We start from the raw sequence: 72,089 nt of genomic DNA on the forward strand, positions 1-72,089 counted from the left end.
ATGTACTAAACAAACGTTGAGCAGACTCTCCCGAACACTTTTTTATTTCGCTCGTCTACCATGAGCGAAAAATTTAAAGCCAACAAGACAACTGAATTTCGAGAACAGGAGAACAAAAACAGGAGATGTTAAAGAAGAAATACAGCGAACTCTTTTAAAGTAGTCGGCAGCGGCCTTCGTTCCATTGAAGTGAAAATACACACGTTAGTATTGGATCAATGTAGAATAAGGCCTCGTCATGTTATTCCTGTTGCAACTGTTCTCTCGCATTGTATTTCTTGCGAATGGGTATTTAGATATTTTTTTCGTTGTCTTCTTTGATTATTGAGCATATACATTATATAAGAATGTTTATTTCTTAGTAATTTCTTCTATGCCAAAGTGGAATCACCAGTGTGGACTTCCTAGCGGTATTGATTGAATCCGCAGGAAGAAACAGACCAATGTCAAGCGGAACGAGCTTAAGTGTCACTGTGAGAGTGTCTTGTTGCTGTTTTTAATCTAATCTGCCACTCAGCAATAAACTGTCAAAGTTGTACCTCCATGCTTCCTTTTCCTGACAAAACACTCATTAGCGTGCCTGGACTAACGTGAAGACGATGAGCATCGTGTAGGTGCTGCTACAATAGAACAGTCTCTTCGCTCTCAAGGACAAGTCCTGCTGTTTCCTATCTTAGGTGGAAAACGTCTCGCTGACTAATATTTGCAAGATAGTAAAAGATTACTTAGGGCGAAGAAAATACTTTATTTTCAATCAAACGTGTTGATAATCAGTGCTTGAAACTAAATGACTTATTCCACTTCATAATAATGCTATAAGCACGTATTGGAGCGTCGATGCCGGCAGCGTAGTCCGGACAGCTTCACCGAGAAGCCTAGTGCTTCCTCTCCGTGGACGCATGGAGGGCCGGCGCGCACGTCGGCGTGTCCGCTCGGCTGGTCGCGCTCTTTTTGTCTCTTCGCGTATCCGTCTTCATTGCCAGGCGCCGCTTCGTTATTGCTGGCGGCGTCGTCCCGGACAGTGCTTGCAGGGAGATCCGAGAGAAAATGAGAAGGTGGTGAAAAATGAATAACAAGGAAATTGAGGCTCATGGGAGGAAGGCCAGAAACGAAGAGAAGGAGACCTGTAGGCACTGTGATACATCTATGGCTGCTTTGCTCTTCGAATCCGCTGCGACGGCGGCAGTGAGGCTGGGGAAATGCCGGAGAGATATATTTATACGCGTACAATCTGTTCCGGTTCTCCGGCAAAGGTCATCTGCGTCGTCGCGAGGGAGGCGCCTCTTTACGTCATCCGCTTTTATCCCAGCGTCGGTGAAGGGTCAACCGTGTTCGTAGGCGATGAGATGAGCTCGCCGGTCGGCAGGCGGGGGGTGCCTAGACGACGAAAGAGGTCCCGTGTGGAGCATAAAGAGGCCCAGATAGAAGGGGACGAGGACGCAACACTGCGTTTAAAATGTTGCGTCACTTGAAATAGAAACGCCTTTTTCATCATAGTTTAATAAACAGCATTTCATTATGCATATTGCATTCATATTGCCTTGAATCATTGAAATCTTTATTTTTTGGTTTCAACAGCCGCTTGCATGTTGCACATCACCAATATTGTACGGCACAAAATCATCTTGCGGTCTTAGTTCTTTCTTTTCTTTACTCTCGCTGTGGCGACACGGCTTTATCACATTTTTTTGTGGCGCGAGATGCGCCGTGATTTTCTTAAAGAATTTCAAATGGGCCTTTCTTAATTTCGTTTGGCTGGTTTAGCTAGGTGTTCCCTTGCCGACATAAAATAAAGCACTGCCGACTGCTGAGGGCATTTGTAGTTTGATGACGACGAGCAATGAGGTTCCAGATATCGCCGCAGCGTAGTTGCTAAATTTTTTTGAGGCGTCTATCAGCCCATTAAGAAGTTTAATTTAGTGCGATAACAAGCGCCGTTTTACATGAACCCTACAGGGGCGGGTTCAGTTGAGTTATGGGGTAGAAAGCCGGTTTCTGGCTTCACGTAAAAGTTGGACCGGGATGGCAAGCCGAGTGGTCAAGTCGTCTCAACCCCGCCCATGGGGTAGGTTTAATAGCTCGAATCCGCTGCGGGAAGTACATAAACGCGTAAAAGTGGTCGAGAGCGTAGGGTCACAGTGGGGGAGGAAAAAAGCATGCAAAACGCGAAGGAGGGTCTGGAGAAAAAACGGAATCGGTGAGATCTGCTACTTCTTCGTCTCGATGCGTGGCGCTGCCTTAATCGCCGCTCGTCGGTTTGGTTCATCTCAACCCAACAGGATTGAGACCACTCAACCTAACCCATGAACTCGACCCCCTCAGTTGGGTCCATGTAAAACGGACTACAGTCTGTTCGAAAGTTGCCTACGGTTTTGTTACACTCCGCAACCTATAGTGCATTCTTTAGACGTCAGTAATCTGTGCAGCAACAGGGTACAAATCACAATTTTTTTTATATTTTGTTCATGTTTTCTTTATTCTTGCACACACTAAAGTTACGACCAATATTCAGCCCTTTCCAAGGTTACCATCAAATTATTGCCGATTAACGTTTGCATGGTAACCTATGTGTCGACAAGCCACGAGGTGTGCACATAGAGACACGCATGCGCACACGCGTGGCGCATAACCTACTTTCGTTGAAAAGCGGCGCTTTTTCCCAACGATTGGCTGTGTTGCACGCAGTAGTCTGGAGGGCAGGAAAGCCAGAACGTTGCAGTGCTGCGGTGGATAAGGCGTTAGCGCTGTCAGTTTGAGTGACTCAATTTTCATGAACCACGCCGTTTTCTAGCGGCGTTTCTTGTGTGCATTATTTGGGTGATATAGAATCCTTTAGGCCTGTGTGCGTACTGCAGAATCACCAGTTCCGCAAAGCAGGAAGGGATTTCTGAGCTGTACATCACGGCTGCAGCAACAAAACCTTTATGTGACTTTCGGTGGTACTTCATTGTCTGCTCGTCGGACGGCTTCGCAGATAGCCCAATTAGTTTTTTACTGCTGCAGCAACTGTCCAGCCGTTTACGGCAGAATGATGCATTTGGGTGAGTGGCAATTTCTGCATCTAAAACACATTAACAACAGGTGTAGTGTTCTTTTATTCGTTGCTTACCAGCATGAGTATTTTCTCTGCACATTTTTACAGTTCGTTGTGCAACTGCACTCCGAACCTCTGCTAGGTTCGATAGCTTTGCACCGGTACCTTACTGAATTATTACGCAAGATTTTGTGTTGATGAGCCTATTTATCTGTGACATTGGTTAGAATCGGATGCTCGGATCGTCACGCACAATCTTTGATGAATAGTTCGGTAATCCACCGCTAGTTTTCCTGTTCGCACGCGTGTGGGCGCAGTAGTGACATGTGCGTTTTTGGGTACTTTGATATGATTATGCTTGGAGTGCGCGACTGTACTTGTGCTCTCGATTAAAATTCTGCCACTTTGCACGTCTTTTCACTTCTTGTCGATTGACGTTTTCGCAGCAAGCTCATGTCGCTATAGCCAGGCATATGGAAAACATTTTGAACGTATAGGTGGGATATGTCAGCCTTCAGTGCAATACAAACTGCGTGCCGCGAGTGCAACCGCATAGTAACAGAGTGGTTGCTCGAATGATTAGTAAGCTGAATACAGAAAGGCTTAAAGAGAAGCTTAAGGCCTGTAAACACTTTAGGTGCAGAGAAACATGACTACATTGTTTTAGCGAGCACAATATTGCTCTAAAGCCATTACCCATCTACTTGAGTCCTTAACATAAAATTTCATATACATAAAAGGTAGAACTGCAACGCAACCTGGAACACGTATTTCCAAAGGCAAGCTTGGGAAGAGCCAAGTGGTATCAATTACCACTGAGCGCACGCGCCCACATATGCATAGAAGTTGTAGTGAACTACGCGAGGATATTATGAAGACGAGGATGAACTAGGCGAGAATATCACGAAGACGAGGATAAGGACGACGAAGTGCCGCGTCGCTGCTCGAGCTCGCTTGTAGAGGTCAAGACTGGCGGTGTTCTTGTGTGGTTCGCCGTGCAACTTCGAGAGGGCTATTATTCCTGTTAAAACACAGTAAAAAAACCCTTTCACTTGGTGGAGGTGAGCATTTCCTGCCGCCCTGGAGCTCCGCAGCCGCACACTCCCGATACCAGCAATGACCGACGCTACCACCCCGAGTCCGACCGGCCCCTCCTCCTCCGTGTTCTGCACTGGAGCTTTGCGCCAGCGTGATCCTCCTATGTTCAGCGGAACCGGCGACCATGACGTGGAAGACTGGCTGGCCTCATATGAGCGGGTCAGTATTCACAACCACTGGGACGACAACCAAAAACTCAATAACGTCATTTTCTACCTAACGGACGTTGCAAACCTATGGCTCCGCAACCACGAGGCCGATATCCCATCGTGGTCTACTTTCAAAGCTAGTTTTTCCGATATCATCGGCCGGCCTGCAGTGCTCAAGCTCCGCGCTGAGCAACGCCTGCGCGGTCGTGCACAGCTTCCTGACGAGAATTTTACCAGCTATATTGAAGATGTCGTAGACCTGTGCAAGCGCGTGGACGCTTCAATGTCAGAGAGCAGCAAGATTGATCACATTATGCAAGGAATTGATGATGACTCGTTCGAGATGCTTCTGGCTAAAAATCCAGCCACCTTCGTCGACGTTATCAACGCATGCCACAACTTTGACGAATTACGCAAGCGCCGTAACGTCACTCGCTCTTCGCTCTCACACCCGGCGCCGCTTGCAGCTTTAACACCTGACGCAGACCAGTCGACCTTGCTGCCACAAATCAAGCAGTTCGTTCGAGAGGAAGCTGCCCGTCAACTATCGCTCGTTCGCCAGCGTCCTGACTCTCCCACTCCTTTAGTGCCAAAGTTGCAGCAAGTCATCCGCCAACAAGTTGCGGAAGCACTCCCCGCGCTTCCTGAAGCCCCTTCTGTTGCTCGTTTGACATACATCGGAGCACCAGTCCAGTATAGTCAACCTGCTGTTCTAGCCCCTTTGACCTACGCGGCTGTGGCTGCGCGGGCACCGCCTGAGCCGTCAACACCCATGCAGCCTGTCCTACGCCCTGCACCGTTTCTCCACTCCGCGCTATTACAACCCTTGGCGTACTTCGGACAATCGTCCTATTTGCTACTACTGTGGTTTCGCTGGACATGTGGCTCGTCGATGTCATCGTCGCATGGCCGAGCCTGCGTCTTGTGATTCTACCACTGCTTCGCTCTGCCCACTCTCCGCCTGCGTATGCCACAGAACAGCGTTCGTATACAACCCATCGTTCTTCTTCTCCGCGTCGGCGGTCACTGTCACCAATGCGCTGGCGACCACCACCTGCTGACGAGGGAAACTAAGCTCCGCGGTTCCTGAGGCAAGAACTGCGTGCTCCGCGAAAAGTTCAAGGCCTCATATTTCGCCCACGAACGTTATAATGACCTCTATCGATGGTCTGTCCGTATATGCGCTGTTCGATACGGGTGCTGCAGTATCAGTAATTCATGAGCAACTCTGGCGACGATTACGAAAAGTTACGACGTCATTTCACGGTTTGTCGCTCCGCACCGCCAGTGAAGAGAGGATTGCATCTTTAGCAGCATGTACAGCGCGTGTCGTCATTGAAGGTATTTTGTACAGTGTCGAATTCGTACTTTTGTCATCTTGTCCCAACGACGTGATGCTCAATTGGGACTTCTTGTCTAAAAAGAAAGCCGCGATCGATTACGCCAGAGCTGAAGAAGAATTTTCTGCACTGGTCGACGCACTGCCCGACGACAACCGTTCAGTGTGTCCTCAAAAGCTCACCATCGCTGAAGATGTCGACGTAGCACCAGAGGCTTGTGCCCTTGTACCTCGTTCTTGTCCTGCCGTGTCAGACGTTAGTGTTTTATTTATGCCGTCTGCATCCTTCATCCACCGCAAGCACCTGCCGCTGCCACCTGCTGTTCTCGAAGTTCACGGTGGCTTCACGAAGCTACTCATCTACAATCCGTCTCCGCGCCCAATTACTCTGCTACGTGGGGAATCTCCCGGTTCTATTCAACCAGCCCACCTTCTATCTGACCTGGACACCTCCGAGACCTACCGCAGTAACTACATTGATGCTCTGCAGTGCGATCCGACGCCTGATTCGTTGCCAGACGACTTCTTTCGAACCTCCATCGATGACGCTCTTCCTTCCACCTACCGGACGCAGATTGTGGCCCTTTTACAGACATTTCGCTTCCCCTTCGACGCCGCCCACACACCTCTCGGCTGCACTTCCACAGTGGCGCATCACATTCAGACCGGCTCTAACTCGCCTTTTCGACAGCTCCCCTATCGTGTGTCAGCAGCAGAGCGTCGCGTGATCAATGAGCAAGTTAAGGGCATGCTACAACGTGTTGTAATCCGTCAATCTCAGAGCCCCTGGTCTTCACCAGTGGTGCTAGTGAAAAAGAAAGATGGTTCGTTTCGCTTTTGTATCGATTACCGGCGCATCAACAAAATTACCCACATGGACAATTACCCTCTTCCGCATATAGACAACGCTCTTGATTGCCTCCAAGGTGCGGAGCACTTTTCGTCTCTTGATTTACGTTCCGGTTACTGGCAAGTGCCAATGGCCGCCTGTGACAGAGAAGACCGCATTTGTGACGCCGGATGGCCTCTATGAATTTATTGTGATGTCCTTCGATCTGTGCAATTCGCCCGCCACATTCGAGAGGATGATGGATAACATCTTGCGGAAGTTCACGTGGCACATCTGCCTCTGCTACATGGACGACATTGTTGTCTTTTTCACCGACTTTGCTACGCACCTAGAGCGCTTGCGGCAAGTTTTGGTTTGCCTTACTGACGCCGGCCTGCAACTGAATCTCAAGAAATGTCACTTCGGTGCCAGGGAGCTGACTATTTTGGGGAACATCGTCTCTAAGGAAGGTGCTCGCCCTGATCCGGACAAGCTACGCGCAGTGGCGGAGTTTCCTAAGCCGGTTTCGCTCAAGCAACTTCGAAGCTTCATTGCTCTATGCTCCTATTTTCGGCGCTTCGTGCAAAATTTTGCTTCGATAATTGCACTCCTGACGAAACTACTCGGAGGAAACAGTGACTTAACTGTGTGGTCGGTCGAGTGCGACGAAGCATTCAACGCATTGCGCCGTCTTTTGACTTCGCCACCAATCCTTTGCCACTACGACCCGACAGCACCCACCGAGGTCCATACTGATGCAAGTGGCGTTGGCCTCGGAGCTGTCTTGGCACAACGGAAAAACGGTTTTCACGAATACGTCGACGCATACGCGAGTCGTGTCCTCTCTAAAGCTGAATGCAACTACTCAGTTACGGAAAAGGGGTGTTTGGCAATTGTGTGGGCATTAATAAAATTCCGACCCTACCTTTACGGTCGCCACTTTGACGTCGTCGTGGACCACCACGCGTTATGTTGGCTGTCCTCTCTTAAAGACCCGACCGACCGCCTCGCACGATGGTCTCTCCGCCTTCAGGAATTTGACATCCGCATTATATATCGTTCTGGCCGTAAACACACGGACGCCGACGCACTGTCTCGTTCTCCCCTCTCCAACGAACCTGCTTGCTCCACGGCGGCTGATCCCGTCCTCTCCTCTCTAAGCATCTCTGACATGCCTGCGGAGCAGCGCAAATACCCGTGGCTCGCATCTCTTATCGACATCGTGTCCACTTCTCCTAACGCTGCTGCGCCTTCTCGGACTTTACGCCGTCAATCACCACACTTTGCCCTACGAGACGGTCTTCTCTACCGCCGCATTTATATGACTGATTGTCGACGGGGGCTTCTCGTCATTCCCCGCCATTTACGACATGAATTTTGCGCCCATTTCCATGCCGACCCTCAGTGTGCCCATCCTGGTGTAGTCAAGACGTTTCAAAGAATTTCTCAACGATACTATTGGCGCGGCATGTACGGTTATACTCGCAAATACGTCCGCTCCTGCATCGCCTGTCAGCGCCGGAAGTCATCCACACCTCGTACTTCTGGCCCCTTACAACCACTTCCATGCCCGGCCCGCCCTTTTGACCGCATTGGCGTTGACCTTTACGGACCACTTCCCTGCACGGTTTCTGGGAACCGGTGGATTATCGTCGGCATCGACCACCTCACCCGGTATGCCTAGACCGTCGCTTTACCCACCGCTGCTGCCCGTGAAGTTTCCCTGTTCTTGCTACACCATTTTGTTCTTCGCCACGGCGCACCGCGAGAGCTGCTGAATGACCGATGACGCGTCTTCCTTTCCAACGTCGTAGAAGCTCTACTGGCCGAATGTCGCATCATACATCGGACCATAACAGCCTACCACCCTCAAACTAACGGGCTGGCTGAGAGTTTCAATCGTACTCTCGGAAATATGCTGACGATGTACGTTGCCGCCGATTAGACTAACTGGGACGCTGTTCTTCCTTTCGTGACATACGCTTACAACACCGTCACGCAGTCAACCACTGGATTTAGCCCTTTCCTCCTCCTTTATGGGCGTGAAGCGTCGTCCACGACGGACACTATTTTACCATATCGTCACGACGCCTCCGAGTGTACTCTCCTTTTAAACGTTGCCAAACATGCGGAGGAATGTCGCCAGTTGGCCCGGTGTTTACAGCAGAATCTCAAGGCCGCCAAAAGCATCACCACGACAAAGATTCGACGCCACACGTTTTTCCTGCAGGATTCCTTGTTTGGCTCTGGTTTCCTGGCACCCCACTGGGATTGTCACCAAAATTTCGAACCGAGTATCACGGCCCCTACCGCATTATCCGTCAAACCCCCCCTGTGAATTACACAGTGGAGCCACTCACTCCCTCTTCGGACATGCGTCATCGCGGCCGCGAAACTATGCACGTGAGCCGCCTCAAAACGTATTACGATCCGCTTCTCTTGCCCTCACCATAGGTCGCCAGGATGGCTCCTCCTCGCTTCGGGGGAAATTGTAGTGAACTACGCGAGGATATTACGAAGACGAGGATGAACTAGGCGAGAATATCACGAAGACGATGATAAGGACGACGAAGTGCCGCTGCGCTGCTCGGGCTCGCTTGTGGAGGCCTAGACTGGCTGTGTTCTTGTGTGGTTCGCTGTGGAACTTCGAGAGTGCCATTATTCCTGTTAAAACACAGTAAAAAACCCTTTCAAAGTGATTGATTTATTTTTTCAGTTCTACCGAAGTTGTTTTAAAATTGTTCAGCTTCGAGTTATCGATAGTCTCTGGACATTTGAAGCTTTGTTGAGGCCCCTGGAGATGCACTCACATTTACTCAACGCTGATTTGTTGCATCGTTAAAGCAGAGAAAATACAGAAAAGCTAAAACCAAAACAGAGAAACAAGCATCACTTTTATTGTCCTTTTGTTTTGGCTGATGCAGATGCATACACGTGGTCGCAAAAGCGAGCCGTATCAGCTGGCATAAAACATCAGCGAATTCACTTCGCTGGTTCTCTGTTGCTACTCTGGAGTTCGGGTAAGAGTAACCGGCTGCCACTGGAAATTTGAAGCTTCGTAAAAACTATGGGAGATGTGGCTAAAGCATTGGATTGCTTGGAGACTGACTGTTTGTACCAAGTTCTCCTTTGACATCTCATGACCTCGGCGAGCTTCCTCAAATTGTGCAACTGGCTGCTGTCCTACCTTTGCTTGCTTAACCTAATTTCAACCTGTAAACTAGCTTCAAGCTGGTTTACAGGTTGAAATGAACGGAAAATAAAGCTTAGGCCTCTGATAGTGCCTGCCATTTCGCAGTATAATGCTATTGTGGGCCCACTATACGGCAAGCATTCCGCGATTTTGTCGGTTATGGTTCATTTTTAATCTAAAATAAAAGAGCGTTGTTCTCTCATTAGGTCAAATTTCACTTTGGTGAGAATATTAGCTATGCCTTGTATTTGAAAAGTTGCTTAATTCTCTATTGTGACGTTCCGCAGATCCAATGACCTGCAACAATGGCAACGCATGCATATACCTCAGTCGCACACACTTTTGTTTATGCGGGAAGTACTCGATGCATGATCTGGATCCCCTGCGAAAGTCTAGAGCGAGCCTTCACATTGCGACATATTGCAGGAGGAAATAAAGTATTCACCTGCAGTTTCACCAATACTCACCTTACACTCTGCAAAAGATTGCTCCGCCAGGAACTACATTGCCTCGAAGAGTTCCTAGGAATCGCCTGAAGACACAGGTCATTCTCTTGAAATGGCAAATTTGTGCACGTTTTGTAAAAGAAAATGTTTTGCTCAAATATATCGCTATCTAGGATGCGGAAGTGTGTTCCGTTGAGGTAACTTCGGTGACTTTTGTTTCTGGACCGGATCACATTTGCTTGACGTATAGCTGCGAAAGTAGTCAACATTACAGTGCTGTTTGAATTACAAGTTCTTCGATCATCGCACTGTGTATCTTTTTTGAAATGTTTGGAGGTGTCATCATACTGTCACGTAGTGTGATAAGGCCGTAGACACCAAAACAAGATCTAGGCTTGATGGTACAGAAATTAACTCTTTATTGGGCTGACTAGCATCCGCAAAGAAACTAAGCAACTCGGCGGCGGCTTCGATCATGTTAGGGTCCGCGCCGCGAAACAGGCGCTTCATCTCCTCAACGTAAATCAGGACAGGCTCATTTGGGAGTTGAAGTCTTAATTGAAGAATGGCCTTGGCTCTTTTCTTCCTAACGACATTTGCAAAGGCAGTCAAAAACTCTTTCTTGAAGATCTCCCAATCCTTCAAAGCTGCCTCGTGAATTTCGAACCATATACGGGCAAATCCTTGAAGAGAGACGTTAAAACAGAAGCTTGGGCACGTTGGTAATCCATTATGCAGAACAGCGCAAAAAAACGACAGGGACGAAAGAAGACAACAGAACGAGCACTCGTCTTCGTGTCCCTGTCGTTTTTTTCGCGCTGTTCTACACAAACCAAAATAAACTTGCCTTACCTTCGCTTAGTCGTTCCAGCCATAGAGTTCTGCTACACGGTCGAAGAGGTCCGTCGAGTCCTCCGAATTTTCAGAGAGAAGTCCTTGGAAGATGGGGGGGATTCCGGGGCGGCACAAAGACAACCAGTGCAGTTGAAAAGACCATTTTCAAAGTTGATGCCTTCCGGTGTCGAACGGGGTCAAGAAGCAGACAGTGTTCGGGTTGCAGCCATTGAAGTCGGCAGCTGGCTTGGTGACCTGTTGACTCGTCTGCCAGGGCAACAGGAACAAGGCTAGGGTCTTCGTTGAAGAATCAAGGGCAGCACCTCCACCAGATGTCACGTGGTGGTGACAAGGTCGATGACACAAATGAAGAGCCGATGATTGCACTGAAGAAACTCTTTATTGGGCTGACATGCGCCCGCAGAAGAACTAAGCAACTCGGCGGCGGCGAAAGCAACAAACGTGCTCGTCGATCGTCGAGCAAAGAATACCCGTCGCACTCGTCAACGCTTAATTTAAAGCTACTTAGAACAATCTGGATAAGGTCGCAAACTGCTACTAGCACAACATAGTACATTGTAGAAACATACGCGAGTGATCGGAATCTTCGAGACAGACCTCGGCGCATCTTTCGCGACAACGAAACTGATTAAGGTGCGGCTCGCGATATCGAGCATTAACACAAAGAATACCGAACTGATATGCGATACAGAATAAGAGTGATAAAATCGCATACCGGCGGCAGCGAAATAAAGAAAAAATACAGTTTTTTAGGTTTCGCAGCATTACTCCCCCCTCAAAAAAACATCGCCCCGATGTTCAAAAATAAGTAAAGCAACTTATACTATTTAAGCAACTCCTATACTAGTATACTGCTAGCAACTAGTATACTAAGCAACTTATACTACTTAAGTTTAAACATCACGAATTTTTTAACGCTCGTAATAAGGCTTCAGACGAACAACATGTACAGTCTGTGTCAAAAGTGTGAAGCCCAGGGGATCTGCTCCTGAGCCATGGCGTGCGGCCTGTAATGCATTTGCGATGTTCCCAATTTCTTGGTGGTAAGAGGGTTTTTGTTGTACCCTATCCAATGGAAAGTAACTCCACTAGTTCAAATTAGTGCCACTACATGGCTCAGAAGCAGATCCCCTGGACTTTACACTTTTTACACAGAATGTACGATTTCAGGCTCGCGCGTCAACGTTGTGATACTCTCGTACCATCGGGAATGACTTCATAGTCGAGTGGTCCGACGCGGCGAAGGATATTGTATGGCCCAAATTATCAACGCAGTAGATTGTCACTTAGCCCATGGAGGCGAATTGGAGTTCAAACCCACACTGGGTCGCCTGGATTGTACTCTGCGTGGCGTCGTCGTAAGTTGAATCATCGGGTGTCAGTACGCTGTTGGTCTTTGATACGCAGCCGTGCGAGTCGTCGGGGTTCCTCTGCACGCTGCAGGTAGGCGGTGACGTTAGTTTTCCTCTTTGGTTATGTGCTACAGTATTGCGTCGAGCGTCGTCGTGGGCTCCCTGTCGTACACAAGCTTGAACGGGTTCGCTCTTGTCGTCTCCTGGAGTGCCGTGTTATATGCGAAGACCACGTACGGCAAGATGACGTCCCAGGTCTTGTGTTCAGCGTCGATCTACATGGCTATCATGTCCACGATCCGTAAGACCATTGGTCCGGGAATGGTACGCAGTTGCTCGTCGGTGGCTTGTATGACTGTATTCCAGGATGGCTTGCGTCGACTCTGCCGTAAACGCCGTTCCCCTCTGCGTGATGAGCACTTCTGGGGCGCCGTGTCGCAAGAGAATTTGTTCGACAAAAATTTGGCGACTGCTGCAGCGCTGCCATTGGGTGGTGCTTTTGCTTCGGCGTAACGGGTAAGGCAGTAAGTGGCCGTAGTGATCCACTTGTTACCCATAGACGAAGATGGAAAGGGGCCGAGAAGATCAATCCCAATTTGTTGAAAGGGCGGGGTTGGGGGCGGATTCGAGTTTAGCAGTCCTGCTGGTCTGATCGGCGGCATCTTGCGTCGTTGGCACTCTCGACACATCTTCACGTGTTGGTCAACTTCGGCAGTCAGTGGAGGCCAGTAGTACATCTCCTGGATTCGACGCAACGTGCGTGCACACCCAAGATGGCCTGCAGTGGGCTGATCGTGCAACGCCTGCAGAACTTCCTGCCTGAAGTTTTTAGGCACAAAAAGAAGCTGCGCGGTCCTGTGCGGTGCGAAGTTCTTCACGAGGAGGCTATTGCTTAACGCGAACGATGATAAATGTCACCTCAACACACCAGGAAGGGAAGCGGTCTTTAATTTGAAGTAATCGGCTAGTGCTTTCAGCTCAGGGTCTGATCGCTGTCGTTCTGCAAAACTAGTGGCGTTTACCGGTCCCAAAATGGCGTCTTCGTCGTCTTCTTTCGCCGGCGCATCAACGGGACTCGTGACAAGCAGTCTGCATCGGAGTGTTTGCGGCCTAACTTCTAGATGACTGTGATGTCAAATTCTCGAAGACTTAGCTCCATCGAGCAAGGCAGCCAGAGGGGTCTTTCAAGTTTGCCAATCAGCAGAGCGCGTGGGGATCACTTACCACTTTGAATGGTCGACTAAGTACGGGCGGAACTTTGAAGCGGCCCAGAGGATCGCAAGGCACTCCTTCTCAGTGGTCGAGTAATAGGCTTCGGATTTCGAGAGGGACCTGCCAGCGTCGGCGATTACTTTCTCTTGTCCGACATTATTCTTAATGAGAACGGCACCTAGGCCCAGACTGCTCGCGTCGGTATGTATCTCATTCTCCGCGTTCTCTCGAAGTCGTCTAGCACAGGAATGGACTGTAGGCGGCGCTTAAGTTCCTCGAAGGCTTCCGCTTGCGGTGCTTCCCATAAAAAATGACACGTCTGCCTTTGTCAGCTGCGTCAAAGGTTCAGCGAGGAGCGAAAAGTTCTTAACGAATCATCGGTAATATGCGCACAGTCCGAGGAATCGGCGCACAGCTTTCTCGTCAACTGGCTGTGGATACTATGCGATTGCAGCTGCTTTCTGTGTGTCGGGGTGAACTCCCTCCTTGCTGACGATACTACCAAGAAACCTCTCGTTGTAGGCGAAATGACACATCTCTGCTTTCAACCTTAAACCTGAGGACTTGATTGTGTCATGTACTGTTCGAAACCTTCTCAGATGGTCTTCAAAGTTTGACGAGAACACAACATCGTCGTCCAAGTATACCAGACAAATCGGCCACTTTAAGTCTGCTAGGACAGTGTCCATTACCCTTTGAAACGTGGCTGGTGCGGAGCACAAAAAAATGGCATTACCTTGAATTCGAACAGGCCGTCCAGTGTTATGAACGCAGTCTTCTCGTCGTCTCTTTCGTCGACCTCAATTTGGCAGTACCCGCTCTTGAGGTCCATCGACGAGAAGTACTTCGCGTTAGAGAGCTGGTCCAGCGTGTCATATATGCGGGGAAGAGGGTAGAAATCCTTCTTAGTTATGCCATTGCAGCGGCGGAAATCAACGCAGAAACAAAGTGTGCCGTCTTTTTTCTTCACCAAAATCGACTGGTGCCGTCCACAGGCTGTTGGATGGCTTAATCACGTATCACGCAGCATGCCCTCAACTTGATCGCGTATGGCCTGGCGTTCTCGCGGCGATACATAGTAGGGGATTTCACGTAGCGGTCGAGTGTTTTCGTCCGTGATGATGCGATGGTTTGCCAATGGAGTTTGCCGCACCTTCGACTCTGAAGCAAAACCCTCGCTATAGTTTTCGAGAAGAATGCGAATCCGGTCTTGTCTGGCTTGGGGAAGCGCTAGGATAATGTCGAAATTGGCCTGCTTGGCTCGGTTGGGTACATCATCTTCAAGTTGGCTGGGGAGGGCGACGACTCTGCGGGTGTCCGCTAGATCCTCAAGAAAAGCAATCGCCATGCCCTTGTTCAAGTGCCGGTATTCGTCGGCGAAGTTCCTGACGAGCACATGAGAGTGTCCATGACGGAAATGAACGATGCCTCTTCCGATGCCAAGTACTCTATCAAGTAACAACTCAGTGTTTCCTTTAACAAACCCTTCCAGGATTTCGACTTCTGTTGCAACTACATGGACGATGACACTTGATCGGGGCGGCACGGTCGATTCTCCGTCGAGGACGTTGAGAGCGACGTGATGCGTCGAAGTTCTCGTAGCCGGTATGGCTTTGTCGGTCGAGAGCTTGATGAGTTTGGATCGGAGGTCGATGATCGCTCGATGGTTTTTCAGAAAATATATGCCCAGAATCACATTGCAGGAACAGTGCTGTGCGGCGACGACGCTGGTAGAGTAGGTACGTCCATTTACTGTAACAATTGCGGTGCATCGCTCTGACAGCGTAATAAGGTTACCACCAGCGGTGCGGATTAGCGGGCCGTCCCATGTGTCCGTTACTTTCTTGAGCTGGCCGGCGAAAGCTCCATTGATGACAGAATAGTCGACACCAGTGTCCACTAGGGCGGTAACCGTGCGTCCGTCGACAGAACCCTCAATGACGCTTGTTCGCGTCCAAGTAATGCACGTTGGCTTCGGTGTTCGATCTCTGCTTCGTCTCGTGCTGAGGTCGCTGCCGAAGCACCCCGTCGTAACATCGCTGGGTGGCGGTGTCAAAGTCTGGTCGTGGTCTCGCCGACGTTGTCGTCTTTCGCATCGGCGATTTAATGGCTGCGTCGTCGTCACTCATCGTCCTCGAAGGAGGATCTTCCCGTTTTTGCCGTGAAGCAGCCTCACCTCCAATGGTTGCTCTATTTTGTTTCCCCTGCGCGTGCTTGGGGACCTTCCGTGCACACTCTCATCGTAGTTATGGCCTGGCGACGCAAAGCGGGCCCTGTTCGACGATGGGGACCTTAACCGACGATTTGGTGGCGCAATCTCACGGCTACGCAAATAGTTGTCAACTTTTTGCGGTCGTTCACATGGTCGTGGTTGTGGAGCGCCGATTGCAAATCCGCGGAGACCGATTCGTCGATACGGGCAGTAGCGCAGAATGTGGTCGGCCTCACCGCAGCGGAAGCATAATGCCCGGTTATTCGCTGTCCTCTAGGCGTCGTTTTTCCTGGGGTTTGGGGGTCGTTGGTAGGCTTGGCGGGTGGGGCCTAAGGGGCGGCTTTCAGGAACAGGATGACAGCGGTGAGGGCTTGGAAAGTCATCACGTCGGGGCGCAAGGCGACGTAATGCAGAAGCGTAGTTCATCGCTGTTGCCTCTTTTGTTGGAACTGTCACAGCTGCCGCTTGAGAAACGCCCAGCGCCTGCTGGACTTCTTCACGGACGGCGTCCGCGAGCGTCACCACCTGGCTTTGCTGCGATGATGGCAGCAATCGGTGGAGCTCCTCTCGGACGATCTCCCGGATGAGGTCCCAAAGGTTCTCTTCGCTTGCAAATACGCTGGGGCAGTAGCATGAGTAGTCCGGTTGTAGTGGTCGCTCACAGTGGCGCATCCGGGAATCCAATGTCTTCTCGATGTTCGATGCTTCGCATTCAAATTCGTCCGCAGTTTTCGGTGGGTTCCGACAAGTCCTGCAAAAAGCGACTCTTTACCGCGTCGCAATAAAAATTACAGTCTCCCACCTTCGGTCATGTTAGGGTCGGAGCGGCGAAACAGGCGCTTCATCTTCTTTACATAGACAAGGACTGGCTCGTTTGGTAGTTTGATTAGAGGAGGGCCTGAGCTCTTTCATTTCGGATAGAACATACAAAGGCCATCAAAAAGTCTGCTTTGAATATCCCTCAATCCTTTAAAGAAGTCTCGTGATTTTTGAACCAAACTCGGGCATGTCCTTGAAGAACAAAGTAGACTTGCCTCAGTTTCGCAGCGTCGTTCCAGCCGTTGAATTCTGCCGCATGGTTGAAAAGGTCCATCCAGTCATCCGCATCTTCACTGGGCAGTCCTTAAAAGATGGGGGGCTCCCAGGGCTGCACGAACACGACTAGTGCTGTTGACTGGGTCATTTCCAAAGTTGATACCTGCCCCAGTTGAACGGGGTGAGACAGCAGACCGTGTTCAGGTTGTAGGCCTTGGAGTCGGCGGCTGGCTGGGTGACCTGTAGGCTTGTCCCCCAGGGCGACAGGAACAAAGTTGGGGTCTTCGTTTGAAGAATCAAAGACAGCACCTCCATCAGATGTCACGTAGTGGTGATAAGGCCGTAGACACCAAAAGATCATACATGCTTGATGGTACTAAAATTAATTCTTTATTGGGCTGACTTGCGCCCGCAAAAGAACTAAATAACTCAGCGGCGGCGATAGCAAAGAGAAGTTTATTTGGTACCTTGAACGTACATTTGAAACCACAGACGATCGTGGGTGCGATGTTTATGCAGTAGTCAATAATACACGCTATTCACTGTGCTCAAACAAAGGGTAATAATAACCACAGCCAAAGCTGTCCGTATGGCCTCTCTTCTCTTAAGGGAAATAAAACTCAGACGTACATCAAGGTGTGGAAACTATCCCCCAAAAGAAAAGGAAGTTTGACAGGGCGACCGATTACGTCACATAAAGGCGCAATATAAGCTTGAATACTGCATTTACTCAAGACCTCGGCTACAAGCTTAAGAAAGGGGGTAAGGGGATACGAGGCTCGCGGGCTAGTACAGCAAGGCCGGCATCATCAGCCTGTTGTCACCTACAACAAAGAAGCGCGTATGCCAAAGCCGCAGAAACCGCGCCTCACCATCTCTTTCTAGCTGATCAGACAAGTACTTCCAGATGACGAGGCGCAGATTCCGCAACGCTGGGTACATTGCGCGAGCAGGAGTCCGACGTACCTCAGCGAGGCAGCGACGCCGCTACAGTACATACATGGTGGCGGCGAGAACTAAACGTGGAAAAAGGCCACGCTGGCGTCTTGTGCCAGGGCCTACGTGAACTCTAAACATGCGCTGCACGAGGCGCCACATCGTGAGTGCAACAACACATTCAAAGAAAATATGCTGCAACGTTTCTACGCCACCACAATTGGCGCATCTATCGTTGGGTGCCACGCCCCACCTGGAGAGGCGCTGGCGCGTGGGAAGAACCCCCCAGCGCCTGTTCCACTCAAAATCTACAACTTCATTGGGAATTCGGCCTGTCGCCAATGCCCGCCATTTGGAGAAGGTTGTCATCCGGACTTCATCCGGTGTAAGGCGTGCACATGCGATTTGTTCGCTAATCTGAATGGGTGGCGTGTCTGTAAGGTTCGCATCAGATAAATCGACGCCTAACGCCTCTTTCATTCCCGCGACGGCTCGATAGAAAGAGGACGGCCTCTCCGCTTGAGGGCCTGCATGCCTTCTAGGGCTGAAAGCCCGACGTGCCGTGCTTAACCAGTAGAAGAGTAGTGAGCGTCCTGGGTAAGGCTCCCTTGTGAGAAGGGAATCCACTAACCTCACTGCCAGCACCCGCGACACAGTAGGGATGCACGGCAATCCAAGCCCCCCCCCCGGTTTGTCGGCAGTGTTAACAAGTGACGGGCAACCAACGCAGTCTGGCTCTCCCACACAAAGGCGCCTACAAGAGACGCGAGGCGGCCCGCTGTACGGCGCGGAATTATTGCGACGCGTGCCACATAAAAAGCGAAAGCGCACACACGAGTTTTCACAACCGCGGCTTTTGCCTTAGTGACAGGCTTAAAAGTGCGGCCTCCGAAAGAGCGCGTGTTGCTCGCAACACAACCTCTTCCCAAGTACGGAAAGAAACTCCACTTGTTTCGAACAATATCCCCAACACACGGACTGCGGCCACAAAGTTCACCGCCACAGGCAGTGGATCTCTGAAAGACCCAAAACGCAGTGCCTGGCTTTTACTAGGGTTGAGCTGTGCACCTGACAGAAGAGCGTATTGGTCAAAGGTGGATAGGAAGACTCGGAAGCTCTCGCTGTCCCGAACAAAAACACAGATATCATACGCATACGCGGAAACCACTAGCGTTTCCTGTCCCACCATTGCGAAGCCCCGAATTCGTTTGTCGGCGACTACTTTACGCAGAAAAGGATCCAGAGCAAGCACGAAAAGGGCCGGTGAGAGCGGCCACCCTTGTCTTACCCCTCGTGTTAACGCAAAACTGCGTGCGATGGTGCCATTGAGGACGAGTTGGCTGGTTAAACCATTATATACTGATCTTATGAGTCGTACAAATTCAGTCGGTAAGCCAAAGCAACTAAGCACATTAAAGAGATAGCTGTGATCTACGTTATCAAAAGCCTTCGCCTGGTCTAAAGCAACGAAAATACCACTGACATTTTTGGCATTTGAGTAAGCGAATACATCTCTCGTTAACGTAAGGGAGGCAAACACCGACCTACCAGGTACCGCGCAGGACTGGTAAGGGCTTACCAGGTCCTCTAAGTAGGCTCGCAGCCTTCTGACAAGTAGAGTGGCAATTAGTTTATAATCAGTGTTCAGGAGGGTAACTGGTCGCCAAGACGCTGGGCTTGATGGTGTCAAGCCATCCTTTAGGAGCAAGACGATGCGCCCAGCGTTAAACGAGGGTGGTTTCGTGCCATTTGAAAGAAAGCCGTTTACAAGCTTAAGAAGCAAACCTCCGATGATGTCGAAAAAGGTGGTGTAAAAACCTGCCACTATCCCATCTGGACCAGGCGCAGTTGACTGATTCATGGCCCCTAAAGCGTCGCGCACCTCCTCCATAGTAGCTGGAGATGTAAGTGCCACGCGTGCCTCTTCAGGAACCTGAGGGAGGGGCCCGCAGAAGGAGCTGGCAGCTTCTTAATAGCCTTCGCGTTGGTCGACGCCCTGGGAAGAAAACAGGGCAGCAAAATGGCCGCAAAATATGCGCTGGATATCGGCTTCATCTGAAGAGGGAGTACCATCTTCCAAGATTACTTCATCGACTTGCGGTGGCCGAACATTAGACTGACCTTGCGAGCGCGCGTAACCAATGTCAGCTGTGTCAACAAGGGGAATGCGTGAACCTGCTGCCATACGTGATGAGCGGGAGCTGTTCTCATGGGTGCGATGATACCGAGTGCGCAGTGTGTCAAGATACTCTCTCATTGCGAAAGTTAACTCGCCGCCATCGCATACAATCCGCATACGTCTGAGGACGTCGTTAAGCGCCGTAGTAACACGGACGCGCCGCGCTTTCCCCGTGAGCACGAGAACGTCTCGCCATCGTGACTTGAGGGTATCCCAGCCTGTGGGAGTCAAGTCAGTCACATCCGCTACCAATGCCCGCAGTTCCGCGCGATTCGTAGTAATGCACTCATCATCATGCAGTATGGATGCGTCCATTCGCCACATTAGTGGGCTGTTGGAGCGTCCAGGCGCCCTTTGTAGAGTGACCATTACTGGGAGATGGTCGCTAATATTTCCGACCGCTGCAGGAAAGGGCAGCACCTCACACTCAAGCAAATTGGCCAGCAGGGTAGAGGGGACATAAACTCGGTCTAGCCGGCTAGCACTCCGACCCCTAGTGCGCGTTGCCACAAAATTGCCCCCATGTCGTGCGACCCATGTGTCCTGAAGGCACAGGGAGCGGACAAGCTTCCCCAGTTCTTTTGCATGACAATGTGACGCGCCCTGTCCGGGCCCCCTGATGTCGCGCCATCAGTCCAAAACACAAGTCTCCAAGCAGGACGTGTGGAACATCATCCAAAAAATGTGGTGCAATGGTTTTGAAAAACTCGTTCGTCAAACTACGCGTGATTGGCGCGTAAACGTTGACGAAACGAGTTCTCCGGCCATCCAAAAAAACGTCCACCGCAATCAAGCGACCGTCGAGACTGAATGTGCAGTGAGCACTCGATCTGAATGCAGGGTTAAGAAAAACGACACCCACGCCGCAAAACCGCGAATCCGTCAAAGAAAAAAAGGCATCAACATTAAAATAAGAACGAAAGGAAATGACATCTGCAGGTGTACGGAAATTGCATTCCTGCAAAAATAAAGCATCAACTTGATACAAACGTGCAAGGTGTAGCACTTGCCGCTGCTTATCGGGATTACGGAACCCTTGCACGTTAAAAGTAAGAAAGCGAAACCTAGCCATCATAACAAATGAGTGAATGAAACCAAAACAGCAAAGAAACGCAGCTGGAGAACAAACAAAACGACGAAGAACTCACGATATAGTTCTGCGAACCAAGTTAGCGAGTGCACCCTGCGTCGGCGCCATGGAAAGGCATGACGCTGTCCCACAGGTCCCCGCTGAGGTTCCGGCTGTTAGCTCGACGACGACGTGGCAGCGGCGATACACGAACTATAGGCGGCGAAAACGTCCCTTCAGAGCGAGTGGCTATGGAGGAAAGCACACAGTCACACTCGAACCAACACACACTGCACCGCACGCACCGTCCATCGTTCACCACTGGCGCCGGCGAAGCCGTAGCACCGATAAGATAGCAGTGGCTGGTGTGGAGCGCCAAGGTAACGGCGCTTCGGCCACCACAAAGCTGGAAAGGATGAGGTTGGCCGTCACGGCCTGTCACCTTGAAGAGTGGCGCCACAGCGCTCACGTCTCGGAAAACGAGACATCCATCGGTGCGTCGTTCTCAGCGGTCTTCGGCTTCTTTTTTGGAGCCGAGGGCGTCGTCGCGCTTTCTCCACCATCCGATGCCGAGTGCTGGCGCTTTGTTTCGTCAGCGCCATCCAGAAGCACTGTTTTCCGCACACTTGTGCGTTTTGTCTTGGGAGCACTTGCGCCTAACGCGCGCAACGATCCGGGCAGGAGACTAGGTGTTCTGGGAAGCTGGGATTCATGACTGTAGTCTTCCGACTGGGCATGCACGGTAGCTCCAGGGGAGGGGAAAGCCGCCGACTCCGAATAGGCCTCGGGCAGAGCGCTCTCCTTCGTAATGGGTGTGTTCAGAGCCGCACCCTCGTATGTCGGTGTGGCGGGAAGGTGCGACGCGTCCGAGTCAGTCACTGACGAGAAGGACACACGCGACGACTCGTCGTCGGACATAACTTCCGAGCTCCTGACGTCGGATTCCGGCGACTGGGTGGCGGTGGACGCCCTGTCCAGTTCGCCCTCAGAATGTGTAGTGGGGGTTTTACTGGACACTACCGAGGGCTCATTGAGGACTGTCACGGCGGCGCTTCCACCTTGGTGCGCCATGGTATCCAGGCGTAGCAGCGGCCGCATACGAGCGCAGCATCACGCAGTCCTTGGTCACGTGGTTACCGCCGCACCGTTTACACGCTGCTTGGCACGCCTCTGTCTCGTGGCCGTACGTGGATAAGCGGCCACAACGTGCCGCGGTGCAGGAAGCACCAAAATGGCCCTCTGCGCCGCACTTGGAGCACACTCACTTCATCCCGCGATACTCCAGCATCGCACGGTGCCCAGCGACAGTGATGAAGTTGGGTGGTGCCCGGAGCATGTCTAGCTTTACCAGCCTCGCTCCGTTACGCACATGACTCTTTCCCTTGAAAATAGGCTCGGTAACAGCGCGGACCTTGCCGTACGGACTCAGAGCGGCGGCGAGGGAGTCGTCGCTCACTGATGGGGGTAGACGTAACACAGTCACGTAAACCACTGGAGCAGCCATCTGAACCAGTGGTACTTGCTTTCCAGTGATGAGGATTGTGCCCGCCGCTACCATCTTAGTTGCTTGAGCTATCGACGAGACGGCAGCTAGGAACTTTGTTCCGCCGAGGTGCTGCAGGTACTGCAGGCCCCCGACACCGACGACCGCCTCGAGTGCATCAATTAGGTCGTCCGCCGGAGCAGGCTCCGATAGGGTGAACTGAAAGCATTGCACTTTCGTAGGTCGCTGGACTGGAGGCGGCAGGTTCATGGCTGCCCTAGCCCCGGACACCACAGCTGGAAGCGTGGCGCCTGGGCTCTGTATCTGGCACCGGGGACTCCGAGGACGAGTTGGATCCGGGGGCCGCCGGAGTAGGCGTCACTGAAGGCAGTTCGACGACGGCAATAGCAACGTGCTCGTCGATCGTCGAACAAAGAGTGCCCGTTGTACTCGTCAACGCTCAATTTAAAGGCTGGTCAGAACAATATAGATAACGTCGCAAACTGCTACTAGCACAACCTGGAATCTTGTAAAAACATACGCGAGTGATCGAAATTGTGCTGATAGCGCCTGTGCCGCTTGTCATGTGTCTGCGTTATCGAATATCTGAAACATTGTCTGTCTGTGACGTCACTGGTCACATGAGTGCTTGCTATATAAAGATGCTGTTTGCGTGAAATAAAGGGTTGTTATCGTGCCGGGATCGGGGCCAGTCTCAGTTCCTTCCTGCCCCCTGCCCGGCCGCGCTCGGCGTCTGGCAAGGGACCAAACGCGACATGGTGTCAGAAATGGGATCCTCTGGCTTTTGAGGGGCGTTGTCTTAACTTCGTCAACGGGCGACATGTCAGAGGACAACGCAGTGAAGCCCTCGCACGGTATGTTCGCGGCTCCAGCTCCGCCAAGGTTTGACTTCGACCGGACGTCCGAATGGCCTTCTTGGATCCAACTCTTTGATGACTACCGCTTCGCCTCGGGCCTAAATGAGCGAAATGAAGAATCGCAGGTCCGGACTCCGTACGATGGGCAGGCAAGCAAGAGAAATCTTCTCTACTTTGTCATTACCCGAAGAAGAACAGAAGCAATACGAAGTCGTCAAAAATAAGTTCGACGAGCACTTCGTCGCCGCAAGGAACCTTATTTATGAGAGCGCGTGCTTTCACCGTCGCACTCAAGAACCTGAAGAGGCAGTAGAACAATTCTTTACCGCGTTGCACACGATGGCGGACCGGTGCGACTACAAGAAAAAAAACGCATGATTCGCGACAGGTTCGTGGTCGGCCTCAGGGATGCTAAGCTCTCTGATTCGCTTCAAATGGATGCGAATTTGACTCTCGCCAGCGCTTTGGCAAAAGCGCGTTCAAAGGAGACCGTCCAATGACAGCAGCTGCAACTGCGAGAAACCGGCGACGAACCCTTGGTAACGGCGACCGGGAATCTTGACGCGGTTAGCAAAAGAGGGTAGCTCAGAAAGTATTCTTCAGGACAGCACTCGGACAGCTCGTCAAAGAGCTGTTCATCTGGAATAGAAGGTCCGCGACCCAGAGTCCAGTCCCACCGACCAGGCACCCCTGGGTCATGCCCCAACTGCGGTCAAGGAGCGCACCCCAGAGCCTCGTGCCCGGCAAAAGCAGCCAAATGCAACTACTGCGGCATTTCCGGACACTTCGCAGCTGTATGTCGAAAAAAGGCTGCACGTGACGGGAAGAGGGTACAACTTTTTTCTCTCCATATGGACAAGGGGGCGTACTTCGTTGGCGCGGTGAACGGGGAGTACTCTAATTCTCGGTATGTCAGTTCAGTTCAGTCGTTCAGTCGTGTCCGACTCTTCGTGACCCTATGGACCATGTCACGTCATGCTTTCCGGTCTCTTACTATCTTCCTAACATCACATAACTTCATCTGCAGTGCCTCGAGGATGCCATCTAACTATCGCGTTCGCTGCCTACCTCTTCTCAGGCGACCCTCAACCTTTCCCAACATCAAATCCTTCTCCAGCGACTCCTCTCTTCTCATCAGATGACCAAATTAGCTGAGCTTTAACTTTAGAATTTGGCCCTCCAATGACCAGTCATAGTTTATGGTCGACAATATCGACTGATTTGACCTTCTGGCAGTCCAAGGAACTCTCAAGAGTCTTCGTCAGCACCACAATTCAAACGCGTCAATTCTTCGGCGGCCAGCCTTTTTCACAGTCTCTCTCGCATCCATACATCACAACTGGAAAGACCATAGCACGAGTTATACGGATTGGTTGGCAGAGTAATGTCTCTGCTCTTTACTATGTGGTCAAGGCTAACCATTGCTCTCTTTCCAAGAAGCAGGCGCCTCCTAATTTCATGGCTGCAGTCTCCTTCCTGCAGTCTCGGTATGTACAGGTCGTCATTAAAGGCACTCCGGTGTTCGCTGAAGTCAATTCCGGTTCCGAAGTTTTTGTTGTGCCCTCAACGTTTCCCGGTTTACCTACCAGGCTAGAAAAGTGCAACCTAATCCTAACAGGCCCATCGAATGAGCCACTGAATGTTTTGGGAAAGTTTCATGCCACTATCCAGTGGAAACAAAACACTGTACAGCAAATCGTGTACGTAGTCTCACCATTACGCTTCGTACTTTTGGGTCTCCCAGCGCTTGAGGCTCTGGACGTTATTAAATTCGCAGACTCGGTCAGTAGCACAACAGCCGTCGAAGCTTCCAACCCGCAGCTTTTCAGTGGTAAGGAGCGATAAAAGGAGAATACAAAATTATGCTACAGCCGAACTCGACACCTTTGCAATTCATGTTGCGTGTCGCATAGCCTTATTCTTGCATGACCGAGTAAAGCAAGAGCTAGAGCGTATGGAGAAGATGGCGTGATCCGCAAAGTAGAAGAACCAATAGAATGGTGTGCAGGAATTGTGCCAGTACTCAAATCATCCGGAGCGGTTCGTATTTGCGTTGACTTGACTCAATTAACAAGACTGTACTTCGCGAGCGCTATGTCATGCCGACTGTGGATGATAGCCACGGTCTTTTAGGTGGTGCCTCTATGTTTTCGAAGTTGGACGCCAACTCTGGCTTCATTCAGATTAAGTTGTCGCCCGAAAGCCATTTGTTAAATACGTTCATGACGCCAGTTAGACGATACTGTTTTCAAAGACTGCCGTTTGGAATAACGTCGGCACCCGAGATCTTTCAGAAGAAAATGTCGCAGATACTTGAAGCAATCCCAGGCGTGATAAACCTGATGGATGATGTGCTCATTTTTAGCAACGACAAGGCTCAAAATGACGAGCGCCTGCGTCTCACTTTAGATCGTCTCGCCAGTAACGGTGTAACGCTAAACAAAGGAAAGTGTTCCTTTGTGGTAGCTGAGATAAAATTTCTTGGCTGTGTACTTAGTAAAGAAGGCATCAAGCCGGATCCTGAAAACGTTCGTGCCATCAAAGAACTGGCAACGACAGCTAACATGTCTGACGTTCGATGGGTGCTCGGTATGGCTAATCATCTGGCAAGATTCATACCAGCTTTGGCTTCAAAAACGGCGCCTTTACGTCACTTGCTTTTGAATGGTTCCGAATGTACGTGGGGACCAGCCGAAGAGCAAGCGCTGTCGTACGTCAAAGACGTTATCTCTTCGAAGTGCGTCATGGCTAACTATGATGTAAAGTACCCTACGATTCTTTCCGCTGACTCGTCATCATTCTGTCTGGGGGCCGTATTGATACAAGTTCAACCAAACAATGAAAAAAGACCTGCTGCATTTGCGTCACTCTCGTTGACGCCTGCCGAAACCAGATACTCTCAGATTGAGAAGGAAGCGTTGGCTATGACTTGGGCGGTAGAACGATTCGAAAGGTACATCAAAGGTCTTGAAATTTTGTTTGAAACCGACCACAAACCACTTGTAACGTTGTTGGGAAAATCACCTTTAGATGTTTTGCCTCCTCGTATTCAGCGCTTTCGAATGTGACTTATGCGGTTCAGCTTTACGGTTGTACAAGTCCCGGGTAAGAGCCTTGTAGGGCCACGCCCGAGGATAATCACTTGCAGGTGCGCGTCTCTGCATGGCGCCGCCACCTGCCTGTCTGCTTCTGGTATTGTAGAAGCGGTCCCCCTTCTGCTAGCCTGCCGCGGGTGGGGAGAGCCGGTCGGACCGTCGGCGCTGGATTTGCGGGACCGTTTTACCACGAAGGTCATTCATGGGAACATGCGTAGCGGAACGTGCTGCCGGGTGCTCGCATCTATGGCACCCTTCGTACTGGCCGGTAGCGAGCACCCAAATGACCCTTCGGCCTTTTGTTTTTACACTGGGACTTTGAGCAGTGCGAAAGGAAGTTTATCCTGTCTACAGATGCGACAAAAGAGCACCCGAAGAAGCATTCAGGAGTTGACTCGGGTATTGCGCTCAGAGCGGGCAAGCCAGAAGCTCCCCTTTAATCCGAGGCCAGGTCTGCGGAATGGCGGCTGGTTGATCTTTCCCTTTCCATGTCGTTGCTCGTAGTGGTAAACACGGGTGGCGCGGGCAGTGCACTCTGGAAAGGATTCAACCAGCAGCGGCAGCGTGGATGAGGCGTCGGTGTGCGGGAGACAAGTGAGAAGAAAGTCTCCCGAAAAGAGAGGGTTCGACACCCTCACTGGGGAAAGAGTTTCGCTGTGCTTTGTTTGTTGTAATTTGTATTGCTAGTGGGACCCTGGGTTAGAGGCTAAGGTCAACCCATGGGGCTGTACCCATCTAGCATATTTCCTTATTGGACAGTTGATGTGTGGGGCTGGCCTCTGAAAACGACCGCCCCCATTTCTTTGTTTTATGAAGGTATAAATGAGATGGTGATCCAAGAGAGTTGAGTCCAGTCTGAGCTGGGGCTCCATGCAGAGGCATGTGCGCGGCTGTTCTGCTTAGGCTCTAACCAGTTAGGTCGAAGAGTAAAGTAGCGCAGAGTTTTGTTTTTGTAAATCCATTTCATGTTCCAGTTTTACTCTGTATATATACATGTCATGCTGTAAATATATGCTCTACCATAATCACCTTCATGTACGCCTCCTGGTCTTCTCTACGCCGAACTACATACCAGGAAGGGTTTAAAGAACCTTCCGAAAAGGAACGAACGACATAAATTCTACTGGCGCAGCTCGACAGGGTTCGGCACGTCTCACCTACAAGGTCAAGCATCACACCGGCAACCACAGGCCATTCGACACGGAGCAGCGAGGAACCGTCAAGAGACGACTCTACCTCGGGTGCCGCCGACGCTGTTGGAGCGGACGCATCATACGGGCTCTGGGCGTCAGACAGCAAAAGATCTGCGCCGGGTGAGTGGGAGTTCTTTGCGTTTGTTGAAGCTGGCATGTTTGTTGGTTTGTGGCGCTTATGGTTGAGACGAGGAGAATGCTAGCTGCTAAAGAAAGCGAATCTAATCCTCAGAGGGAATCGAGGTCAAATCCTCAACAGGAGGAGCAATGCTAGAAGGCGGAGTAGAAATCGTAGTGACTATGGAGGGTGATTACAATGTGGAGAGCAGGTTACAGGCTGGCGACCAGGGACCAACATTGTCACTTGACGCGACAGGAGCCGAGACAGAGAGGATGGCTATTCGCCGTATGGAGTTAAAGATTGAAATGGAGCTACGATTGCGTGAAATTGAATCCCTAGAGCGAATAGCCTTAAAGCAAATGAAGCTTGGGCTGTCGAATGGTCGACTGTCACCGCTTGGGTCGGGACGGAGCGATGAGCGAGGTATAGGCCCAGATTCAATAACACAGTGTGCGAAAGTCCTTAAGGGCTATAAAATGCCATGTGATGCTGATGTGCCAGTATGGTTTGAGGATGTGGAGAAGCTGTTCGCTACATTCAGCGTGCAGTACAGTAGCCGAGTGCATTTAATTCTGCCGGCACTGACAGAGCGTGTCCGGTACTTGTTTCGTAACCTCGACGGAGCGGATTGTACGGAATATGAGGCCGTAAAAGGAGCGGTTCTAAGTCAACTGAAGCTAACCCGACTGAGTACCTTGAAAGATTTGAAAAAGCTGTGAAAAGGAAGGAGGAGACATGGGCTCAGTTTGTATCGCGCGTGAAAACGTACCTAGCATACTACATCCAGGCTAGAGAGGTGGACTCGAAAGAGGCGCTGACCGATCTAATGGTGTCCGATCGCATTAAGGCAGGTCTTAGCACGAAGGACTTTGAATATGTGCGCCTTCGCGAAGGAGAGAGTTGGCTGAAGCCTAAAGAGCTATCAAAGGCTCTACAAATCTTTGAGCACGCAAAAGGTAAAGGCCGGGCTACAAAGCAGGTTACGGTGCCAGTACAGCAAGCGAGTCAAAAACAGATTAATGCTGAAAACGCACAGTAAAATGTCACCTATGCCATGGACAGGGGCACATTGCTAGGAATTGCCCGCAAGCAACGGGAAATGAACCGCGCCAGAAACAAGAAAATGGGCACGGGCAGAGGGTGCAGAAGGTCGCGCTGGTCGATCAGACAGAGGTAAAAGAACCAGTGGTTAACCAAATTACGGGTTTAACTGCTAGAGTTGAAGTGCCGATGCAAAGTTCGAAGGGAGCCTCATCAAAATTTGAGTTTGTAGACTTGGTGTGTGGAGACGTTCGCACAGAGGCAGTTCTTGATACGGGTAGTGAAATAACCGTAATACGAGAGAGCATACTACCACAGGAGCTGAAGCAACCATCAGGGACAGTGAAGCTAATGTCTGCTTTCGGCAGCTCAATTCAGGCGAAGTTGGCGACGATTCCTATCAAAATATCTACGCCAGGAACCAGTTGCAAATAAAAAAATAGGCATAGTACGTGCCCTCACTGATGAGCTGACCGATGGGGTGAACTGTTTGTTGTCGTTAGAGGACTGGCAACTGCTAAATGAGACCGGTGAGGCGGCGTGCACAAATACCCGTACTGAAGTTGGTGGTCCGCCGGCTGCAGAAGTTGCAAACGCAAAAAATCAGAATTCTGCGGCACTAGTATGCGAAGTAGGCGGGGCACTGAACGTCGACTATCTACGAGAGGACGCTGATTCGAGTGAGAGAGAAGATGCAGTTTCGTTGTCTAGCCAGCTTGAAAGGTTTCGAACAGTGCAGGTCGGCAATGAGAGCTCAAGACATGTATGTGAGATTGTGCCTGGTTTTGCTAAAATACCTGGCCCACTGACGGCGCTGACAAAGCGAGGAGTCTCCAACTTGATCCCGCGGTCGGATTATGGCAGTGCGCATTAGAACAGCCGAAGGACTCACTCTGCAGAACAGTGGCGTTGAGCACTCTGCAACCTCCCGAGCCATACTGGCTGCTCACTGATGCGTCAGCAACGGTTGCTTGGACTTGTTTGGCACAGGCCACGGAAAAGTGCGATGAGAGGCCTATAGCGTTGGCAAGTCATCGTTTCGGCGCGGCTCACGCGAGGTGGTCGACCAGAGAGAGCGAGGCGTTCGCTATTATTTGCGCTCTAAAGAAACTCGATCACGGGCTCTTTGGCGCTGAGGCCAATGTCTTCTCTGACAACCACCTGATGACGTGCACTCCACACGGGGCTAAATTAGATACGTGGGCGCTGGCACTCCAGCGTGGCAACATAACGGTGAAACACAGAAAAGGCATCGGGAATGGAAATGCAGATGCGCTATCCATGGCTCCTCAGATTGACCTGAGACTCAGAACTAGCGATGCCACCATGCCAACCCAGACAAGCGTGAACTCAGCTGACGCTGGGTGCGGTGGGCTGTGTATGTGATATATCGGACACTTGGAAGAGGGTTCTCGCTGATATTCAGCTGGTGTCGTCAGTGTTGTGTTCGCGGACTTGCGAGCCGCGACGAACAATATGACTTCGTGTGTACGCATGTGTACATTAATGTGGACTCCCTGCAGAGTGATATTGCTGACTGCTTAGCAGACCTGGACAACAGCATGCACCAATGTTGTATTTTGTGATTTGCTTACTTCGGTGTATGTGTTTTTCTCTGAGTGTCGCGGTGACGTATAGACAGTGGCGCCCCAGCAGGAATGACATTGCTGCCGTGAAGGTAGTGCGGCCCTTGTGAGGAGTTAAGGCCCACCTCCAACGACATATTCTGGGCGTCGGCGCTGTTAGCGTATGCAGGAACCGGTTTGCACATGCGCGAGGTACGAGACGTACGGGACGCCAGCAAGCTCATGCGGAGAGCCGAGATCTGTCCGTGCTAGATTTCGGCGTCAGCGTTCACGCAGGCGCCTGAAGCTGCTCACCGACGTAGGTCTCTCATTGGCGCACGTCTAGGCGCCGTACACCAATGAGAGGACAGGGTGGCCGCGACACCCGGATTGGGAATTCTCGCTGGCGCGGCGTCTTCGCGTGCTTTTCTTTTTACTTTTTGTGTCATCGCTTCCCATCTTCGCACGTGGAAACGGCAACGAAAATAAACAACGAAGCGCTGATCGGCGCTGTAGAGAGGCGGCCATCGCTGTGGCTTGCCGGGCACGAGTCGCATAAGAACACATTGATAAAAGAAGCGCTCTGGAAGGAAGTCGCAGCGGAATTATTGCCAGGAGTGCCAACCGAAGGTAAGTTGATAAATAAGCATGACGAACTGCAGTGATTGAAATGTGTTCACAAACTGTCGTTTTTTAATCATGCAGAGGGCGTGATAATTGTGCAAAAGAGGTGGAAATTTCTTTGGGACAAGTTCCGCCGACTCTACAACGACTCACAGCACAGAAAAAAATGCGGCGCCGGCGCCGAATAAGTGGCCGACAACGACATTTCTTGACCATACTATAATTTGCTGCTATTCCTGAAGGGCACCATAGACAGCAGGCCGTAAGTTCACTGATAATTATTGATTTCCATATCGAGCTGTTCGCAAAAATTGTTAATTCTGCCTTGCCAACGCAATTTACACCTGCGTAGTGAAGCAAGCATAATCTGGCGAAATGCACGACTTTGCATACAAACGTGAGCACAAACATGTGCAGCCATGTTTAGAGCGCTGGAGCTATTGTATGCTGAGTAAAATGTAAAAATGTTTAAAAGCAGGTTCTGCTTTTCGTGGAGAGTTCGCGCGCGCCGACTGTACATATCGCGGCGATAGCTACACCGCGCACCGACCGCTCGCGCGGTGTATCTTTAGTTTTTTATTTTTCTTAAGACTTTGCCGTCAGGCATAACGAACAAAAATCTACATTGCGCGAGCGGCCGGTGCGCAGTACGTGTAGCTCATATGGCCGCAATAGTAGATCTGTGTGGCCTCAGTCGGCGCGCGAAAAGCAACGAGCGATGGTATGATGGCACCGATCGCTTAAGGCAGAAAAATGTATTGCAGGCAGAATCATACATTTATTTATGGCTTTCTATTTTTGGTTACTGTTTTCCAAGAACTTTTCCAATCAAATAAATTATGCAGTTTTTCAGGCTGGTTGCCTGTTAATGAAAATGGTTCTTCTGTTATACATATTTTGGTCGCATACATTCCTACTGATAATTAAGATCTGTAATTGTGCATATTTTAACTTGCTCAGGGTACTTTAGGCAAGCTTCACCATCACACTTGTCAGATGGTAGAAGCCAACTCTACTTGTGATCGCGTTATATTCGTGCAAAATGCGGTACTTCTTTCAAAATATTTCAACCTTTATTTCTTACTTTTGTTAGGCTCATGAACATGTTTTCGTCTTTCTTGTCACCATTTATTTTTATGGAAAAATACGTTATGTAGGACTACAAATATCAGTGTGATCAGCATTATAACAAAACACTAAGTGTAACCACAGCTTTATTGATGTTGTAATGGGAGGAATCCTCGTGGAAGACCTATATGTGTTTTGGTTTGCTAACTTGACCAGTTAAACTTGTCAGATTGAATTGTGCTCCTGGTTTATGCTTTTTTATGGAAATGGCAGATTCAGAAAACTTTCCTTCACTGCTCTCTGCTATTTGTGCCGAATTACTCAAGCTGGCCTTCAAAACAACAATGAAACTTGGAATAATTTATAATACTTGGGGTTGTTCGACATCACCTGATATTGCGCAGCACACACATGAGCATTCCATGCACTTTTTCCTCCCGTTAACATTGATTCTAGCACTCTTTCTGGATGCAGTTACGCTTGTCGAGCAGCAAAAAATGCATTATTGCAGAATTTACATTGGAAGAGTTTTCCACCACTTGTATTAGTCTCATGGTATTTAAACTAAATATTGACACTGTGGTGATAGTTAGGACCTGCATAGCTGTGCAGACTTGCATGTCGATCCGAATTTTCAAAAAGCTGTCATAAGACATAAAATTATACTGCTATTTTCTGTGAAAGCAGCATTGTTGTTTGAATGAGGCAGTAATCAGAAGTTTATTACTGCAAATGTAAAGAAATGATAGCATGGCACTGACATAAGTGCCTTCCCTGATATGTGTCACATCATAGGCCTTGCTGATCTGTCAAGCCAAACAGAAAGGCTGGAAATAGGCTCTATGACAGCATATAAGCTCAGCTAGTAACCAGAAGAGAGGAGTGGCAACAGTACAGTACTTTTTATTAGTAACTCAATGACTTAAGTTCGAAGGATGGGTAACCAGCTATAAAGCTTCCATTTATTACAGTTCCTAGAGTGCCATCAGAAAAATACCCAAAAGAATGAAAGACAAAGCACTGCACTGATGATATCAACACCTGTATTGAGCTAAAACTTAGGACACAGCAATGCACTGTGGAAAGAATAAACGAATAATATTAGTTTGTCATGTACTAAATTTGACTTTTGGGGATTGTGGAAAGGCATTCAATTTAATCCGTACAATGGCAGCCACAGAAGCATTACAAAGAAATGACATGGTTTTAAAAAGGTAAAAGGGTTTTGTTCACATATGAGAAACCCGTGCAAACTGGGTCATGAAGCAATATGAACTTAATAATGTGTATGAGTCAGTGAAGAAAAGATGCAAAAATGGCAAGGATATACAGGAAAACATATACAGAAAAACAGCGTACAGGATGGAAGTAAGTTCGGTGCAATGGTCCTAAGCGACCGGCAACGAGTGACTGGCAAAAGTTTGCGAGATGTACAGAAAACATTTTTACAAGCAATGACATGTACTAGTATGCAAGTTCATGTGTTATATACATGTTTTATGTTTGCTCTTCTGATATATGCAGGACTTCAGGCAACTACAAGCCTCGGCAAATGAGCAGAAGCTGGGTCCAGCAGCGCATCAACCTCGGTGTCTGAGGCGCACATAATGCTGAGCGCCAGTGTTGTTCTCGAGGCCAGTGTAGTGCTAGAGTGCAATGAAGGGCATCAACACAGCACCAACACTATAGAAGTTGAAGAAGCGGACCCTTTTGAAGACTGGGATTTCGATGCCTTGTCTCAGCATGCTTCTCCACAGCAGCACTCACCAGTGCGGGAGGTTCTTATGCCCCAGCCAGTGCCTACACAAGAAAAGAGGCATAAAAAACCCACAAATAAGGCTGACGATGCCTCGTTAGCCAGCCATGTTGGGAAACTTACAGACGCGCTCCACACAATAAGCAAAGAGCATGATGAATGCGACCTTTTCGCTCTATCTGTAGCGAAAAGACTAAAAAGGCTACCGGCGGCTGAGCAAACCCGCATGCAAATAAGGATGCTGGAACGTTTCCAGGACCTGTCCCAATAAAAGATGGGCATATTGATATGCATTCCCACATATGAGTGAATGAGTCTTGCTTAAACATTTAACTGACTTTTCATCTGATGCACAGAATATGAAAAAAGCACGAATAGCAGCTTTGTTTCTGAGAAAACAATCAATTATCTCTAGTGCATGTAGTACAAAGGCAGCACTAATAATGGCTAAAAGAATTACAGGTGTTTGAAGAAGCATCAGTTCAGTTCAGTCGTTCAGTCGTGTCCGACTCTTCGTGACACTATTGACCATGTCACGCCACGCTTTCCGGTCTCTCACTATCTTCCTAACATCACACAACTTCATCTGCAGTGCCTCGAGGATGCCATCTAGCCATCGCGTTCACTGCCTACCCCTTCTCCGGCGACCCTCAACCTTTCCCAACATCAAATCTTTCTCCAGCGACTCCTCTCTTCTCATCAGATGACCAAAGTAGCTGAGCTTTACCTTAGAATTTGACCCTCCAATGAGCAGTCAGGGTTTATGTTGAAGAAGCATACATGCAATTAAATCCCCAGACAAGCTTGCAGGAACGCCATGATACAAAACAACTGCCTAGGCAAGTAAAATGCTAAATATGCGTACACAGTTAAAATAGCTAGCCCCACTGTGCCCGTAACAGGAAACTTTATTCATGCTAAGGAGCAATGTTAATTTTCAAGAATAATTTCCTCCTTTTCTTGTAATAGACTTGGCATGAAAACAAAGAGCATACTTTCAATCAAGAAATCCCCATTGGATGGGAATTCTCATCCTGCCCATCTTTTTCATGCGGAGCATTGATTGCCTTTTTTTGCCATGCATGCATACAAACTTCATCAACACAAGGCTTTTCTGTCCTACTCAAAAATTTGGCCCTACTATGCTCATAGATTCCTGCTACTTCACTTCCTGTCAGCTTATTGGAATAGAGACAACACAATATTCAAGTGGAAAGGAAATACCCTTGCTACGATCAGGTTTGTGAAAAAGGAAAGATACATGAAGATTCAAGCACTTAAGCCTGGCAGGAACTTGTTATCTGGTTTAGAGAAAAGCCATAGCCTATAAGCTTTGCTTGCTGTACACGAAGCTATCCAACATTTTTGTCACAGAGAAATAGGTACTGCATATAGGGAACCTGCACTGCATAGGTAGCGCTGTAATTGTCCTGCAGCATGACTAAAAAATGCTGCTGTTAGCCACTTGGTTCACGCCTCAGAGGTATTTGCTCGTCCCACTAGGATATGTGTTACGGCGTGGCGATCGACACAGCAAATTTCATTGCAGGTTGCCTATAGCAAAAAAAAAAAGAAAAAGATATGCGGGCTTTTTTCTCCACGTCAGTAAGCATAATTCGACTAATCTTAAGGTGTTGGAGAGCCTCGCGTGAAATGGTATGTGCTTGGTGTGCAGTCTGCTGTGGATGGTCGAATTTTCACTAGAACCTCCAGCTTTTCCACTTACTGCTGGCTCCAGTAGTTGGTGTTGTCTGCTGTTAGCAATAATGCAACAAGAAATCATTGTAGTAAACAGAGATATTGCTATAGGAAACAGTGCCGTGGCTGTTAACTGTTGTGTGGCGATACTTTGTAACCAGAACAAAGTGGACTCGACTTAACCACCAAACCTGAGTTCCCAAATAGCAAAGCCTGTAAGCAGAAGGCACAAGTTAGAGCAGCACATCTTTATATGCTTAAGCATGTTACATTTGCTAGCACGCATGAGGCTACTGGTTTGGCACTCGTCTCAATGCAGCATCCATCGAGACTCCTGGTTGCTGCCACTGCCAGGAGACTTCGCCAACAGCGCTGTAGAAGTAGGCAGCAAACAAATCTCTAACTATAGCGGCATCAGAATGGTGGTTTCTGGCGTGTGTTGGAGCAAGTGAGAAGTACCGGGGCTGCGAACCATCTCCCAATGCGCCTTGGATGCCTTGCCGCCAATGTTCTCCCACAACGTTCCCAAATGCGTCCTCTCTGTCTGTGAACGTGTCGGCCCGAGGATTTCTCACAGTTAGGAAGTTGTGCAAGACCCAAGCGGCTTTGACAACATAGTCAACATTCTCGAGGCGCAGTGGGATAGTCCGCAATAGTACTCGCCACCTTGCCGCAGTTATGCCGAAAGCATTTTCAGCGCACCTTCTGAAAAAAAAAAAAAGACCATTCCAGCCCATAAGTGAAACGCTTGCCATGTTCAGCAAACATATATTTAAATACATGCAGACAGAGGTATACGGATAAAGTCAAGGGAATATGATACTATGAAAATGCATTTATTCGAACTTCTGGCTTCAAACCCTATAGCAAGAGCCAGCACCACTCAGCATCCTGGTGCTATACCATAAAGAAAGGCTGTTCTTCTACTAGCTTTTGTTCTGCTGTTTCAACTTGGCTGGTGCAAGGGCGTGCTCACTAATGTGAAGGTCTTGTTTGAAGCCTGTGGTTTCTTATGAAAGTCCAACTCTCCCAACTAAACTCTCAAAATAAGAAGCTGTCTTCATTCTCTATCCAGGTGTGCAAGGAGTTCAAACAGTGCTTACCGAGACCAAATTTTTCATTTTACATATGTCTAGGCTTCCAGTTTCCTACCTTCTGACCATTTCCAAAATGATACTAGGACAAATGTGGCTCCAGCACATGCACGCTGCTTTGCCAGCATTTTCTATCACCGTCAGATTTCCAGCGTCCCCAGCCAAAAGCAGTGTGAAAAACATACTGGCTTCATGCTGGAAGATGCTGGAGGGCACTGGTTTTTACAATAATGAACCCAATTGCTTTTGCACAGATGCTTCGAAACTAACCATGGAGACTATTGAAAAATATCTCATTTCAATTTGGGATAAAGTAAGAAATTTGCAAATTACGCCTCTTTTTATAACCTGATTACAATTACGCTTTATAAAGTCAGATCAAACAATGCTAATATATACCGTGCTCTGCTTAATCTGTAATTGAAGATCCGCTTCTGGTCATTTAGGCACCTTGACGGGTATGGCCGCATGGAGTCCGTGCGCAGCTGGAATGCCTCGTCACCGACGAAAGCATACGGTGCAACTGTTCGTGACTTGGGCAGTCTCCCAAGCCTGGGGATGTCGAGAATGCCATCATCCAGGTCACGACCAAAGTCACTTTTCTTTAACGTTCCACCATCACTAAGTCGGCCTTCTGCGCCCACATCGATGAGGATGTACTTGCAATGGCTGTCCACAACTCCCATGAGCACCACTGAGTATGCGCCCTAAAATGAAAAGCATAGCACATAGTGACAGCACACAATACAATATAAATGTAATGGCGCAAAGGCCAAATTCAACTGCAATAAATAATATAGCAGTCCATGCATCTACTAAAGCTCTGCAGTAATGAACAAAACTTTTGTGCCAATCGTGTGAAATGCACTGTCGAAGCAACTTTAGCTTTCGAGGTGAAGCATAATTCACAATGAGGTATAAGCTACCTTGATAAAAACCTGCTGTAATAATTTACATTGTGGCCTGATAACATAAGCAGACTTGCTACGACTCGATGTGAAGAATTTTGCACATATCAAAATGCACCTTACCAAGCAAATGTCACAAACTTTAACCTACTGCCGAATGATTAAGCTAACTGCTTTACTCAACTATGATTTGCCCAGCTATATCTTGTTCCAAATGTCTAATCATGAATCATTTGGTTGATGCCAGTTCATGGACACATGAATGCCTTATGACAATAGTCTAATATGTGCAATTTTACCTTGTAGTTGTAGTATCGGCTTCCAGAATTTGGAGGGCAAACAATGGCAACATGTTTCCCATCGACTGCTCCCAAGCAGTTCGGGAACTGCCACCGAATGGCAAAATCTTCGGCAATTTCTTGCCACTATTCCTTTGTTGGAGTCTGAAAGCAAACAGCAGCGCTATTTTAAGACGGAAAGCAGCAATCTAGCAAAATATGTCATCTTAAAGAAAGTCAAAAGCCAACAACAGATATGCATAACACAATTTTGACAATTTTTCACAGCCAAGAACCTTCTCAAAAGTACAGCTTGATAGACATGATAACAAATATGTTCAGAGCCTCTTAAGTCGCCCTCTTTTAATCAAGTTCCTCTAATGCATAAACCTATAGCTGCACTCTGTACCATAGATTTCCATTAAATCTGCTCGTATTTAATAGTAGTTTATAAGTATTATAGGATAATACTGTCCTGTACAGTCTGTCAATAATATACAGCCCAGCGTGTTCACTTCTAAACCCTTTAACAAGGCTCCTGTAAACAATACTGGAATATAATAGACAAGCTAGAGAAGAGTTCGGACGAGATTTATTATCTACCAGGTTTGGAAAGCTGGAGATATGCAACGAGCCCAGATACGGTGCTTAGAATCAAAATCCGTGGGCCGTATACTTTTGACAAAGACTGTACACAATGTGCATACCAACTCGTAGCACTGCAGTCAACAGACTGGAATGTAATCAATAAGAATGGTATATTGGGACACAGAAACGGTTTTGGATTTGCTAGCTGTAAGCTAGCAAAGAATAGACCAGAAACTAGCAAAATGTTAAGAGTGCTGAGAACTCTCACAAAGCCTCTGTGAAGCTTAGAGCAAAGCACTTTAAAATGAAGGGTGCATATCTAAGTCTACTTCTAATGACTTTCATAGCAGAGTGGGTGAGCATTAATGAAGTTGTGCAGTCGCACTTGTCTCACCATACAGAAGTTTCAATTAAATGCAACGGGTGACAAGGTTTTCAGCAAAGGTGCAGCTCACCTACATGAAAATTTCTTTCAGTCATTCCCAGATGGCCCGGCATGTTGCATGAATGCAGCGCCTCGCAGTCTCGATGCCCACACGGAACGCAAGTAGAACGTTGCAGATGTCCTGCCCTGAAGCCAAGTAGCTACAAGACAAACAAAATCAATACATGCAGAAATTTCATCTTGATCGTCTGGTTTTTGTTCGACGTTTGAGTTTTTGAAGCATCTTTTGCACAGATGAGGCAGGGAAAGGAATTTCATTATATGAAACTTCGAGGTTTTAACAATGCAATGTTACATGTTTAGCACATTATTACGCTAATTATGCCAACATGATATAATTGTGTAAAACTGTTTAATACATCTACCCAAAACGAAGCATTACTATGTTAAGTAGGTAATAGGGATCACATAGACTTGTAACAAACCTGAATGGAAAGGAGTCGGAAAGAAAGATGAGCACTTATTTATTGGGTGTTATGAAAGAATAATATTTCAAGAAAACAAACATGGTACCAGCAGTCAATAAAACATCTGTATTTTTTAACCTGCTTTGCGCCATAGTAATATTTGCCACAGAGAAGCATGTGCATCTGCCTATACAGCCTGCCTGGAAATAACACTTACACTCCAGCAAAACAATTGTGCTTCTAATTGATAAAACAAGGTGTGGTGAAAGGGGAGCATATTTCTCTAGTTCTCGCGTACTGAGTGGCACACGCTCGGTAGATGTCACTTACTGCAGTGTAATCACAACAAAATTCTTGTATACACTGCAAAACACTACTTTATATCTGTTTTGTCCCTTGTTATAGGCATTTAGCACTCCTTTTTATACATTACCCTTAATAATCGCAAATTTGCTGGTCTCGGCTATCTTTCTCAATATTTTTCCATTCATGTTCTCCATATTAAGAACAGCACGCTACTGAATGTCCTATTGCTAATTCTTGCAGAGCAGTACACTTTGTCTTTGACACCTTAACTGACAGAACTCGAGCTCTACAAACCTTAGTGCTATTGCCAGCCTCTCTCCTTACTCCAGGGGCTCTCTCACAACGTGCTGCCGTGTGAGGTCCGTAGCCACATAGCCTAGAAGCTCGTCGAACAGCTGTGGGGTCATACGGGAAAATTTGAAAAAAAGACCGTGGTCCCCATCACGCATTCGACGCATCTGGTGAGAAAAATATGGGGTTTGTTGGTCCAAGAAACAAATGCACATCAAGGCTGCGATAATCTGTAATATGTTATGGCAGGCCTGAATGTTACGGATAATATCTACAATGAAGTGAACAAATTTTTTTAATATAATAAATAGTTCTCGTGGCCAGATTCTGTTAAGGTGAGCACTGCACTTCTACTACGGCACTTTAATTATCTTGTCATTGTCTCAGGCAGCACAAAAATAACAATGTTCAGCAAAAGCAATGAAGAGTCGAGCCGGCTAGGATCAGCACCTCAGCACTTGTTCTTGAACAATTCGTATGATGACAGTCCTTCATATAGGATGCAGGAGACTTTGACGCTACTACTAATCTGTGGCTGCATACAGTCAACAGTGCCACCAATGCAGCAATCTTGCTGACCAAGTGCAACTCAAAGCTTTCCAGTTGCTGAGTGTCCAGCGTCCTATCCAAATAGAATGACAGCTTCTACAAATATGTATATGCAAACGCAGCATTTCATGTTGCTGAATTAATAGAGTCCACATTTATTTTGCAACTAATATGCAAGAATGAAATGACCCCCTTCAGATATCAATATCTCAATCATATATGCACTATTGCATGCCATTACAAAATCTGCAATTGTAAATTGCTGCTTGATTTTGTTTGCATAACACTCAGTCTCACTGGGACAGAACTCGTTGTATTTTGCTTTTCCCTGAACATAGTGGCTCATTTTTCATGTGTACGTGTGTGTCTGCATGTGTCCAGCATACCATATGAACAAAACAACATAGCAGCTGCAGTTTGGTCAACAGGCAGTAGTGCAGGGCATCACGATATATGAACTGCTGCATAGTTTTGCTTAATTATACAACACTCACATTTAAATTCCTTGGGTGAGGTTACGTGCAAGTTATAGGGTTTTCCCCATCGGAACAACTCGCGCTGTGCGCTCAGCGAATCTCATTTTCTCATCCAGAACTCTTGTCCTTATGTCACGTCTATGAGAATAAGAAAAAAAAAGAAGAGGGGGGGGGGAGTCGACATCTGATTTCGCATAAAACCTGACACAAGGACGAGAAGAAAAAAATAAAAAATTGAGGAGGAGAATATGCGACACCTGACATGCGAACAAGAGAACATGCACAAAAAAAAAATGGGGGGAGACATATATTGTATATGAGAAACATGACATGCGGACACGCGAGAAAAAAAATGGGGAGGGAAGCGTGCAATAGCTGACATAAATCTGACATGTGAGAAAAAAAATAAATGGGGAGGAGAAACAACTTATAGCGTGAGTTGTTTCGAGATGGTAAGCCCTACGCGAACGTTCCCATGAGAAATGAGGGTCGTTGAGCTATGTGGGAACTCACACAATTATTTTTTTTTTTTTACTAGACGATCGCAAACTACCGAAGCTCGAGTGGACGAAATCAATCTAGTAACAGTCCTCAAGCAGCATAAGCTCTGAAGTTGTCTGTAGCCTGCATACGCACGCTAATGAAATGAATAGCCCCAAGTACTTACAGCTGTGTGGTAGAGTCCTTCTTGCTTTCGCGCCATAAACACTGGCCGAACCCACCACCGTGGCTCTTTCCGCTGGCGTCGGATCTCTCTCCTCAGTATGAGGAGAAGTGCTACCCTTATCGCGAGCAGTACAACACGCCTTCTTACGCTCACTGCTGGCATGATTTGAAATAAATGTGCAAGCACACGGAGTCGAGCCTTCACAGCAAATCGGTTGACCTCAGCCGTGGAGGAACAAAACCAAAAGACTCGTCTCAGCTGCGGTAGCGGAAAACGGGACAGATTGATGTTGCGTCGATGGCGTTGCAGATTGTATTGAAAAGCCGAAACAAATGTTAAAGATGCGCGTTTATTTGTGTAGAAGTAGAATGTATAATCTGTAATTAAGTTTCATAATAAATTACGTCTCTTAACGCTTTAAAAAGCATAAATCATTCAGTGAATGTTAAAACTGTTTTGGGCAATGTCTGCTTGTTAGGTCTAGTAACAACGCACCAGCGCGAGTACAAGCGTCAGCAGTGAGCGCCAACGGCGCCAGCGCCGGGTCCCATGGAGATGCGCACCGCTCAGCGTCGGCGCTGATAGCGCGGACGCTGAGCGCCAACGCCCAGGATATGTCGTTGGACTTGGGCCTTTAGTATAAACGAGCTGATAGCAAGCTCGGTTATACTCTTAGAAGGGGCGTGTAGGGCCGCGCCCGAGGATGATCACTTGCAGGTGCGCGTCTCTGCAGGGCGCCGCCACTCGTCTGTCTCTGGTATTGTAGAAGCGGTCCCCCTTCTGCAAGCGTGCCGCGGGTGGGGAGAGCCGACCGGACCGTGGGCGCCGGATTTGCGGGACCATTTTAGCCCGAAGGTCATGCATGGGAACATGCGTAGCTGAACGTGCTGCCGGGTGCTCGCATCTATGGCACCCTTCGTACTGGCCGGTAGCGAGCACCCAAATTACCCTTCAGCCTTTTTTTTTTACACGTCGACGTTGAGCAGTGCGAAAAGAAGTTTATCCTGCCTGCAGATGCGACAAAAGAGCGCCCGAAGAAGCATTCAGGAGTTGACTCGGATATTGTGCTCAGAGCGGGCAAGCCAGAAGCTCCCCTTTAATCCGGCGCCAGGCCTGCAGAATGGCGGCTTGTTGATCTTTCCCTTTCCATGTGGTTGCTCGTAGTGGTAAACACGGGTGGCGCGGGGCAGTGCACTGTGGAAAGAATTCAGCCAGCAGCGGCAGCGTGGATGAAACGGCGGTGCGCGGGAGACAAGTGGGAAGAAAGTCTCCCGAGAGGAGAGGGTTCGATACCCTCACTGGGGAAAGAGTTTCGCTATGCTTTGTTTGTTGTAATTTGTATTGCTAGTGGGGCCCTGGGTTAGAGGCTAAGGCCAACCCATGGGGCTGTACCCATCTAGCATATTTCCTTATTGGACAGTTGATGTGTGGGGCTGGCCTCTGAAAACGGCCGCCCCCATTTCTTTGTTTTATGAAGGTATAAATGAGATAGTGATCCAAGAGAGTTGAGTCCAGTCTGAGCTGGGGCTCCATGCAGAGGCATGTGCGCGGCTGTTCTGCTTAGGCTCTAACCAGTTAGGTCGAAGAGTAAAGTAGCGCAGAGTGTTGTTTTTGTAAATCCATTTCATGTTCCATTTTTAGTCTGTTACCTCGGAAGGAGACTGCAGCCATGAAATTAGGAGACGCCTGCTTCTGGGAAAGAGAGCAATGGTTAGCCTTGACCGCCTAGTAAAGAGCAGAGACATTAGTCTGCCAACCAAGATCCGTATAACTCGTGCTATGGTCTTTCCAGTTGTGATGTATGGATGCGAGAGGACTGTGAAAAAGGCTGACCGCCGAAGAATTGACGCGTTTGAATTGTGGTGTTGGCGAAGACTTGAGAGTTCCTTGGACTGTCAGAAGATCAAATCAGTCGATATTGTCGACCATAAACCCTGACTGCTCATTGGAGGGTCAAATTCTAAAGTTAAAGCTCAGCTACTTTGGTCATCTGTTGAGAAGAGAGGAGTCGCTGTAGAAAGATTTGATGTTGGGAAAGGTTGAGGGTCGCCGGAGAAGGGGTAGGCAGCAAACACGATGGTTAGATGGCATCCTCGAGGCACTGCAGGTGAAGTTATGTGATGTTAGGAAGATAGTGAGAGACCGGAAAGCGTGGCGTGACATGGTCCATATGGTCACGAAGAGTCGGACACGACTGAACGACTGAACTGAACTGATATATGCCGTGCTGTAAATATATGCTCTACCATAATCACCTTCAAGTGCGCCTCCTGGTCTTCTCTACGCCGAACTACATAACATGAAGGGTAGAACTTCCGAAAAAGAACGAACAACATAAATTCTACTAGCCTCGTTACTGCAGATGTATTGTCTAGAGCCCCGATTCAGTAAAACCAAATTGATGCTCATGCGCTGAGTATTGGCGAAGTCGCCAAATTCGTTTCGGGCTGTTTGACAAATGCCGTCGAGGCTAGCCTTTTTGAACGAGTCAAAGCTGAACAAGCAGCCGATGAAGTCTGTCAAGCTCTCGTAAAAGTCAGCCTGGAAGGCTGGCCCAAGTTCTCATCCCTGTCGATGGTCTTGCGTCCATACTGGCAGGAAAGAGCAACGCTGACAGTCGCTAAGACGTGCTACTCAAAGGTGTGCGGCTGGTGATTCCACATTATTACGCGCAGAGGTCTTGACGCGCTTGCACGAGTCACCAAGGAATCGAGAAATGCAGAGCTCGAGCCAGAGTCCGTATGGTGGCCTGGCTCGAGCTCGAAGGGCTCGCTTTCGCAAGTGCACCATTCTGGCGGAACTTAGAAGGCTCAAAAACATTCACTTATTTTCTGTGAAAAATTTATTAAGGATGTGACAAAAAGCCTTTAATCCCGGAAATATGCCGCCCGTTTCCACAGGTCAGGAAGCTACGGTAGTTTGTGTCTGCGCAAGTTCGTGTCATGCATAAATGTTTGTTTTGCCTGCAGATACCTTCCACGACGAGGATTTGATATAAATTAGGAATTTGCACCGTACAGTAAAAGGCTCTCGCGTCTTTATGATTGGGGGACATGGAAGGACAGCCATAAAATATATACGCGCCTTTCCACACTCTGCAGAGTATTTATCTCTGTTTGATCCGTGCATAAGTGATGAGGGAGCAATGTTAAAAGTGTATTGTTTTAATCATTCTTTTCGTCTAGAATTCAGCAGTTTCATTTTAAGATGCAACGGAAGGAAAAAAAATATTAAAAAAACACGAAGTTCGCACTTTGCTTGTGTGTTTACTGAGAGGAACTTAGCGACTGATGAAACTCAGCTCTAGAATATTTGAAGTGACATGTCCAGAATTTCCAGAGGCTAGCTTGGATGCGTCCAAATTCAGGCTGCACCTCGGCTCCGACGTGCTCTTCAATACAAAAGCAGTACACACACACACACACACACACACACACACACACACACACACACACACACACACACACACACACACACACACACACACACACACACACACACACACACACACACACACACACACACACACACACACACACACACACACACACACACACACACACACACACACACACACACACACACACACACACACACACACACACACACACACACACACACACACACACACACACACACACACACACACACACACACACACACACACACACACACACACACACACACACACACACACACACACACACACACACACACACACACACACACACACACACACACACACACACACACACACACACACACACACACACACACACACACACACACACACACACACACACACACACACACACACACACACACACACACACACACACACACACACACACACACACACACACACACACACACACACACACACACACACACACACACACACACACACACACACACACACACACACACACACACACACACACACACACACACACACACACACACACACACACACACACACACACACACACACACACACACACACACACACACACACACACACACACACACACACACACACACACACACACACACACACACACACACACACACACACACACACACACACACACACACACACACACACACACACACACACACACACACACACACACACACACACACACACACACACACACACACACACACACACACACACACACACACACACACACACACACACACACACACACACACACACACACACACACACACACACACACACACACAATACAATACAATACAATACATCGGCACGTCGCTTCAGGAACAAATATCGGTATCAGTTTCCTGAGGCGCAACAATGGATGGAGGGATGGATGGATGGACGGACGGATTGATGGATGGATGGGTGGATGGATGGATGGATGGACAGACGGACGGACGGACGGACGGACAGACAGACAGACAGACGGATGTACGGATGGACGGACGGATGAACGGATGGATGGACGGACGGACGGATGGATGGATGGATGGATGGATGGGATGGATGGACGGGTGGGTGAGTGGGTAGGATGGATGGATGGATGGATGGATGGATGGATGGATGGATGGATGGATGGATGGACGGACGGACGGACGGACGTACGTACGGACGGACGGACGGACGCATGGACAGATGGATGGACGGATGGATGGACGGATGAATGGATGGTGGATGGATGGATGGATGGATGGATGGACGGACGGACGGACGGACGGACGGACGGACGGACGGATGGATGGATGGTTGGATGAATGGATGGATGGACGGACGGACGGACGGATGGACGGATGGATGGATGAATGGAATATAGGAGCGTCCCTTTTGAAACGGAGTGGTAGCAATTGCTATCATGCTTATTTTCCCCCAATATCCCAATTATTATTTTAGATCGGTTAACTATGCCATCATTCTATTTATTCAATTTGTGTGTCTAGCTTAAAACATTATGTCACTTTTCTGCTTCCAAGCTACCAATCTTCCAATCGTGTTATGCTAGCTTCCACCGCAGGTTCATTCAGCCGACCACTGGTATCTCTAAACACAAGAGCTTCAGGAAAAGTGACTGCGCCTGCATCGACTTCCGGATAGATACCGTCACATTTGAATATAATATGGTTGTTTCTTAGGATTTACCACTTACTGCACATGTGTCATCTTAATTGTAAAATTTCTTTTGGTTGCTACGTGTTCTAAGAGACCCTGATCTAGCTTCAAAAAGTAGGGCACTGCCCCTTGAGTTATCAAAGAAAGCTTCCATCCTGATCTGCCTTTTCCACTTTCCGTGTAGTTTCACACTCTGTTTCTTGTCCATCGAATTTATCCAATTTTTCAGTTCAGTTCAGGCGTTCAGTCGTGTCCGACTCTTCGTGACCCTATGGACCATGTCTGCCACGCTTTCCGGTCTCTCACTATCTTATCCAATTTTTACCTTCTGTGTTTTTCACGTGTTGCTTAACGCTCTTTATTTCTTCGTCCTTGTGACCAGCATACTTACTGGCTAGTTTCCTAGTTCTTTTCCTCCATTGTGAGTCAATGCTTTTTAGGTATATGCATTTAAATACTTTAGCTGCCTATCTGTTGCTGTCCAATTTCCTCAGGCGTTCCTCATATAATATTTTACTCTGAGCTTCCCGTACTTCGAAAGATGTCCAGCCCTTGTCTCCCTGTACCACCTCATTTGGGGTTTTACCGTGGGCACCCAGCGCTAATCGTACGACGAATCTCTGATTTATCTCTAAAGTCGACCTTACCTGTGATTTGAGGCACAAAACAGCATATCCGAAAGTAAGCCCAGACGCCATAATTCCTTTTCAAATACTCCGCAAAATCTCATACCTGTTGTATCCCCACAATGCCCTATGATTCATCATCCCGGCAATTTGTTGCTCTTTTGTCTTAAGTGATTGCTATGATTTTATTGTATGAAAATCCTTCGCATACCCATACCCCGAGATATTTATATTCTGCTACTCTGTGTATTTCATGGCCTTGTATTTTAACACCCTGATCAGTTGAGCCGTTGCAAATCATCACACCTGATTTAACTGCGCTAAAACTGTGACCTAGAGGGTCCGCTTCATCTCCGCAATACTTAACCAGAGTTTACAATTCCTCCTGACTCTCTGCTAGCAGCACAATATCGTCTGCATACGTTAAAACCTGGGAGGCGCCACTCTACCACACTTCCGCCTAATCTATAACAAGTTAAAACCTAGGTTACTTTTTGTGTCCTCCGTTCCATATTTATCATATAAAGCATGAACAGCAGCGGTCATAGAGGACGACCTTGTCTTAATCCTTTGCATACCTAGACAGCTTCCGTAATTCTAATCCGAGAGGGAACACAAGGGAAATGAGGTGCCAAAGTTGGCATGGCTAACCACGCGACACAGAAAAATCGCAAGCAAGGGTCTTAGCGGTATTGTTAAAAACTGAACTACCTCTCGGATGGGCGTCGGAGAACAGTTAAAGGCAGCGGCTTTGCAGGCGCTCTAAATAGAAAGCTGAACGTTATCAGTATTCCACACGTCCGAGCTCACACCTTGCGGCATTGAACTCTATGTGTGAGTGTAAAAAGCTGAAGAAACTGCGTGAGAATTACTTTGTTTCGCATGTATAAATATCACATTTAGTCGGAGTAAATGTTTCTTGTCCCATCCGTGGCGGCCGCTTTTAGCTGGAGGCGAAACGGAAGGCATCCGTGTGCTTTGAGTTGTCATTACACGTTAACGAACCCCAGGAAGACAAAATTTCCGGAGCCCTCTGTATCAGGCTTGTGTGATAGCCTGATGACAGAGCACATGTCATGCGCAGTGCGTGCGCCGCGCTATGGAAACCTATAAATACAATGGCCATCAATAAACATCCGTTCTTCTTGTTCTGGCCGTCATGCTGTCGAGTGCCTTCCTGTCGATCTGATACATGGTGTCAGAAGTGGCCAGTTAGCCACGGTGGATGATGGACCTGCTGAAGCCCCCAGAACCCTTGCAGCTCTCGGGAAACCTGTCTCAGAACTGGAAGCGATTTAAGCAGAAACTGGAACTGTTCATCAAGGCGACCACGTCTAAAGAGGATTCTAAAACCGGTGCAGCAAAAGCAGCGCTCCTCTTAAGCGTCGCCGGAGATGAAGCGCTTGACGTCTTCAACACATTCACGTTTGAGGCTGGTGAAGACAAAGAAGATTATGACACTCTGGTCACGAAATTTGAGGCCTACTGTGCTGAGGTAAGCAACGAAATGCATGAGCGTTACGTATTTCGCTCGAGGAAGCAAGGGGATGGAAAACCGTTTGAAAAAATTTATCCGAGATTTCAAGAAACAGGCAACGCAGTGCAACTTCGAAGGTCTGAACGATTCAATGATCAGAGATCAGATCGTCTTTGGGACGAACGATTCAAAGTTGCGTGAAAAATTGTCCGTGAGAAGGGCCTAACATTGATAAAGGCTGAAGAAATGTGCCGAGTAGCGGAATCAGTGGCACGAAGAAATCAGATCTGGGAGAAGCCAGATAACAGTATTGACGCAGTCTCTCGGTATGTAGCGCCATGCCGTCACTGCATGGATCCACAAGAGAAGACTGCACTCGACAGGAATGTATATCGACGACATTCTTGTGTGGGGGGCTACACGGCAAGAGCATGACGAGCGGCTAGTGGCAGTGTTAAAAGCCGCCGAAAGGGCAGGACTGACATTCAATGCCGAAAAATGCAAGTTTGGTCTAACCGAGGTTCAATTTCTGGGTGACGTCATTGGACAAACTGGAATTTCTCCAAGTCCGAAACTAGTGCGCAATTTGGTTCAAATGCCAACGCCAAAAAGCAAAGCCGATGTTCAGCGCAAGTTAGGAGTAGTCAACTACTTTGGAAAATACGTGCCTCGCTTGTCTGACAGAACAGCGCTGCTACGAGCTCTTATCAAACCTCAAGTCGAGTTTGAGTGGACCGAAAGTCACGAGAAAGAATGGAAAAGCGTCACGCAGGTACTCGCGACAAAGCCCGTATTAGCAATATTTGACCCTAAAAAGGAAACGAAAATAACATGCGATGCATCCAAAGATGGCGTTGGGGCGGCACTTCTGCAGTGTCACGGTGGTTCCTGGCGACCAGTGGGGTATGCATCCCGAGTGCTAACAGTTCCTGAGCAACGTTACGCACAAGTTGAGAAAGAAGCGCTCGGAATTTTGTTCGGCTGCGAGGAGTTTCACCAGTTTGTGTACGAAAAGAGGGTTATTATTGAGACCGACCACAAACCACTTTTATCGATTTCTTCGAAAGGAATTTGTGACATGCCCCCACGATTACAGAGATTCTTTTTAAGACTTCTCAGGTACGACTATGTGCTGCAGTACGTTCCGGGCAAGCACCTCGTCCTGGCGGATATGCTGTCACGAGCGACTCCGGCAGGTGAAGTTGACAATGCGAGTGCTACGGAAGATGTAGAAGTTCACGAACTTCAGCTCCTGAACTGCATGGTCACGGAAACAACACAACAGGAACTGGCGAAAGGAACAGCTCGGGATTGCTACTTGAACACTGTCGTCACCGACTTATCAACAGACAAAGAAATTCAAGGTGAACTGAAGCCTTCTTCATCTGAACTGTCCGTTATCAGCGGAATACTCTTCAAGGGTACGAAAGCCGTCATACCGAAGAGCATGCGCCGGGAAATGCTAAAAAGAATTCATGCTGGTCACCTTGGTTTGAACGAATGCAAAGAAAGAGCCAGACGTCTCTTTTTTTGGCCGGGCCTCAACAGTGACATCGCTGAGCTGATTCAGAACTGTTCAACGTGCAGAAAGTTTGCGTACAAACAAGCCAAAGAGCCCTTGCTCATGCGCTTGGTGCCACAGTGTGCATGGTACAGGGTCAGAGCGGACATCTTTTGTTTTAGGGGACATTCTTATATTGCCGTATATGACGCTGTTTCAAACTTCCCAGATGTCGAGAAACTTCCAGACACAAGTGCAAAAAGCGTTGTTGCGGCTCTCAGCGCTATTTTTGCTCGATATGGCGTTCCTGTGGAACTCTGCACGGATAATGGACCCCAGTTCTCAAGCCAAGAGTTCGCGGTTTTATCCAAGCAGTTCGACTTCGCACACGTCACGTCCAGTCCCTACTACCCGCAGTCTAACGGTCTGGCAGAAAAAGGTGTCCAAGTTGTGAAGCGGATAATGAAAAACACAGATTATGCAGGAGACGACTTCTGGCTAGGCCTTCTAGCCTACCGCTCAACACCACTGGCCGATGGTCAGTCCCCTGGTGAACTTCTTCAAGGGAGGCGCCTTAGATCTAATATTCCAGATTTCGGCAAAATCACGGCCACTGATGTGGTGAAGCATCGTCAGACATGCGAAGGGCGGCCGTTGCCACAACTTGCTAAAGGTGACGTGGTGCGACTAAGAGATACGACTTGGTCACAGAAAGGGAAGATTGTTGGACAAGCTGCTCCGAGGTCATACCGCGTCATGACTGAAGATCGTCGTGTTCTTCTACGAAACAGGAGACACCTGCTTCACACTGGCGAGAAGTATGCTGAAACAAGTGACGACGACACCGACAGCATTGGTAGCGTAACACCACAGCTTTCCAGCACTGACACTGCTACAACACAGCAGCCCTATTCCAGCCCACTTCCAGCCCATGGTGCCACGCCCTCAGCTGCAGTCACCCTTCCAGATCCAACCAGGACGACCACCACTCTCAGAAGGTCGACTCGCACCATACGACCACCACAGCGCCTTTGTTATGATGCTGCTTTTAATCAATTATCATGAACATTTGCTTTGATCTTGTGTTAACCATGGAAGGATGTATCAGGCTTGTGTGATAGCCTGATGACGGAGCACATGTCATGCGCAGTGCGTGCGCCGCGCTATGGAAACCTATAAATACGATGGCCATCAATAAAAATCCGTTCTTCTTGTTCTGGCCGTCATGCTGTCGAGTGCCTTCCTGTCGATCTGATACACCCTCCCTTATGGCGTCTCTCATAGGGCGAGTCACTTTGGGACATGAAACCACTTAAATCATATCGATGTTTCTTGTTTTGCTTACACCAAAGTGTTAAAATGAAACAGGCCTCGGCTATTTTACGGTATTGCAAGGGACATTTTCTACGCGTATGGCGACAAAAAGGATCCCCATTCAGTCGGTGACAGGGACTAGAGGATGAAAGATAGAACTAAACTTAACGCCTGCATGGCACTTTTATTCAGAGTCATTTAGGCTGACATCCATGTAGCTCTCTTCTGCGTTCTGATATAGAAGCTGTTAGCTTAGAGAAGGAAGCAATTTTTTATTGTACATAGAGACGTCCGAATGTTCCAAGCGTAAAAGAAATAAAACAATTTGAAGTACTGTCCCCGAAGAATCACTGTGCTCGTCACGACTGCGAACTAAACAAAGTACACATTGAACTCGCATGTAAAGTTCTGTTTGCATTGATTACAAGAATGATGAAAGGTGAAGCTGGTGATGTGAGCAACTTGGTATGCAACTCCGCACTTCATACAATTATTCTGCTAAACGCCAAGCAACATATCGTGCTTATTCGTCAGGCTGAGTTACTACAACACATTGCTCATCATCAATACCTTTGTTCATGTAGGACTTGACTGAAAATAAAGCGCACGGGAAGACACACACAAGAGAAGAAGACACAGGACACGCGCTACTTCTCTCTTGTGTATGTCTTCCCGTGCGCTTTATTTTCAGTCAAGTTACAATGCACCATCTAGCCCAACTTCAAGTTTTGTTAAACTACCGTTCATGTAGGAGTCCAGCATCCACAGTAGGTGTGCAACCTAGCTAGTTTTCTCGCAGCTTATGGCACCCCTTATCATGACGACCTACAAGTAATGGATATCATTCAAGATGCTTCATAGCTTACCTTGTCATTTCCCAGAGACGTTATCTTGCTTGTCTCAGCAATAGCAGTGTTCAGTTCAATAATTGTGAACGGTTGGTTCGTGGCAGATACGGCCGCCTATGGAAGGTACGATTGACAATTCCTGTTTGGCGGCGAAGGTTAAATCTCCTGATAGCAGTCCGCAGTCATCTTCCGAAATTTTGTTTAGAAACTTCCGCTCATGCAAGGATAGTGCGAATAGTGCCTCTGATGTGGAGGCGTGCGCATACTTCGAGCATTCCACCAAATTCTGTCAGCCAGTTTTCTAACATACACTTTTAAGCAAAAGTCTCGCCACATTGTCGACTACGTTTGCCTAGGTAGCTCCGAATATGTATTTGCCCCCCGTCGGCTGGCTCGGAAATCCCCAAAGGTGTACGTGCACAAACATCCTCTTTCGGTTCGCTCGCACATCGAACAAGCCTTTCGTCTTCCTGGTCACTTCACAATATTATGTAACTTTTGGCCGAGGTTTAACTGCTAAATTCTGGGCAGTCGACTAATGTGGAGACTACTTCCGCACTCTGAGTGGCAGCTGTAATTCCCCTTCTCGCATTCTTATAGGTATCCCAATTTGTAGAATTTATGTTTCCTCCTGGGTGATGTTGCTCATTATCAGAGCATATGCAAACTGGGTAAAGATCACTGCCACTTGTTTCAAAGTCAGTACACCAGGAAACATGTTAAGCAGCAGCACTATTTTAATAGGGCACAGCAATGCAGCTAGCAATCGTCGCACCACGGGGGTAGGTTATGCTGCCATCGTTTAAGGGCTTAATTGAATACTTTGCAAAAAGATCGGTAAGTTTAACACCCCTCACCCATGAGTGGAGTGGGAGCGACCTCAAAGTATATTGTGAGCGTTAAAATCTATAAAAATAATGTGTAATCAAGGCGTTGTCGATATTAAGTGTTCAAGCCTCGATATGTCTGTTGGCTTGCTGGGCTCTAGATATACACCAATGATATTGTACATATGCTTAAAAGGTTTTCAAGGGCACATACGTACTCGCAGTCAAGGTGAGGGGAAATTTCAACCAAGTAAGCCGAAATATCTTTCGGGAGGATATCATTAACCTGCCGACATCATCTGGTCGTTGCGAATGAAGTATGTCGTCGTCGTTCATGATCTCCAACGCGCGAGTCCGATATCAAAATAAAAGGAAAGCGATTCTCTCGCACCAGCTGTCGAAAGCATGAAAGTTTTGACTGAAGAGCACGAGCGTTCTAATGAAATATAGTGCATTTGCAGAAAATGTTGTGGATGGCTCAATAAGCTGAGGTGGTTTGCACTTTTGTGGGCCTTAAGATGCTGGCACCATCGGCTCCATTGCAAAACAGGTTCTACTTGACGGAGATTTCTCTACGCATGGCTTGCCCGGACAAGAAGTTTGATGGCATCAAGCACCATAGGTAGCCGGAATCCAGAAATACCTTGTTTTGTGCCATTTGTCTGCCTTTGCTAGTTCATCCTCTCACGTTGAAGTGGCTGAGATTGAGGGCGGAAATCGGCATTTGTCACGTCTTATGCATAAGATGGGATTACCTTCAAAATAAGCGAAGATACCGGTGGCTTGCCACGTTTCTTAGCAGCAGAGATGAAGGAGTTTCCAGTTGTCTCGACTTGTGAAGTTTATTGAACTTGGTTTTGTGTAGCTGCAAAAATATTTTGGATTAAATGGCAGTTCTTGACCTTTCCTTAGTTTTTCGTGTAACTCTTCCATACGTGCAAGCGTAGTGGCTTTCTTTTCCGGATACCCTTCGTATGATGCGGAGTGTAGACCATTGCTGTTTGCGCATTTTGGCTGCGTCACAGCTCGGCGGCTCGGCTCGGCCTCCCAGGCACGTCGCAAAAGTGGTGGCTTGTTTTACGGATACACGTCTGCATGAGCGGCGTATCGCTGCATGTTTTAATTGAGCGGTGAAGGTGAGATTTTATCACCCCCAAGAAGCGTGTCGCATTGCTCAAAGCCTTCCGTTCCGCTCCCCTTGCTGCGTGTTTTGCTTACTGCGTCGTATTACCGCACCAACGTTCGCTGAACGTGCTTTAGCTGTTATTGCAGTGATGTTCCTATTGTCAATGGGATCTTTCTCATGAACATGTTAAATGCTTAAGTTGTAAATTTGTAACCTCACATTGACTCCTTTCAGTGGCAAATGAAGCGCGAGTAAAATATGGGAATCATGAACAGGGCGAGATTTATTGGAGCGAAGCTATATCGTAAATATTTTCACTTCTCATACGCATTAACTTCTAAATACTAGCAATCCCAATTTGAATTGCTTACCTAAGCTCTTACAGGTTGGTGTTCTAGCGCTAGCGTTAGTTATTCCGTTCGTTTGTTTTTTGTTCTTTTACACTGATATGTACTTTGTTTGTTAGCAAGATCTTTTACCCTTTTATAATCTCACCGCGTCTCGTTTGGAGACCTACGCTCAGGTCATTCTGTTATCACGAGGATTTCATGAAGACCGTGACGAATGAGCGGTGGTCGCTCATTCATTCACTCATTGTCGTGAAGCGTCTATGTAAGTAATCGTGAATTAATAAAGCCTGGCTTTTTATACAGCAGAGCTTCACTCATTTATGCCCTTAGTGAAATGCCCCAAGCCATGTGATTCTGTCCACGTGCTTGCCGAATTCACTTGAAGGCCCTTGTTCACAAACGTGCCCGAAGAAATAAGCCCCAGAATGCGTTTACTTGACGCACGACGAAAGACTAGGCTGACGACGACGGAGGCAGAACGATGCTATGATAAGGTGGTTAAAGATGCCGTAACATTTCAGTTAACGTAAAACTTGACAGTAGAAATCCATGTCAAGTAAAGTTGGCTGAACAGTTACGGTGTCCATTTTTCTGCCTTATCCGAGCATCGTTCTGCCTCCGTCGTTGTTGGCCTTGTTTTTTGTTCATAAGTAAAAAGACAATCAAATTCCCCGCCAAATGTACGTCACTGTGACGTCACAAGCAACGTCACGTGTTGTGCCTCACAGTTCGCAGGGGGCGCTAGGAAACTAAAGCCTCGCTCAGAGTTGACACGCAGGCTTCTATGGGAGTTACGCTACCATTTGTTCTTCTCCCATGCATAGACCTTGATTGTGCCCCGAAGACCCCCAAAAAAACTTCTCGGGGAGGCGGCGTTTGGCGACTTCGAGCATGGAAAAAAATACTTCTTTGTGCCAGAAATCTTCAATGTAAGTTGCCAACCGTTTTCATTCCGTTTTTATAAACCCTTTGCGCATACTTACGGAAAATTTTATGTTTCTGAAATGAGCAGTTTTTAACTTACACGCGTTTACCCACTTTTTAATTTGCTGCACACAGCACGACCAATGTGCTAGGAAGATTTTTCATCGTTCAGCCTTTTTAGCACCTAGTTAAGTTCTAAAAAGTGATCCTCGATGGTCCGCGGCCTCTTTCCGATCATCTTGCAACAAAGTTCAGATAGTTAAGGCGTTTTTTTGCGGAGTTATTACCAATTATTCAAACGTAAACAACCGCTTTGCCTCGTAGCCATAACTGTCAGCCTCAAATATTGAGAGAGTCCTTGTACAGCGTAAAAGCGATGTAGACGCTATTTTTATCTTCCATCAGATGTGTGCGATCGCTCGCTACCTATCTTTTTTATTTATAGCGTTTTTTTGCTGAGCTATTTGCACATAGAGCCGGTAATTCGAGGTTGATTGGAATAGTCCATAAGCAACTACTTTTGCGCGTAAAATTATACTGTATTTTAAGCTTTCCTTTAGAGTAAGCACAGATTGGGGGGGGGGGGGGCTGGGGTGATATATCATTTTATTCATAATAATTCGCAGACTCCAACACAGTAATAGTTATATTTGTATCCTCAGTAGGTCAGTACGTATTGTTTATTTAGGTCCCAACGGTATTTTTTTTTTTATGGAGGCGTGGCAAGTTATGTGGGTCAAGCTAACAATTGGCTGTGAATTAAGTGATTAGAGCTTTCAAACTTAGTCTTCTGTTTTGTTTAATTTCTAAGAACTTTTAAGCTTCGCAGAGAAACAGCATATTTTGAAAAGTGAATTTCAACTATTGAAGTTCTTCGTTTACTAATGTTTGACATTGCTGACAAGGGTCAGAATTGAAACAGATGATAGGATCGAGTTTTTTGGTAGCTTATGGCATGTGACCTAGAGCTGCTAGGAATTCATTTTCTGAGACAGCTTTTCTTTAGGAGTATAGGGAAAGTAATGGTATGTTATGGATTTTGAGAAGCATGGATTTAATGAAGTCTTTCTTTTACTGCGTTTACGGCTTGTTTGGCAACAATGCTTGCAGTCCAGCTGATGCAATTGTATTGTCACACTGCTTTTGCAGCAGATTTCATCTGCCATCGAGGGAGTGCTGCCTGAATATGAAGCAGAGAGCATCATGAATCTGTTGAGGCAGTTTATTCTATCAGCCATGGGTGCCCTGCCCTAAAGCATCCTTCCTGTAAAGGAGACATTAAAATGGTAGGTATCACATGCTGATGTTTTTTTGCATTCATGTGTTTGCTTTATAACTGTAAAATTTTTACTGGTTCATGCTTTCTTGCATTTGTTGTTTTCTTTTGAGAGTATAAAGGGCGGATGTGTAACAGGCTTCATTAAAGCAAAGCTTGAAACCAGCTCGGTATTGTTATATGATTCTTGCTGTCTATTTAGCGCAAGACTGACGTGTTGGTGAATATTGCTCATTGTCTGCACTAAAGAAAATTTTTCGTGGCCTCTTCAGAGCTTTAAAACAGGAGATATACTTAGCTGTTTTATTGCAGTAGTACCTACTATTTCTAGTTGAGGTAAAATTGAGTAAACCTGTGTTTTAATAGCTCATTGACATAGTTTCATAATATAGCTGACTGCACTGTGCATATGTGTGCAGGTTCATGCTGACATTCAGTTACAGTTTATTTAGACTGCCTCAGCATATGTGCCCATACAGTGATGCTTCACTTGAACAAAGTTCAAGGGACCTTAGGAAAACGTTTGTTGAAATGAAAGTTCATTGGACTGAAATAAATGCGTGGAAGATTGCTTCCATCAGCTTCAAGAAATATTCAGTTCAGTCGTTCAGTCGTGTCTGACTCTTCGAGACCCTATGGACCATGTCACGCCACGCTTTCCGGTCTCTCACTATCTTCCTAACATAACATAACTTCATCTGCAGTGCCTCGAGGATGCCATCTAACCATCGTGTTAGCTGCCTACCCCTTCTCCGGCGACCCTCAACCTTTCCCAACATAAAATCTTTCTCTAGTGACTCCTCTCTTCTCATCAGATGACCAAAGTAGCTGCGCTTTAACTTTAGAATTTAACCCTCCAATGAGCAGTCAGGGTTTATGGTCGACAATATCGACTGATTTGATCTTCTGGCAGTCCAAGGAACTCTCAAGAGTCTTCGCCAGCACCACAGTTCAAACGCGTCAATTCTTCGGCGGTCAGACTTTTTCACAGTCCAACTCTCGCATCCATACATCACAACTGGAAAGACCATAGCACGAGTTATACGGATCTTGGTTGGCAGACTAATGTCTCTGATCTTTACTAGGCGGTCAAGGCTAACCATTGCTCTCTTTCCCAGAAGCAGGCGTCTCCTAATTTCATGGCTGCAGTCTCCTTCCGAGGTAACCTTGGAGCCCAAGAAGAGAAAATCTGTCACAGATTTTTAGGTTGTTCATATCTTATCTGAGCCCATTTATTTGTCACTGCGCTGATTTGCAAGTGAAGAATGAGTAACCTTTTGCAGCACTTTTGAAAGGACTACAGTGGTTTTGAACTCGATTACTGTGCAAGCTCCTGAGAACCTTGCCTATACCAACGGCCTGCTGAGGAGAAAAGGCTTTCATTTTCTCCAAGCAAATCATGTTTAACCAAAATGCACACATTCGCAATCCTTGGAGCTAAAGGGCCTAGTAGGGCTGAAGATCTGGCTTTGACTGGCTATGACTGTACAGCTAATTAAGCGTGCAAAGACAGCTATGGATTCATCTTGTTACAAGCTAGTTTAGACAGCCAATTCACTTTAAAGCTAAATAACGGCCACTTTTCTTCACGCGATAATGAAGAGGGGTTCTTAACATAAAAATTACCGACGATTACGTTATTTCCTAATGCGAAATTTGAGCGCAGCAAATAAGCTGTTTCACCTTTTCGATAGATTGAGGCAAAGAAATCTAGCAACACATGTATGCGCCATCACAGAATTTTTTCTCTGCCAGCAGCAGCAGCAGCAGCAGCAGCAGCAGCAGCAGCAGCAGCAGCAGCAGCAGCAGCAGCAGCAGCAGCAGCAGCAGCAGCAGCAGCAGCAGCAGCAGCAGCAGCAGCAGCAGCAGCAGCAGCAGCAGCAGCAGCAGCAGCAGCAGCAGCAGCAGCAGCAGCAGCAGCAGCAGCAGCAGCAGCAGCAGCAGCAGCAGCAGCAGCAGCAGCAGCAGCAGCAGCAGCAGCAGCAGCAGCAGCAGCAGCAGCAGCAGCAGCAGCAGCAGCAGCAGCAGCAGCAGCAGCAGCAGCAGCAGCAGCAGCAGCAGCAGCAGCAGCAGCAGCAGCAGCAGCAGCAGCAGCAGCAGCAGCAGCAGCAGCAGCAGCAGCAGCAGCAGCAGCAGCAGCAGCAGCAGCAGCAGCAGCAGCAGCAGCAGCAGCAGCAGCAGCAGCAGCAGCAGCAGCAGCAGCAGCAGCAGCAGCAGCAGCAGCAGCAGCAGCAGCAGCAGCAGCAGCAGCAGCAGCAGCAGCAGCAGCAGCAGCAGCAGCAGCAGCAGCAGCAGCAGCAGCAGCAGCAGCAGCAGCAGCAGCAGCAGCAGCAGCAGCAGCAGCAGCAGCAGCAGCAGCAGCAGCAGCAGCAGCAGCAGCAGCAGCAGCAGCAGCAGCAGCAGCAGCAGCAGCAGCAGCAGCAGCAGCAGCAGCAGCAGCAGCAGCAGCAGCAGCAGCAGCAGCAGCAGCAGCAGCAGCAGCAGCAGCAGCAGCAGCAGCAGCAGCAGCAGCAGCAGCAGCAGCAGCAGCAGCAGCAGCAGCAGCAGCAGCAGCAGCAGCAGCAGCAGCAGCAGCAGCAGCAGCAGCAGCAGCAGCAGCAGCAGCAGCAGCAGCAGCAGCAGCAGCAGCAGCAGCAGCAGCAGCAGCAGCAGCAGCAGCAGCAGCAGCAGCAGCAGCAGCAGCAGCAGCAGCAGCAGCAGCAGCAGCAGCAGCAGCAGCAGCAGCAGCAGCAGCAGCAGCAGCAGCAGCAGCAGCAGCAGCAGCAGCAGCAGCAGCAGCAGCAGCAGCAGCAGCAGCAGCAGCAGCAGCAGCAGCAGCAGCAGCAGCAGCAGCAGCAGCAGCAGCAGCAGCAGCAGCAGCAGCAGCAGCAGCAGCAGCAGCAGCAGCAGCAGCAGCAGCAGCAGCAGCAGCAGCAGCAGCAGCAGCAGCAGCAGCAGCAGCAGCAGCAGCAGCAGCAGCAGCAGCAGCAGCAGCAGCAGCAGCAGCAGCAGCAGCAGCAGCAGCAGCAGCAGCAGCAGCAGCAGCAGCAGCAGCAGCAGCAGCAGCAGCAGCAGCAGCAGCAGCAGCAGCAGCAGCAGCAGCAGCAGCAGCAGCAGCAGCAGCAGCAGCAGCAGCAGCAGCAGCAGCAGCAGCAGCAGCAGCAGCAGCAGCAGCAGCAGCAGCAGCAGCAGCAGCAGCAGCAGATAATTTCGCAGTGGCGACCGGCAGCGGCAATTTCGGCTCGGGCGGTGCACATATACAGATCCGTCGCCACCAATCTGGCTCTCTGATTGTCACCGCAGTGGGTTGCATTGGAGGAGGAGCGAAGAAAGGAATTAAGTTCGAGCCGGCGCTTTGACAACCGGAGACTCGCAGGAAGAGGGGGGAGGGGGCGGCGTGTACACCCAGCGGCAAACGATGGGGGCAGAAGCGCGCGCAGCAAGCGGACAACGCGATAAAGGGAGGAGGGAAGAGATAGCAGCGACTGACTGATGCTGCTGACGCCGATAGTGAGTCAACCCCAGCTGCGGAGTTGGTTTCAGGGACAACGCCGCCGATGCCGACGCAAACAATATGATACCCTCGCTTCCGCAGCGCCAAGAACCAGGTCTAGCCGTGGGAAGGTGGTCGCGTATTCGTCGACGTGCCGGGGCCTACGTGAAATAACCGGCGCGTCGGCAATTGAAGAGCACCCTATCCGCCACACAGGAACAGGGGGGGGAGGGGGGGACCCTCCCCTTCTCTTTCTGCATGGCGGCGACGGTGTTCTATGCATTCACGTTATCTTGACTCTCTTGCGGCGTCAGCGGCATCCAGCGGTATCAGTCGGTCGCTGCTAGCGCTGGGGTGATGAAAGGGGGGCGGAGCTGGTTACGAGGCCGACGACGACGCCGACGCCGACGCGAAACCCAGGAACGGACGCCAAAGAGCTGCGCTCTAAAATATGCTACAAAGAGTGCGGACTGTGCTTTTTTAAGCGCTCAGTATGACTTTGAAGACACAGGATTGGCAGCACCGCGGAAAATGTTCGTTGAACTGAAATGAGCAATAACTGAAGTTTGTTAAAATGAAGGGCGTTTGCATAGTGCTCAATAGAGCTTCAGTGGTGGGATTTAATAAAGTTCGTACAACTGAATACATTGTCGAAGTGACGTTCGTTCAAGTGGTATTCTCTTTTTGTGTGACTAAATGAGAACATTTACTTTGCTCAAAGCAACATATACACAAATATTTACTTTCTTGCTAGTCACCAAGATTTGCAAATAACTTCCGAACTCATTTTATTCACAACCTAAATAAATGCATCGTTAACCCTAGAGCTAAATAGTTACTAGCAATAACAAAAGTAATATGTTGATATTTATCTGCTGGAGAGCATTTTTTGTTTAATTGTTTTGTGTGTTTTTGAGTTTTGCAAACATGATGGGGCTTGTTACAGAAGGGGTGGGCTGCAAGACGAAGGGAAGTATCAGTGTGGCGGCCCTTTTGTGTTTATCGAATAATAATGTATCCTAACAAGTAAAACGGATGCCTTTACAGCCTGCTAAAAATCTTCATTTTTAAATTGCATGTTTGGGTCCTGCCTGGATAAACATAGATGGCAGAGAGAGAGATCTTTCTGCCATGGGGTGTGAACTGTATTTTGTGCAGAAAGCCAGAGGCTGTCGAACATGTGTTTATAGATTGTTGTGATTGGGTTTTTGGGGGGCAATATCCTACAGTGAACTTTGCTCAAAGATGTCCCTTTAAACCCCCATGGAATTTGGTTCTCAGGTGTTGAAAATTATAACAGTGTTCTGTAAGATATGATAAGGCTATTAAGCTTGCATAGCGCATGGAAGCGCCGAATGGCTGTTCGCCATGCTGATCTTTATTATAGACCTATCCAAGAGTATAATGAGGGTTTTGTCCAACAGATGATGTTTTGAAAGCTCAGCCATGTGTACCTGTGTTTATCAATGTATTTGAAAAAATGACCAGTTTGAATGCGATAATTAGAGGTATTAGAGGTAAACTAGCTCTCGGCCAGCCTGTAGTGTTTGTGAAAAGGCAACAGTGACAAGAAGGGTGTTTTGCTAGAGCTTTCAAGGCTCTTAAATCTGTGCAGCTCTGCTTTAGTACATGCATTGTTCCTGTACATGGCTAGTTAAATGATTTCTGTTCATTTTATTACAAAAAGTCATTCTAAATCTTTAGATAAGCTTGCTCACCTCTATTGTTTGTTTGCATTGTGTTCACGCATGCCATAGCTGGAAATGATGCAGTATTAGCTACAAGTAAATAAATAAAAGGAGCAGCAACTACATTTCCTTCGTCCGCACATTTTTAAGGGAAACATACATGGGCTCATTAGATTTTAGTGTTGTTTGCAAGTGTGTTTGATAGTGAAAGATCTTCCTGTCATTGCATAGAAATCTTTCAGAAACTTCTGAAATAGTTGGATACCTGGTGGTGTGGAGGTTGACTTCCCAGACAGTAATGTATTCCTATAGTACCGTATGCATGCACAATAGATAAACGTAACCCCTTGCATATATCACTGAATGTTCCACTTTAGAAGAGAATTTTGTGCACAAGCATTTTACGGTAGTTTGCCTCTGTGGAGCATTGTATTTCTAATTCTGTGCTTCTCTTTTTATGCTGTTACTCAGCAACATATGAAGTATTCCTTGTTTGTTTCTGTTACTTGTGCATTTGACTTTTCCTTTTTTATTATTCAAAATAACTTTCTTCCTGCTGTTCTGACTAGTGTTCTCGTATGCATATGCAGTCCTCTTGATGCTTCATTGAGCCATATCTGGAGACTCCCTGTTGCCGTGGTCTGTGCTGACAAGTAAAAACTAGGCAACCTGACTTCCGGGACAAGTAGCAGTGGGACGTAGATGCATGGTTTCTTCAGCATCCATGTGGATGTCTTATAAAAGACAGGTATTTCTCCTATATTTGACTTTCGTATGTGATCAAGATTTTACCTTGGTGACAAGCTCTTGAAGGAAAGGATGGACATGAATGGCACTTTCTTGATTTCTTACTCTCGGGAATACACTATTACGACTTGTTAACTGCATATGTAGGAAAAATTATGTGTGACTGCATATTCCAGCAGTAAGCTGCATGATTTTTTAAGGATGAAATAATTTAGCTCCTATTGTCGGTAGCCTACTATTGACGAGCCAAAGCAGGCAATACTAGGTACCAAAAAGTGATTATGTGGGCCGGGCAGGTTTTAATGAGACAAGCTCTCCACGTTTTAAGCCTTTGTACAGGGCCAACGTGTCTCCCTGAATGTGTGTGGGACACATGCACGTCTTGTATCCTCAAAAGGACATTGTCTAAATTTAAATAAAAGTAGCGCCAACCTATTTTGAGTACGACCAGTTCAGCAGTAAGCTCAAAATTGAAGCAAAAAGGCATTCATGTCCTGTGCGATGTCAGTGCACGTTAAAGAGCCCCAGCTCGTCGAACGCTCTGAAGTCCTCCCCTACAGCATCTCTCATAGCCTGGGTTGCTTTGGGATGTTAAACCACATAAACCAAACCAGTCATTTTTTACCACCCCATCTGACTTGTCTTTCCACGTATCTCTAAAAGATAGTGCCTACATAAGACTTGCCACTATTCCTGAGATTACCTAGATTATTATGTATTTATGTATTTTATCATAATGTAATTTTCCTCAGTGGAGCATTGCATTTCCAATTCTGGGCTTTTCATGCTGTCACTCAGCAACCATATGAAATACTCCTCCTATGTTTCTTTTACTCGTGCATTTGACTTTTCCTTTATTATTCAAAAAATCTTTCTTCCTGCTGTTCTGACTAGTGTTCTCATATGTACATGCAGTCCTATTGTTGCTTCATTCGACCATATCTGGAGACACCCTGTTGCCGTGGTCTGTGCCGACAAGTAACAAGGCAACCTGACTTCCAGGACAAGCAGCAGTGGGACGTAGCAGCGTAGTTTCTTCAGCATCCATGTGGACTTCTTATAAAAGAAAGGTATTCTAAATTTTGCTTTCATATGTGATAAAGATTTTACCTTGGTGACAAGCTCTTGAAAGGAAAAGATGGGCATGAGGGGCACTTTCTTATTTTACTACTCTCTGGGAATACACTGTTGAGACTTGTTACCTGCATATGTAGCAAAAAGTATGTGTGACTGCATATTGTAGGGTAACTATAATATACTTTATCATTCCCTATTATTGCTCTTGTATTCACCTAGGTGCTTGGTGTAGCTGGTCTCCAGTAATTACTTAGGTGTGTGTGTGTTATCTGCTATGGCTAACATAGGCATAATTCAGGAAAAATGGGAGCAAACAGGCATAGTGGCATCACTTGCTGGTAGCATGCACCAAAATGTATGTATACATACTGATACGTTGCCACTCAACATGTGCATTTGCTTGATGTAGCAAATGGCAGAGGAGAGAGTTTATCTGATGACCAAGCATACTGGCGTGTAAATTTCACTCCTTTGTATCCTGGGCCCCTACTGTGATAAACTAATGTCGAATGATATAGAGGATCAAATGGAATACAACTAAACACAGCAATAGTCTCTATCTCCTGAGGGTGTTTTGCAGGTACTAGTTTGTACAGAAAGTGGTTGGAAACCAGTTAGCATATTTTGAGGAAAAAGAGGCATCTGAGTGAAGAGAGATGTGTGTGATGCAGCACAAAGCATGTGAAACTGGCAGAGAAAGTTTGAGCATGTATATTTCTTTTCTAGGTGACACCATGATAAATTTGATATGGCTGCTACATCAAACACACAATATCGTTGCCATCGGAAACCAAGTGTTTCTGTGTCAAGGGTTTGTGCAATAAATGAAGGTATGAATTTGCATCTGTTTCTTTCACCACTCTCACTTTTCACGAAATATTACACACATGTGAACAGTGAGTAAAATACACATTATTTTTGGACACTTTAAATATAGTTAGCGTAACACAAGATATTAATACTTTGTATGAGCACGATTCTTTAAAATAACGGTGGCCAATTGTCGGAACACAGTCGTTACAGTGTCCATATACGCTATCAATAGGCTAATCATAGGAGGTATAAATACGTTCTATGTAAATACATTCTAGTCAATCACGGCGGTCAATTGTCGGAAGGGAGGTCATACATAGATCATACGTGTTCTAAAGACTTTCTTTTGATGGTCGATAGCTTCTATGATCATATTGTCTAAAGACATTGCATAAAGTGATCATAGACATTTTTGTAAGGGTTTGGCCCGCTGAAAACAGCAAAAAAAATATAAAGAAAAATAACAGAAGATATTTTTATTGCATTAAGTTATTAGACTGCTGTTATCGGAATTCTTGTTTCATGAGTTTTATGATGACATATTAATGATGAAACACATTTCCACACATATAATCTTAAACAAGCTCAGGAAAAATTACACTGGCGTCGCCCAAGCTGCCAAAGACGCCCTACTGTACGCAGCAGAAAAGCATGCGTTCTGGTGAAAGAGAGATGAAAGGAAACATGAAGGTAGCGCATCACCTACCTAAGGGAAAGGACATTCCTAGGCAGGCCTCACTAAACTCCTCAATAAGGCGTGTTTAAAAATTGACCGAAGGAAGGCGGGTCTCTCTTAAAGCACCCTCACTCAGGTAAGAGGCATTTCAAAATTTGGCCTAGGTGCACAAACTCGACGCATTGGAAACAAAATCCGATTCAGTGGTAGTTGTTATTATAGATAATAACCTGAAGTTGTCGCAACAGACATATGGTTAGAAAGTAAACATAGCTGATGCCGAAGTTGTGCTAAAGAGTTATTTGCGTTGAAAATGGACCGAGGAGAAACAGGAAGCTGTGTAGTCATACTGGTTTAGAGAATAATTCTGTGTTTCTCTTGAGAACTCGGATGACATAGCAGCGATATAGATTGATACTATACTGAAGATTGGCGAGTTTGCATTGGAGATGTGCGTAGGGCATCACATTTTCGCATGAGGCAGCTGAGAGATTAAGAAAATTGATGAAAAGCATTAAACGAGAAGCTGATAACAAAGTGTCTTGGGCAACTTTAATTGTCTAGGGAAATTGTTCGTGTACATATTCGACCGGAGAGGCAGATGTAGCTGGCTGCGAGTAACCCTTGAACCTGGCGTTCTCAAAACATTTGAGGCAGCTCGGTAGCAGCCGAGTGGACCAAACTTCTGGCACAATTTCGCCTTCTCATGACCTTATATTATTGTCGAAGTACTTGAGGTGTATTTAGTCTCAGTTTAATATCGTAGACGGTTTACCAAAGTATAGAATTATAATAGCTCATTTCAGTGCATATTCATTATTCTTACCGGATGAGCGAAAAAAGAATATTTATTATATGGTCGGCAGGGTATGTGAGTGTGATAGACTAATGGAACGTTCAGTTAATTATTTCGTGTGCTTTGATTGATAAGAAGGCCCTGATATTTTCTGAATATTTTCGCTCTCGCAACCCCCTGAACGGTGCTATTTATTTCTTAGAAATATGGGAAGATGGGAAGAGAAATAATTCAAGATAAATCATTTATACTCGACTAAAATTCAAGGAAACAGAAAGCATGCTATACGACATTGCAATGTAGGCGACAAAGCTTCTATTCGCAGTGTGTTAATTGATTTGCAGCATCTAATTCATCATCATCATCAGCCTGACTATACCCACTGCAGGGCGAAGGCCTCTCCCATATTCCTCCACTTAACCCGGTTCTGTGATAGCTGCATCCACTTGACCCCTGCGAACTTCTTAATCTCATTCGCCCACCTAATTTTCTGCCGCCCCCTGCTACGCTTTCCTTCCCTTGAAATCCAGTTTTTCACCCTAAGCGACCATCGGTTATCCTCTCTTCGCACTACATGTGCTTCCCATGTCCATATCTTCCTCTTAATTTCCACTAGAATGTCGGTAACTTGAGTTATTTCTCTGACCCACTCTGCACGTTTCCTAACTCTTAATGTTACCCCTACCATTTTTCGTTCCATAGCCCTCTGGGTTGTCCTAATTAGGAATTCTCAAACAAAGTTTGCAATGCAACTTTTTCTTTTCGAAGTCCCAGCCATGTTTTAGGGGTCCGCGTACCGCGCCGAGGAAAGAACTGAAGAATGCAATATTTTATTCTCGCCTGAATTAGTAAACATAATGGTACCATAATAAGTTATGACGTTTCCAACCATACGGTATTGAGGACATTATTATCACCGAAAATCTGTTCCGGAACCTCTTGCTTAATGGTAGCGCGCGCGCGCGCGCACACACACACACACACACACACACACACACACACACACACACACACACACACACACACACACACACACACACACACACACACACACACACACACACACACACACACACACACACACACACACACACACACACCAAAAAAACCTCCAAACCAGATGTTAGAACAAATTCTTGATCAGGTACGCTAAATTGATGAACATATTCGCACCTGGAAATATAAAGGCTCCCTCACCTACGGCGTGGGAACTCGCCAGAATACTAGAAGTTGATAAAACCTACAGTACTTCATAAGTTAGCAATCACCAGCCAATTTCTCACACGGATACTTGGTGTAAACTACTAGGACATCTTTTAACAAAAATGCCTCTTGAAATATTCTGAAAAATCAGTCTCATTAACTTGAGTAAAGTATGATTTCCGCAGACATATGTCTACAATCACGCAGTTGGTTGAAATGGTGCACGCAGGTCGTGAAAAAAAATACGCCGTCAGAAATGCCATTTAATATCGTTTTTGCCACATCCTTCGACAATATTTTCAATTCAGAGCTTCTGCTTAAAATGGAGGCATTGCTTATGCCTCCCGGGCCTATGGTTTACCTCATGCTTGCAGTACCGACTCTAGTAGGTTGAAATAGGGGCCGACTGGTTCATTTTACAACTGCTGTATCCTGGAGCACTTCAGTAGAGCGTTGTAGGGCTGTTATTACTTCTGGTGCTAATTAATGAGCTGTATAACTTAGCTATCATTCTAGCAAGCTTAGTTTCAAAAGAGCGTGTCATTTACAATACAATAGCTGAAATGTGGATTTAATAGTTGGTTTGAACGTCTAGCGCTGCCAGTAATTCGGGTACAGCAGGGCGAATTGCCAGCCGTAGGGCACAGCTTCAGCACGAGAGATGGGCGCCGGAGACAAGCGATGGTGATGGTGATGCCGCAGCGTTTTCCGTTCTTTGTCTTCTTGACATTTCCCCCACGTGAAGAAGTCGCCATCCTGGCGACTCAGGGAGAAGAGACGACCAGAGGGTTATAATATGGCTTGAGGTGGCTAACGTGGACAACCTCGCGGCCGCGATGGCGGTGGTCGGAAGAAGGGGTGACTGGCTCGATTACGTGGTTCACAGGGGATGTGCGTTCCAAGACGCGATAAGGTCAGTGGTATTTGGTGTCTAGTTTGTTGGTGGCAGGAACTCATAGCCAAACGAAGCTGTCGGCCAGGAACGTGGGAGCAGGAGTATCGGTATCATGCTGATTTTTGCGATAGCCTTGAGTGTTGGATGCAAGCGTGCGAGCTAGCTGACGGCATTCCTCGGCCTTATGTACAATATCTGACAAAGAATGTACTCAGAGGCATCTGTATGGTATGGCAAAATTGTGTCCGAGTACAAGATGGTTCACGGCGGTATAAGAGAAAGAAGGGTGAAAAACCAGTTGTTGCTTGGGTGGCAGTGTTGTACGCGAACGTTACGAATTGCAGTACCTGGTTCCAGTTGGAGCTTCCAAATTCAGATGTAACATAGATTGCGAGCATGTCCCCAAGCGTACGGTTGAAGCGCTCCGTGAGGCCATTTGTTTGCGGGTGGTACGCAGTTGTAGCTCGATGTATCGATTTACAAGACGACAGGAGCTCTTGGACTACTTCGGAAAGAAAGACACGACCTCTATCACTCAGTAGCTCGTGAGGGGCGCCGTGTCGAAGTGCAGCAGTCTCGGCTTAACGGGTCAGGTGGTCGACGGCGACGATGACCTATCGATTACCAGCGGCACTACATGGTAGCGGACCATAAAGGTCTATTCCCACGCGATCAAACGGGCTAGCTGGACACGGTAAAGGCTGCAGAGGGCCAGCGGCGTGGCGAGAAATCTGGCGTTCATGACAGGCGGTACAAGCGCGAATGTAGCGACGTACGAAATTGTACATTCCCCGCCAGTAGTACCTCTGACGAATTTGATCATAGGTTTTCAGGACGCCGGCATGAGCGCTTTGCGGGTCAGTGTGATGGTGCATGGGCACAAACCTCGGAGCGGAGGTGGCGCGGAATGACAAGAAGCCACGTTCTGCCGTCTGAGTTCTAGTTCCTGCGGTAGAGAAGGCCGTCCCGAATGACGAAATGGGAGGCCTGTCGGTGGAGTGCCCGATGATGCGTAGCCGCGGAAGTAGTGCCAAGGATATCAGCAGGTTAGAAAACCAAGGATATTGTCATTGCTCGAAAGGCATATCCTCAATGGTGAGTGCTGACAAGGATGCTTGAGGAGGGGACGAGGAGTTAGGCGAGCCCACCGGTGACCGAGAAAGAGCGTCGGCGTCAGAGTGGTTGCGGCCAGAGCGGTACACTACACGGATTTCGTATTCCTGAAGCCTGAGAGCCCAGCGCCCGAGACGGCCAGACGGATCCTTGAGAGACGCGAGCCAGCAGAGAGCGTGATGATCTGTAACTACCTCGAAAGAGTGGCCGTACAAGGGCGGAACTTCGTTACAGCCCACACGATTGCTAAGCACTCCTTTTCGGTACCGGTGTAGTTGAATCGGCTTTGGTGAGAGCACGGCTTGCGTAGGCGACAACGTATTCGGAGAAGCCAGGCTTGCGCTGGGCGAGGACGGCGCCGAGGCCGACACCACTGGCATCGGTGTGAAGTTCTGTAGGTGCAGTAGGGTCGTAATGGCGAAGGATTGGCGGTGACGTCAGAACATTGCGCAGTGTCGCGAATGCATCATCGCAGGCTGGCGACCAAGAGAAGAAGTTAGGGGAGCCTTTCAAGAGCTGTGTAAGGGGGGCTATGATGGTTGCGAAATTCCGAACAAAACGACGAAAGTACGAGCAGAGGCCCACGAAGCTTCGCAATTGTTTCAAAGTGGTCGGTTTCGGAAAGTCAGCGATGGCGCGCAGCTTCTCAGGATCAGGCAGAACTCCATCTTTACACACAACGTGTCCGAGTATCGTGAGCTGGCGGGCACCAAAGCGGCACTTTTTGAGGTTCACTTGAAGACCGGCGCGGGTTAGGCAGGTTAAGTCCTGGCGAAGTCGAGTCAGGTGGGTCGGGAAGTCGGTTGAAAAGACGACGATATCATCGAGGTAGCGTAAACAGATGTTACATTTCAGGCCGCGCAGTACAGTGTCCATCATTCTTTTAAATGTGGCTGGAGCGTTACAGAGTCCGAATGGCATAACATTAAATTCGTATAGTCCGTCTGGAGTAATAAAGGCGGTCTTAGGACGATCCGCCTCTGCCATGGGCACCTGCCAATACCCGGAGCGTAAATTGAGTGAGAAAAAGAATTCTGCGCCTTGCAAGCAGTCTAGGGCATCGTCGATTCGTGGAAGGGGGTACACATCACGACGAGTGATTTTGTTGAGGCGGCGATAATCAACACAAAATCGTATGGAGCCATCCTTCTTTTTAACCAGGACCACAGGAGACGACCATGGGCTGCAGGATTCTCTAATTACTCCGCGTTGGAGCATGTCATCCACTTGTTGGGCAATAACACGGCGCTCAGTCGGGGACACACGATACGGCCGCTGATGGAGAGGTGGATGAGCGCCAGTGTCGATGAGGTGGGAAACGGTCGTCGTGCGGCCCAAGGAAGATTGCGGAATGTCGAAGGAGGCGCGGAATTGGTGTAGAAGGTCAAGACGTTGCTCGCGGTGGCGCGGGTCTAGAGCGCTGTCCACAGAATGGTCAAAACGGTCCTGCAGTAGCGGCGTCATGAGATCATGGGGGGAGAACGACGAATTCGATGATGTACAAGGCTGCAACAATGACGACGCGAGCAGTGCAGATAGCTGTCCGCTGTATACTGTGAGCGGATGCGGTACGAAGCGATATTCCTTCGAGAGGCGTAGTCACCTTTCGGATGGAGCGGCAGAGTGTTTGGCTGATAACTGATACAGCGGCACCGGCGTCGACGAGTGCAAGAGTATGAACACCTTCAACGATAACAGGAGTAACATCCGCGGGATCAAGACGAGGACTTTGAAATTCTGTCGAATACGCAGTTCGTGCCTCGCGAACTGCGGCGGTTAGTTTTCCGGCTGGGTAGCGGGTCGTCGGCGCATTGGCGAAATGGAGCGGCGACGTGGTGATGGCGAACGACGAGGGAGGAAGTCCGGAGGATCAGGGGGTGCTGTTGGAGGCCCCGATGGGACTAGGACCTGGGGGCCCAAATAAGGCGGCGCAGGCCGTGCAGCAAAGGCCATATTTATTCGGCGCCGGCAGTAGCGTGTAGTGTGCCCAGGGATGTCGCAGTGGTAGCAAATAGGCCTGTTGTCTGAAGTGCGCCATGGAGATCGTGTCGGAAGCAGAGGGGGAGCAAAAGCTGTTGTTGCGGACCGCACGGGGGGCGAAGCATAAGCATATGCTGGCTCAGGCGGTGGACTAGAAGTGACTCCGGTATACGTGCGACGCAATACTTGAGGAGGAGCCGGCGCGAATGCTGGAGCGTTGCTCAGTGGCGCAACGCCGGACGATGAAACTGTGGGCGTGGGGAACGGCATTGAGGGTGCGACCGGAGCTGATTGAGGAACAGGATTAGGGAGGACTTCAGATACATGCTGCTGGATTGCACGGCGAAGCTCCGGAACAAGGCCAGTTGTTGAGGACTCCTTAACATGGCTGCAGGGACAGTTGTCGCACGACCTCCTGGCGTACAAAAGCCTTGATGTCTTCAAAGAGGCTAGATGACTCCCTCTCCGCGGCTAGTCCAGCGAGTGATGTATGAGGCTGGCGAATCAAAACACGCTCCTTCCGGAGCTCGTCGTAGCTTTGACAAAGGTCGTAGATTTCCTTGACCGTAGTGGGGCCTTTCGCGATGAGCATGTTGAAAGCGCCGTCATCTATTCATGTGAGGACATGACGTATTTTAATGGCCTCGATCATGGTCGAGTCAACGCGACGACAAATATCAACAATGTCCTCAATGTAACTGGTGAACGTTTCACCGGGCAGCTGCAATCGCGACCGAAGGCGCTGTTCAGCACGGAATTTTCGGACGGTGGGGCGGCCAAA

The 72,089-nt window shown here is 48.0% G+C and overlaps 2 protein-coding genes and 1 pseudogene across 2 annotated transcripts; 2 read left to right on the top strand and 1 right to left on the bottom strand.

Moving 5' to 3' along the window:
• The first annotated feature begins 28,067 nt into the window (after positions 1 to 28,067).
• On the top strand, positions 28,068 to 29,184 carry LOC146187472 (uncharacterized; annotated as a pseudogene).
• A 6,566-nt stretch (positions 29,185 to 35,750) lies between these two features.
• On the bottom strand, positions 35,751 to 37,255 carry LOC146187473 (uncharacterized). Its single transcript, XM_084608213.1, has 2 exons — positions 36,954 to 37,255; positions 35,751 to 36,165 (listed from the first exon to the last, which is right to left on the bottom strand). Exons 1-2 carry the CDS (start codon positions 37,238 to 37,240, stop codon positions 35,751 to 35,753), a joined length of 702 nt encoding a protein of 233 aa, XP_084464339.1. The 5' UTR covers positions 37,241 to 37,255.
• A 12,505-nt stretch (positions 37,256 to 49,760) lies between these two features.
• On the top strand, positions 49,761 to 51,292 carry LOC146187474 (uncharacterized). The gene is made up of 2 exons (XM_084605779.1): positions 49,761 to 50,046; positions 50,659 to 51,292. Exons 1-2 carry the CDS (start codon positions 49,761 to 49,763, stop codon positions 51,246 to 51,248), a joined length of 876 nt encoding a protein of 291 aa, XP_084461905.1. The 3' UTR covers positions 51,249 to 51,292.
• Positions 51,293 to 72,089: the final 20,797 nt, after the last annotated feature.

This window comes from Amblyomma maculatum, chromosome 6 (assembly GCF_055883805.1).
Source record: "Amblyomma maculatum isolate TAMU_Amacu chromosome 6, ASM5588380v1, whole genome shotgun sequence".
NCBI classification, from domain to species: domain Eukaryota; kingdom Metazoa; phylum Arthropoda; class Arachnida; order Ixodida; family Ixodidae; genus Amblyomma; species Amblyomma maculatum.

Coding starts and splice junctions, on each gene's coding strand:
- LOC146187473 (XM_084608213.1), bottom strand. CDS start 37,240: ATGGGAGTTGTGGACAGCCATTGCAAGTACATCCTCATCGATGTGGGC. Junction 36,166..36,953: donor TACAGATTAAGCAGAGCACG/GTATATATTAGC, acceptor TTTTTTTTTCAG/AAGGTGCGCTGAAAATGCTT.
- LOC146187474 (XM_084605779.1), top strand. CDS start 49,761: ATGCCCCCACGATTACAGAGATTCTTTTTAAGACTTCTCAGGTACGAC. Junction 50,047..50,658: donor AACAGACAAAGAAATTCAAG/GTGAACTGAAGC, acceptor TGAAAAACACAG/ATTATGCAGGAGACGACTTC.